This window comes from Oenanthe melanoleuca, chromosome 12 (genome assembly GCF_029582105.1).
Source record: "Oenanthe melanoleuca isolate GR-GAL-2019-014 chromosome 12, OMel1.0, whole genome shotgun sequence".
Lineage (NCBI taxonomy): Eukaryota > Metazoa > Chordata > Aves > Passeriformes > Muscicapidae > Oenanthe > Oenanthe melanoleuca.
This window is the reverse complement of record NC_079346.1, coordinates 1,009,934-1,079,582: the sequence shown is the minus strand read 5'-3', so window position 1 is coordinate 1,079,582 and position 69,649 is coordinate 1,009,934. Positions and strand designations below refer to the sequence as shown.

Here is a 69,649-nt window from a genome sequence, read left to right as displayed (position 1 = left end):
AGGGGTGGATGGATAGATGGATAGATGGACGGATGGATGGATGGATGGATGGATAGATGGACGGATGGATGGATGGATGGATGGAGGGATGGATGGATGGATGGATGGATGGATGGATGGATGGATGGATGAATGGATGGATGGATGGATGGACGGATGGATGGATGGATGGATGGAGGGATGGATGGATGGATGGATGGATGGATGGATGGAGGGATGGGCAGAGGGACAGATGGATGGAGGGATGGAGGGATGGATGGATGGATGGAGGGATGGAGGGATGGGCAGAGGGACAGATGGATGGAGGGATGGAGGGACGACCCCCGGCGCGGCGCCAGCCCGGGACAGCCCGCCCCGCCCGCCCCGCCGGGGTGTGCTGAGTTCCCGGGCTTGTTTTCATGGTCTCACCCAGCTCTGACCTGCCTCAAATGTTGACACAATGTCACGTTTCCGACTGCAGTCTTTCATGTGCAGCCGGAGGCTAAATACGGCTGCTGGTTCCTGGAAAAAGACGTGCCTGGCACCCTTTCAGCAGAAACCCGATCCCCATGCAGGCTTGGCACAACAGCTGAATAACACGGCAATAACTCTTTCAGCAGCATTTCAACCCATAAATAGGGCTTCCCGAGCGACTCCTTGAAGTCAGACAAGGAGGATACAATGATTTTAGGCAAAAAAATAAAAATAAGTAAAGTTGGTGTGCGTGAAGAGCGGCTGCGAGGGGCAGCGGGGTCAGGCAGACCAAAGGTGCCGTGGAGGTGCCGAGTGAGGTTTGCTGAGTGGGAGAGCAGGATTGCCTCAAAAGGAAAGAAATGCTCCTGAATTTTTTAATGTCTCGGTCCTGTTTCATACCAGCCCTGTGGAGGCACGGGGAGAGCCTTCCTGAGAGCCAGGGCCTTTCCTAACCCCGGTGAGGACACACAGACACATAATTTTAGCTTTTCACCACCTGTTTGGAAAGCTCCCGTAGCCGAGCGCTGTGGGACTGGATGGTTTTTACAGGCATGTACCCCGGGAGCTGCTTATTTGCATTATGCATGGACCAGGGCCTAAAATAATCTGCAGTGACGCACATTTTTTTTTTTTTTTTGCTGTGATTTTTTTTTCTTCCCCCCCATTCCCCTTTTGCAGGACTCCGTTTTTCTGAACGTGCCGTGACTTTTGTAGGACCACGCATGGCTAGGCAGCCCTGGGGCCCTGATTCAGCAGGTTGGGCTGAGCTGGGGGGAGCTGCCCCCTGCCCTGGCTGTGACACACAGAGGGAGAAGAGGGAGAAGAGGGAGAAGTGCCCTCGTGCTCGGCCTTGGCTTTCATCTGCAGAGCGTGTAGCTGCAAGTGCGGTGTGTTTACAAATGCAGGCATTGCAAGATCCCTTGAACTGTGTCCTAGTACAAAAGAGGCTTTGAAACGAGAAACACGTTGTCATGGCATGTTCCAGGCCAGCAGCACCAGACTGAACCAGATAATTGCTGTTTCTGCTTCGGCGTGGAAAAAGCAGCAGGTCTTGAGCAAGGCTTTTTTTTTTTTTTTTTTTTTTTTTTTTCCCCTTAGACATTCCATGTGATGCTCGGGATGGAAGGAGAGGGCTGGGAATGCCCGGGCAGCGGGGGAGAGGAGATGATCTGCACAGGGCTGCAGGCAGGATGACTGTGCTGGGCTCAGCCCGTGTAACCATAGCCTGCAGGGCTGGTGACACTGACCCTCGCTATGTGACACGGGCTGCCCGTGTTTTGTAACCCTGGCGTGCTGCCGGCGCCAGGAGATGTGGCTCTCGCTGCTCCCTCGTGTTCCAGACCTTTCCCACTGCCCTTCTGGGGCACTTGAGAACTCTCCCGATGCCTTTGGTGCCAGCAGAGCTGCTAATTGCAGTGAGCATTGCTGGCCCTGGGCAGGGCACCTCTGCCCTGGCAGCACTGGGCATGGTTTGGGGGTGTCTGTGCCCTCATTCCTGGGGCACCCCTCTGCTGGGGTGCAAGAAATGGAGGATCATATTTGTACCTGTTTTGGAATAATTTATTTCTTAGACGTGTCTTTCTCCCAGGTGTGTTTCTGCCCCAGGCACATCACCCCATGGAGGAAGTTATATCACACCCAGTGCCTTTGGAAATGGCCAAACAGGAAAGCTCTGCATGGGAAGGGTTTTTCACCACATGTGCCTTGTTAAAACTGCAAACTGAGCAGGCTGGGTAACACCACACAGCTGATGGAAACAGGAATGCCTGCAAATAAAAGGCAGCTCCTCTTGTGCTTGTTGCTGTCCTTGGGAGCTCCTGGCATCCATCTTTGTACCTGCCCACAGGCAGGCCTGGCTAAGGCAGGTGGCTGTTTGCTGTGGGGTGACCCTTGGTGATCCCTGCCCATGTCCAGGAGTGACCCTCTGCAGGGTGGCAGTGCTGCTGGGAAAGGGCTGGGCTGGCATTACTGCTCTATTTACCTCCCTGCTCTCTGTTCAGTGCCCAGGATGGGCTCCCACGTTGTTGTTTTCTGAAAAGCAGCTCAGCCCAAGGAGGATGGCCACAGGCTGTGGCTGCCAGAGCTGTCACCCAAGAGGAATAATTAGTTTCTCTCTGTACCACAGTTTTATCCTCCCCTCAGGGTGCTGCTGAGGTACAGCAGCATTGCCTCCTCTGTGCCATGGCAGGGAGGGAAAAGGCTGAGATCTGTCCTGCTTTGGAAGGACTGATGAATATGCAAACTCTCAGGGCTGAAATGTTGCTTATCCGTGTCACGGGGTGTGCACGGAGCTGTTTGTGCTGCTGCTGAGGATGTGTGCACCACCAGAGTGCAGCTGAGCAGCTTAGGGAAGATTTAACTCTTATTTCTATTCTTGACACCGAATCATTAATAAGGTTATGGCCATGCTGGGGGCCTTTCCCAGTGCCCTCCTCCTGCTGTGGCAGGGCCTGGGTCCTGCTGGTGGGGTTTGACTGCAGCCATTGATGGGGTAAAGCTCCATCCCAAATGGAAGCAGCCACTGGTGATTACCTCGTGGTCTTAGTGCCTGTGTTGTGAAATTGGTGTGATTTGAGATGAAATGTGACCTATGGGCCTAGGCAGCATGTTCTAATGTGTTCAGAAAGGCTGGGGCTGAGGAGCTATTGCTGCTGGTAGCACTGCTGAAAGCCCAGCTCGCTCTGCTCCCATTGAAATCAGTGGGAGGTCTGTCATTGCCTTCCTGAGTGCTGGACTGCATCCAGCTGCACTTCATGGGATGCATTATTCCACAGGATTAGGGAGGCACAGGCAGTGGGATTCCTCTCTCTCACTGATCTCTGCTGCATAGATGTTTGCCCTGGAGCTGGCTGGGACACGAATCACCGGCCTGGTTTTGGTGCAGCCCAAGGAGGAGATGAGTGGTGTTTGCTCCAAGGGTGCTGCTCTGGGGCTGGGCAGCCCCTGTGGTCCAGAATGGTGCTGTGGGGACACAGGAGGCAGGGCTCTCCTCAGGTGTTTGACCCAGCAGTGCTGGAGTCCTGGCTCAGCCATGAAAAGCCCAGGAAGCCCCAGAGGGGCCCTGGCTCTGCACACACGGGTCAGGAGCTGCCTGGGGAGGGGTTTTCTTGATTTCACACAAATGTTTGACCTCAAAGAGATGCCAGTCTCTCCGGGGCTGGGTTCCCCTGTGGCATGGGAGCTGCTGGGAGCACCAGCCCAGCCACACTGGCCCCTGGCTGAGCCCTTGGGTGGAGGATGACTCAGGGCCCCGTGGAAGGAGGGGGTGGCAGTGACCCCCCCCCCATTGCTGCTGGGGAACTGAAGCAATCTGTTTATCATGGAAAAACTGCTCTTTGCAGCAATTCAAACGGAAACTTCCCAGAATGAGTGTGGCAGAGCTTTCCCCTTGAATCACCGCGCCTCCCAAGAGCCGCTTTCTAAGAGCTGCCCCCGGGAGCTGTCACCGTGCGGAGCTCCCTCCGGCAGCACAGCCACCCCCGTCCCTCCTGGGACCCGCTCCACGGGAGCAGTGCCCGTCCCCGGGTGGAACAGCACGGGACCACACAGGTGGTGGATGGCACGGACCGGCCCGGGGCAGGCTCTCACCCGGCTCTGTGCCTGTTTTCCCGTCCCTCTGGCTGCCCATCACCCTTTCCACGGCTGGAATGAGTGTCCAGGAGTCACGGGGAATTCGGCCTGGAGCTCTGGGAGGAGGCAGTGAGTGATGCCTGACTCGCCCGCATCCTGCCCCGGGGCTGCCCTGGGATGCAGGGATGGCCAGAGGAACCACAGCGATGTGAACCCCGAGCAGACTGGGCTAAGACAGCCAAGGGCTGGGCAAGGGGCAGGGAGGGACAGCAGGTTGCAGCACCCCGGTGATCCCGCCACCCCGGAGCAGAGCTGCTGGGGATTTTTATCCATTTTCTCCACTTATTGCTGGCAGCCCCGCGGTGCTTGTCCCCATAGTAACAGAGCGGGCTGGCACTGCAGCTCCCGGTGACATCCCTGCTCCCCAGGGACCTGCTCCGGTCCCCAACTCCTCAGCCGTGCTCAGCATCCCCGGGACAGCTCTGCTGCTCCTCAGGGCGTGCCAGGCTGCCCCTGTGCCTCGGGGAGAGCAAGGAATTGTTGGCAGTGCTGTGGGAGCCTGAGGTGGTCAGGACAAATTCGGGTGCTCTCTATTCTGGCGTTGAAGTCAGCAGTTTATTGCATCGGGTGTGGGTGAAAAGGGCTCAGCAGGGAGCTGTCAGATGCTGCTCAGAGCAGGCCCAGAGGACTGAGATAACAAAGGGGTAAAGCAAGGGTGCAGGGACAAGAGCAAGGGAGAGACAGGGTGTCCAAGGGTGTAAGAGCAAGAGAGAGATTTTTTTCTGTTCTTCTATGTTGAATATTCTAATTTCCACCAACCAATCTAATACAAGATACAAATTCTCTAACATTTACATACAGCCTATAGGAATTGCTACATTACCTTGTCTTACTACTTTCGTATCTCTAAACCTTATCTTGGACCCTTCCTCTCATACCAGGAGAGGGTCTCTGCTGCTCTTTGGTATTTGCAGCAATTGGTGTTATCTTAACAAAGGGAGAAGATCTTCCAGCATCCACATTACTGCCCTCCAGCCACTCAAACACTGCTTTCATTTCAATCTCAAAATCTTTTGCTAGGCAATCATATTTATAAGGTTTTCCTGATTCATCCTTCCCAAGAGGTGCGGGGCTGGGCTGGTGGCAGGTCCTTGTCCCCAGGCCGGGCTGTGCCCCACTGTGGGTGAGGAGCAGGAGGATGCTGTGTGCTGCTGGGGCAGGAACCACAGAGGGGTTTTCCAGCCAGCACCTGGGCACTTGAGGTCAGGAGGCACCTGCAGCACGAGCCTGTTGAACCCAGCAGCCAGGCAAAGGTGTTTTGAAGGAGACTGGCAGGACAGAGATCTGTGCTCAGATCCCAGAGCCCTTGGGAGATGAGTCAAAGGATTCCTGAAACAATTAGAGCTGTGAGGAGCAGCAGCAGCACATCCACCGTCAGCAGCTCTGCCAGGCGCCCTCGGCCAGCTGCTCGTGCTTTCCCTTTAATAAGGCATATTAGGCAATTTCCCATTTAAAAATGTTTATGGGAATATATAAATATTCGCTTATACAGAACTTGCCTGGCCCTCTGTGTGCGGAGCAGTGGCAGGAGTGACTGGAATTGTTATAAATCCATCCAGAAAGCTGGAGATGGAGCACAGTGAGGGGGATCTCAGAGCCCCCAGGGGCTGAGCCCTCCAGGATGGGACACCTCCCTCCGTGGGACAAAGTGCCCCAGTGAGCAGGACAGGGCCACCACAGGGCTGTGTCACCCCTGGCAGCGTGGGCAGGGTTTTCCCTCGTGTGATTTCCCGATGGCCACAGGAAGAGCTTGCACAGACCCGATCTGGATTTAATCAAAGGAATTTTTTTTCTCTTTTTCATTTGCTGTCTTATGTGCTGACCACCAAACCACATCCTTCGAGCCTGAGCCCAGCACAGTGAAACAAAAACTAGCAAAAACTAGGCCAGGGATTTTTGCTATGTATTTTTTTTTTCCTTTTTTTTTTTTTTTTTTTTTTTTTTTTTTTTTTTTTTTTTTTTTTTTTTTCTCTTTAGTGCATCAGTTGGGTGCAGAGCTGGCACACACCTCTGCTCCCACACACCTTCCCAGGGCAGTGTGGCACTTCCAGCACTTGCAGCTCCACGTGAAACCTGGGAACTATCCAGATTATGTGCACTGAGCACAGCATCAGTGGGAAGCAAATAGAGAGGAATAATGAGTAATGACGTGCTGGCAGACCATGTTGGGACCTAATAAGGCACAAGGTGGGGACTGTCCTTGGCTCTCACCCCACGCTGGATGGTGCAGCCTGACTCTGGGGTCAGAGCAAAGCAGAGGGGCCCCAGTGACCCCAGTGCTGTGGGAGCAGTGGCTGTGCTGTGACAGCATCCCACAGCATCCAGGGGCGAGGTGCAGGGAAGTTCTCACGTTCACAGAACAGAGAGCAGCTTTATTGTTGTATTTTGCAAACCAAAACCAGCCGGCAGTTTCTGAAGCGTCTGCTGTCCCTGCAGAGAGCTGTTTAGTCATGCCTGGTGTGTGTGCATGTGAGACAGTGAGGGGAGGGAGGCTCGAGGACTTTGCAAAGATTAAAGATTTATGCTGACCCTTGAATCTGATCCAAGGCTACTAATCTGCCCTGATCCTATCATCTGCTCAGGGTGGATCTATTTCACTTTCCTTTATGGTGCTCCTGACTCATTCCACCCCCACTCCAGGCCAGTCCAGTGGGAATGGGAAGAGCTACCACATATTTGTTTGGGTTTGCATTTAAAGCTCTGGACCTGTAGTGGGTGCAGCTCATAAAGGAAACCAGTGTGGATAAGATATGGGTGAGCTGAATGCTTGGAAACCACTCCCAAACACAAGCTGAAGTGGTTTGAAATCAAGGTGGAGTGATGTACCGAAGGCACAATACTTGGCAGCTACGCCCAGTGTGTGAGAAAGGCATTTAAATGCGAGGAGGTGAGGCAGGCAGGGCACCCCGTGTGCTCCCGAGGGACAGCCCGTGCCCTGCAGGGTGTGCAGGGCCACCCACCCTCCTGCCTCGGTGCTCTGCACCCCGGGGAGCCCCTCCACAGACCTGCAGGGAGCTGTGCCAGGGGCTCTGGCACTGCTCTGCCTGGGAAAGGCCTTGTTGGTGCTCCATCACCCTGTGCTGAAAGGCTCCTGAGGGCTGCTGGGCTTTAGTGGGAAAAACAATGCGTGGAGGAGAACACACACCTGATTTTTTCAGAGGGCAGAATAAATCTCCTCTGCCTTCACACCACGAAATAGTGTGGCAGGAAGAGAAACAGGAGCTTTCCACCGCCCAGCTGTTGTGTGCTGCAGCCACACGTGTCTGGAGGGAGCTGGGGATGCCGGAGCAGGCTGGCCCGGGTGGAGAACAGCCCGGCAGAGCCCGAGCGGGCAGACGGGCAAACAGCATCAGTCACACGGGGCCAGGAGCTGCAGCGGGGATATCCTATTTCAGATCCCCTGGGACATCCTGTTCTCCTGATAACCGATGATATGTAAATATAGCAAATGCAAAGCCAGGCACTTTCCTAGGTGCCCGGCCCAGGCTGCTTATAGAGCAGGGCTGAGCCCCAGCGGCGCTCTTGGAAACACCCATCTGCGACTGTGACACAGGCAGCAGCCTTTATTTTTAGTTTAAAACGAAGTTCCTGTTTGTAAGGCCAGAGGGGTTACAGGAAGAAAAATTACGAAGTGGGATCATTTACTGCTATTTTCTTTTCACGTGTCCTTCCTTCCTTCCTCCCTCCCGAGAAATGGGATGTAGCACATCGCTATTCCAGGCTGCGATGTTCGCTGTTCCTGCTGCCTCCGAGGAGGCCCATTAAAGCTTGTGTAACAAAAGGCTCCCAGCCCCGCCGATCACCCCAGCACGGAGGCGCTGATCTCATGGAAACCAGAGACTCGCAGTTCCCTCAGCAGTTTTGGGGTGACGGGCAGGGCACGGGCATCCCTGCCTGGCTCATCCATCCCTCTCTGGGCAGACCCAGCAGCCACGGGATGGAAGGAGACAATGGGAACTGTTGGGTCAGGTCAGCCAAAGGAGCCTCTTTAATGAGCTCTGGTTAATTAGTGGGTGTGCAGCCCCTCGCCCCGTCCCCACCCCGGCGGGGTCACCGCGCAACGGGAGCGCAGGGATGGTTTGGGCAGGTGCCCGCGAGCTTTTCTCCTTCCCCTGCCCTGTTAGGGAAAGGTAATCCCGAGCTGACAGCAGGGAGACCGCGGGCTGCTGACGGGAATTCCCAGCTGGGAGCGGTGGGAACTCCGGCGTGTGGATTAGGTTGCTTCTGTACGCTGTAGTGTGAAGGAAACGGGCGGTTTTGCTAATTCCCTTGCACTTGGGTTTAATAAAGCAGGATTTGTCTGGTGGGAAAGTGTAGCAGTGGGATTTGAGCTGTGTGAGTCTCATGACTGGTGCTCGCCTGGCTGGGTGGGAAGCACCCATTGCTTTCTGTCTCTCCTGTGTTCTCGTTTTTAAACATGATTGGAGTGCCCACAGCTTCGGATGAGCTTTATTTGGGATTAGTTTATTTTAAAAATCCATGTGCACTTACTTGCACTAAACTCTGTTTTCCAGAACTGCAGTGCCCTATGTCTTGGGAGAACCAGGACTGCTCAGTTTGTCAGTGACAAAGATTTGTGTAAACTGAGACAGGATAAAGAGGGGGTGGCCAGGACATGGGGCAGAAGGGGCAAGTAAATATCTGGTACAGCCTCTGTAGGCAAACGAGATCCTTCTGCTTCTCGTTTTAATGAGAAAGGCCCCAGTGGAAATTTAAAATCTGGATCTGCATCAAATCCTCAAAGTTCAGGGAGTTTAGAGCGAGGAGCTCGGTCCATTCCATCACTCATCAGAGCTGTCTGCAAAATTCACATCCCAATACTTTTTTCCACTCATAAATTCTGCCAAAGATGCGTGCTTGGATGTGAGATATTTTTCTTCTTTTTCATCCCTTTTGCTAATTTAATTCCCAGATCTAAATCAAGTTTTCCATCTCAGACTTCCAGGAGCTGGGATGCCTTGTTTGCAGTGGGGAAGCTTTGCTGTGGCCTGGGTGCTGTGCTGGGGGCTGAAAGCTTCACCTGCCTGCAGGTGCCCAAGACAAGGTGAGGCCTCGGGGTCAGGCTGCTTTATTGCCAGAGCCCAAGTTTTGGGATGTGCTAGGGAGCAAATCATTGCAGTGTTCCTGCCCTTCTTTCCTTTATTATTAAGAGGTTAAAACCCAAGCCATTTTTGGGATATGCACAAATATGCTCCTGATGAGGCCCTGAGCAACCAGGCAGATTTTCTGAGCAGCCTTGAAGCAGCAAGGCAGAGCAGCCACATGCTGGGCTCTCCCTTATTCTTATTCTTTTCTGTTTTCTTGGGTGTACAATAAGAGCTAATCAAAGTGATGCTCTCCAGCAGGCTTTTGTGTATGGCATTACAGCAAAATCCTAAATTCCCCTTCCTGCTCATGCATACAAAGCAGGAAGAACCAGGATGGCTGCAGACTATTTTCAGATGATTTAGCCAGAGAGGAGATAACTGGATGGCTGGAAGGAGGAGCATTTGATAGGAAATAACCTTGAAGCACAGCTCTGACATGATGGTGTGAGGTGCCCAGCTCCCTACTCCATGAAATGCCAGCAGGGATCGTGACTTCCAGAGGAGATGACCAAGGACAGCACGGGCAGAGCACCCAGGATCCAAGGCAAGAGAGGCTGCAGGGTGGGCTGGGTGCTCCCTTCTGCTCCTGATTTCAGCACTGACACACGTGAAGTTCCCCTGCTCAGCCCAGGACTCTCACCAGGTGCTCAGGTTGGGTGTTAGGCTGCTGTAAATCCGTGCAGCTCAGCTGACTGGGAGGCTCTCTGTACCCGCACATGTGCTGCTTCTCCCCCCCAAAGGCAAAGGCATCACCTGGGGCTGGTCAGGAGCAGAGCTGGATGTTCCTTCTCCACCAGGTGAGAGCAGCAGCGATGGGGACACCTCCCCAGACACGTTCCTGCTGCTCTCACATCTGGATGGGCTTGGCTTTGCTGCTTCCATCTCTTGTGAACAGCTCGCTGCTGATAACATGCCAGCTCTGGATTTACTCCCGAAACCAGGGAGGAAGGTTCGTGGTGCCCATGAGCAGGGGAGGGCTGGTGGGTGCTGGCCCTGCCCCGGGCAGGGTGAGGATGAGGATGAGGATGCAGGCGAGGGCACAGCTGAGCGCTTTGGGAAGGAGGGTGGCTTTGGTGAGCCTGCATCCCCCTCTGCTGGGAAATCCAAGCAAAGGCAGCAGAGCCGCTGGCCAAGGAGAAAACTTGGGGGGAAAAGGGGAAATCACCGCGAAAGGAACACAGGTGAGGCTCGGGCTGCCTGGGACATCGCAGCGTCCAGTCTGGGATCTACCGGGGTTCATCCCACGCCTGTCACAATGAGGGGGGACGTGCTGGGGACAGCCAGACCCTCTGTGTGCAGAGCTGTGTGCCTGTGCCTGCCCTCCAGAGCCTCACTTGGAGGCTGCTTGTGCTTACACTGGAAGAATGGGTTTGTTTTTCCTTGTAGATTTAAAATCTAATTTACAGCAAGGGTGAAATGCGGTGACTGGGCTGGCCAAGGCCCTGACTGTGCTCTAAATCTGCAAGCTGGGCCTGGCTTTGTGCAGGGGGCTCTGCAAGTGCCAAGGTCACTGCTAATAAATCTGACTGGAGGACCAGGAGAATTTTATTGAACTTACTGCTAACACTAGGCTCCTTTTTAACTCTCTTTTTTTTCCCCTCCTGCTGATTCATGCTCTGCTCCTTCAGCACTGGGAGATGCCAGCATTCCTAAAGGTCATCACTTGCATGCAGCAGCTCCTGCTGGGGACTGTTTGCCAGCCCCTACGAAATCCAAATGCTGAAGCCACTGCCATCATTTACATTTCCCCTGGCAGTGACAGACACTCACAGCTTGCCAGCTGCCACCTTCCCAGGCTCCAAGGTGAAGGAGGTGGGTGAAAAGTGATGAATGGAGCTGATAGCAGTCACCCTGGGGTTGGGGTTCTCACCTGGGCTCACCTGCAGGCAGCCTCTCAGGGAGCCCTGAGCTTGCCCCCCTCTGACTGGAACCCAAAGCATTCTGTCACCCGGGATCCTGTGACTGGGAAATGAGATCCTGCTGGCGTCAGGAGTCACGCTGCTGCTGCCCCAGCTGTGCTGCCCTCCCTGCCACCTCCCTGCCCTTCTGCTCCCCACTGGGGAGAGGGCTCAGTGCTTTCCTGGGCTGCAGAAACAGGCAGGGTTTTATGGCATGCTGGCAGCGTGTAACATCTCTGAGGAAATAAGTTATGGTTTCATTTTCGTGGTGCTTCTCCCTCTTCGTGGCAAGGGAATATTTCTGGTTTAGCTCAAGCAGTAACAGCACAACTGACATGTTTCTTTTTTCAGGAGAGAAGTGAGGAAGACACAGAGAAATCATTCCTTTGCCTCCCTGGATTATTTAATGACTATTTATACTGGCCCTACCAAAATGCTGTATAAAATGACAGAAACACTATTAGAGAATGTGGCAGGTTTAGGAACCAGTTATTGAATGTCCATCTCTTCAGAGGTGACCACTAATCTTCAGAGGTGACCCTTTAGGAGTCTTTAACATAAGAAGACACATTTCTTATCTCTGCTATCATCTGCCTCTTTCTCTTGATATCATTTTATGTGGGCCTTGAAAGAGCAGAGCTGGAAAGAGCCCCCAGCTGCCTGCTCTGTCTGTCCTCACCTTCCCAGACCCAAAAGCTTCTCCTGCCTGGGCAGGGAGGATCCTGGCCTGGGAGCACCCACGGTCTGAGACATTTCCCTGGAGGAAAAGCAGCATCCAAAGGAGCTGGGGGCACTGTCAGGGCACGTGTGTGTGCCTGCCTGGAGCAGGGACTGTAGCAAGCAGGAGGGCAGAGTCCCAGGGCGATTCTGTCGCGTTTTTTGGCTCCTTGCTGGCAGCAGGCAGGCTGTAACTCATCACAGCAATTAGCTGCTTTGTCTGCAGGAGGAGTGTTAGCCAAAGACAAATTAAAGCAACGCCCAGTAAGATATTCCGTTCTGAGAGGAGCTGTCCCATTTTCCCATACTAATGACAGGCTCTGAGATCTGTGCACAACTTAGCTCGTTATTAGAACTAATTGGTGCCGGGCATTCCGTCCTCCCTGATAGGGCTAACCATGGGGATGAAATTTTCCGAGTTAATGAACCAGAGAATGGATTAAGAACTTTCAAAGTGCAGTTCATATTTCGGCTTAATTGGAAGGAGTGTATTAGTTGGCTTTTTTTATGGATACAAAGGGAAGCCGTGTTTTGGGGTGGAAAAGCACATGCACAAATGCCTTCCCTGCTGCTGGGGACTGGGAATTTCCAATTTCAGCATTTGAAGGCAGCGCCTTCCCCAGCACTGTGAGCCTGGGGAGGGATGGAAATGGGATTTATTCTCAGTATTCCTCCAGGGCAGGGCAGAGACCGATTAGTGCAGATCTCCCCAGGCCAGGGAGCTGCCCAAGGGCTGCTCTGGATGGAGATCCACATCCCCAGACCGTCGTGTCCCAGTGCCCAGTTTGGTGTTTTATACCCATCCATTCTAATTGTTCTTTACACCTGTTTTACACTGCTCTGAAGAGTAGTGACACTCATTTTTTCTGGCTCAGAAACTGTTTTATTTTTTTTCCTGTGTGATTTAGAACTTTTCCTTCTGCCAGCACTGGAGGAGAATCTTTTGCACTAGTCCCAGACACAGCATGTAACCTCTGCTCCATATCCAGGCAGCCCAGTGCATTATTCCTGCATTTTCTTAGCTCTTTAATATTTGTAAAGATAAATAAATAATAATATTAACAATAACAATAATAATTTAATATATCCTATTATTATAGTATATAATAGGAAAATATAATAAAACAATATAATTATACAAATATTAATAGTAATAATAGTAATGATTATAATAATAATAATAATGTAAAAATAATTTGAGAGCCATTGCAGGCAGGTGCAAAACAGCAGCACTTTTCCAGCCTATTGACAACCAACAAATCCTGTTCAACATCCATTAACAGCCCTTAATTTGAGTCATGAAAATTTTGCTGCAGCATCATAAGAAATCCTGAGGAAAAAGATTGTGCTCCAGGGGAACAGAAAATATTCCTCAGGCATCCTGTGGGTTCCTTGTGATTTTATTTTTCTCCATTTGCTCCTGCACGAGGGATTACACACCCCTTCTCGCCACACCCAACATGGCGGCTCAGGTGTGTCACGCCCCTCCTTGCCACACCCAACATGGCGGCTCAGGTGTGTCACGCCCCTCCTCACCACACCCAACATGGCGGCTCAGGTGTGTCACGCCCCTTCTCGCCACACCCAACATGGCGGCTCAGGTGTGTCACGCCCCTTCTCGCCACACCCAACATGGAGGCCCCGCCCTCTCCCGCCGCGGGTCCTCCCGCCGCCAGGGGGCGCTGCGGCGCGGGGCGGGGCCGGCCGGGCCGGGTGACCTCGGCGTCACGTGACGGCGGCGGGGGGAGCCGGGCCCGGACGAGCGCGGGTGTCCCGGAGCGGCCGAGAGCGGCGGCCGGCACAGCGCAGCGCATCGCAGCGCATCGCGGCTCGGCCCGGCACGGCACGGCCCGGCACAGCCCGGCCCGCATCGCCCGCCCCGCCGGAGCCATCGCCCGGCCCACCCCGCAGCGCCCCCGGCCCGGCCCGCAGCGCCCCCGGCCCCTCCGCCCGCCGCCACCATGCTGGCGCTGCTGTCCCGGCTGCTCGACTGGTTCCGCTCGCTCTTCTGGAAGGAGGAGATGGAGCTGACCCTGGTGGGGCTGCAGTACTCGGGCAAGACCACCTTCGTCAACGTCATCGCGGTGAGCGGGGCGGCGGCGGGGCGGGCACGGCCTGAGCCTGAGCCGGAGCCGGGCCGGGCCGGGGGATGGAGCCGGGATTGAACCGGCGGGGAAGGAGCCGGGCCGGGCCGGGCCGGGGGATGGAGCCGGGATGGAGCCGGGCCGGGGGATGGAGCCGGGATGGAGCCGGGCCGGGCCGGGGGATGGAGCCGGGATGGAGATGGAGCCGGGATGGAGCCGGGCCGGGGGATGGAGCCGGGCCGGGGGATGGAGCCGGGCCGGGGGATGGAGCCGGGCCGGGCCGGCAGGAGCAGAGTGGGAGCCCCAGGCTGGGATGGCTTTGCCCGGGGCTGCCGGGCCGGCAGGAGCAGAGTGGGAGCCCCAGGCTGGGATGGCTTTGCCCGGGGCTGCCGTGCCGTGTAGAGCTCCGTGTGCTGATGGAGCCGCTGATCCCGCTGCAGGCTCTGAAGCCGCCGTTCCGTCCGGGTGTCGGTGCGGCGGGGCTCGTGTGAGCAAATGTGCAGATAACATCGTGTCTCTTCATTGCCGCCTCACTTTGGCTGGTTTTCCGTAGTCCTCAATCATTTAAGTGTCAGCATCCACTCACGGTTCTCCTCTCAAATATTTGCTTATCGATTGCTGAAACCGATATCGAATCATCTCCTTTCTCTTAAGGTACAGCTTACCTAAGAAGTAGAGCTCACAAGCACGAGCCCACCAGCAGCAAATGCTGCACTGGGGCCTGCTGCTCTGCTGGTGTGCCTGGAGCAGGTAAAGGAAGGCTGTGGGAATACTCCTACACGAAGTTTTCCATTGTTGAACGAGATAAAGAGTGGCTTTGCCTAAATGAGTTCAGCTTCATCAGTGTCCTGCTCTGCTGATGGATGTGATGCAAGACATTCCAGGAGACAATTTGGGAGCTCCTGGAATGGGCAGCCAGGGCAGCTTTTGGTTTTTCAGGGAGCGTGAGTGGCCTGAGGGCAGTGCACCTAGGATGAGAAAGCTGATGTCTCCAGCTTTAGAGTGAGCACACTCTCTTCAGCTTGGATTTTGAGCCTGTGTTCTTAATACATGGAATACTTGTAAGAATGTATTTATTTAAGTGCCAGTTGAATGAGTTACTGGCTGGGAAAAGGACTTTCATTCTCTTGCAGTTATGTATCATCCTTGCACACTGACAAACACCTTGGCAAAACATTCCCAAGCCATGTGGAGCTCAGGTGTGAGCACTCAGTGGGCTTCCTGATAATCATGGAAAATGAGTTACTTCATGAAAGGTGACTTTTCTCTGTTAGCTGAAAGTTGCTGGAGTAACCCAGGAGTGCCAGGAGCCTTTTCTTTCACACTCTGCCAATACATCTGGGCTTGGATTTGTAGAAATGGAGCTCTGAAATTGTTGAACAGCCTCGGTCTGTGGCTGCTGAGCTGACAGTGCTTGGAGTGTTTCTGCAGCTGGGGGCTCTCTGCAGTCTCTGGAGTCCTCCTGGTGATGGCACTTGACAAAAAAACCACTTTGCTTCTGTATAGTAGCAGCAGCAAAGTTTGGGGAGTTACCTGTGAAGCTCACTGCAGGTCTGTGCAGCAGTCAGCTGTGCTAGTTCACTTTTACATCATCTGTAGCTGAGTCCATCTGAGTTGTCTGCAGTGGGAGAAGTTTCCCTAAGTAAAGCTGGAGTCTGTTTGCAGCCTCCTCTGCGGGGGTTGAATCTTGCAAGGTTTCAGCCACATGTTAGGATCACACCCAGGCGTTTATCTAAGTGAGTGCCATTCAAAGAGCCTTGCAAAACCCCGGGGAAGGAGGAAGCTGCTGAGCGTGCTGACACAGCCTCCTTAGCTGGTTTACTTTGGAAGCATCAGGTCACATTTCTGAAGTTTTTATTTAGGAAATCTGGTGAGTCTTTACACAAAAAAATAGAGAGGGGGGGTTTTGCTCAGGTTTGTATTATTGGTTTAAACAAAATAATAGCATAAGCTTCAGTTACCAGTTCAAAATCACTTTTAGAGAAGTGCAGAGCTGACTTCTTACTTGCTTCCTTGACTGACTTTAGTTCAGTCTGCATTTGGGAATGAGTGCAGGAAAAGTACAACTGCTCTCTGCAGGCCAGTTAATGGTTTGGGTGGATGAGGCTGTTGGGATTCCTCAAAACTGAAATGCAAGGGATGACACAGCAAGATGTCCTGTAGGATAGCTCTGGAAGCTGGAGCTGCTGTGGCTTGGAAGGTTGTGTGCTCCCTAACCAAGGGCTGTTGCCAGTCTCAGCAACAGTGAGTTTAATCCAATATAAATCTCTAATGTAATCTCTGCCCATCAAATCAGGCACATGGAACTAGAGGGAGAACTCAACCCAGTGCACAGGGAACCTTGGTACAAGGCCTGGCTGCTGCTGAAGGGAGCAGGCCATGAGAGGCAGACAGTCCAGTTCTAGAACAATCCTTTTCTGCATTGGTAAGGGGTTTCAACCTTACCTTCCAACCAGTGTAAACAAACACTTGATTTGTAATCAGACTAAACAAAGGCCGGGAGAGACAGGACAAGAGGGAATGGCTTTGAACTGAGAGATGGAGAGGTTAGATTTGATCCTAGGGATAAATCCTTCCCTGTGGGGCTGGTGAGGCCCTGGCCCAGGGTCCCAGAGAAGCTGTGGCTCCTGCTGGATCTCTGGAAGTGTCCAAGGGCAGCTTGGACAGGGCTTGGAGCACCCTGGGATAGTGGCCATGACAGGGGGTGGCACTGGATGGTTTTGGATGTCCCTTGCACCCAAAGCTTCCTGTGATCAGTTTGATTAGAGCACAGAGTTAGCAGTGAGATCTCGTTAGAGCTGGATTCAGCTAATGCAGCTTCTGCTTCTCTGAGGCTCAGCATTAGTCACTGTCTCTAATTAGATATTAAGCATAAGTTTTCCATGTGCATGAGTAAACTTGCTCACAAGGGAGGATATCATTTCTTCCTGCTCCTAATTTCCCTAATGTGGATGGCCTGTGGCTCTTATTCAGAGAAACTGCATGTCATCCCAGGATAGCATCTGGAGCTGTGGGCTGCTGCTCTGAGCCCTGGGAAGGGCCATCACTCACAGCCTCTGCAGGGCCTTGTGTGCTTGTGGCCATTCCTGGCCTCCCTCAGCCCTGTGTGCTGTGGGGAGCAGGAGAGGTGAGGGGGCTGCTCTGGCTGACACAGCTGAAACACTCAGTGAACAGCCTGAGGATGGGGCAGCCCTGCAGCCTCAGCCTGGCTCCTGCACATCCTGGGCTTCCTGCAGACGTTTTGCCTGGTGCCTGCTAGGTTGGTCCTTGATCCAGGTGTTTGGCACTGGAACAGCTCCTTAGCCTGATAGTCAGCAAGCAGAGACCTGAGGAGGTTGGACTTTTCTGATACAGTTATCAGGTTCAAGAGCTAAACCCAACCTCTTAGTGGTGACAGGGTAAATAAAGTCCCTTTTTAGGATTTGTGTCAGAGCCTGAATTAGTGTGGTTGGTTTTTAACTGGAATATCTGACAAGTGTTGGAATCAGGCTGTGGTTTCTAGAGAGAGGCAATTCCTGAAGTGCCTCTCAACAAAACATTCGTTTGGCCAGCTGGGAGCTGCAACTTCCTTCTGTTCTCTGGACTGTTAGAAGTAAGTTTGACTTGAAGAAGCCACACCAGAGAAGTGCAGAAAAATAATGCTCTGAAGAGCCCCACTGCTGTTTCAATGCCTCCTGAACCACCCAGGTAGGCCATAAATCCCATGTGTTGTCACTTCATACACACCGTGGCTAAGGGAGAAGGGTGATAAAATTTGAAGTGTTTCTTAATGGCAGAAGTCTCTTGAAATGCATTGCATCACTTCATTAGCTAATAAAGCTCCTAGGAGGTGACTCAGACCCTTTTATTGAGGTCCTGCTTGCTGCACTCTAGGTGAGCTAAAACAGGTGACTGAAATCAGAATCTCCTTTTTCCATTTTAGTCCTGACTTCTCATAGAGTACTTTGTAAGCAATGGCATCTGGATAAAGACACTTTCTTGCCTCTCAGAAACATGCAATGTCCTGAGCTCTTACATGACTGACTTCTAGACAGGCCTTCTTTATGGTAGGTATTTGCTAAACAGTCCTTTTAAATATTCAATTGAAGTCAGGGCTGGGGAAATAAAAATGCCTCTTTTTGTCATATACCATTGTTCTGGTTTCTGCAGGAATCATTCCTGGAAGTGCTGTTGGGAAGCCTTTCAGGGATTGAAGCTTCCAGTCTGGAGTTCAGGCTTCTGATCATGATCACAGGTAGCTGGAACACTGAAGTATTTGCTAGAGAAGGAAGCTGGACTGTGGAAAGTTGATTTGTCCATTTATGCTGCACTGCTTGGTTGAGACTATGAGTGTTGCAGAGGAGGCTTAGTGTAGGGGTAGCTTGATATAATGCTAAAATTGCACTGCTTTTTAAATAATTTCTTTCAGAAGACATTTTGGAGACTTGCAGCATTTTTTCTTAGTGCAAAAAGAATGAAATGTTTAGGGATGAGCAGCAGGGTTTAATCCAATACTCTGGTTCAGGTGGATTGGGAGTGTCCTGGCTGGATTCCATACTCCAATGGTGTTGGCTCCTAGTTGGTTAAGCTTGTTTGTGAACTCATCTAGCTGCATGAAAAGTGTTATGATTAAAGATAAAGCAATCTTTGCTGTGTAATAACAAAGTCTGTGTGAAGAAATTGGTCCTGTAACAGTAGTGAATCATGTCAGCTTTACGAGATTCAAACTAAAGGCTGCCCTGACCTTCTCTGATGGTACAAAGAATGGCCTTGTGCAGGCTGTGGAATCAAAATCAATCTGTTTAGGGGGCTCACAGTCTGCTGAGGCCAGGCTGGACAGGCTTGGAGCAATCTGGTGTAGTGGAAGGTGCCCCTGCCGTGGGGGAATGGAACTGGGTGGTCTTTGAGGTTCCTCCCAGTTAAAACCACTCTACCATTCCACATCTCCCTGGAATTGGAGTTTCTGGCTGGAGCTTATGGTTATGGAGAGGCAGATGGAGAAACCTGAATGTGGTTTTGTTTGGTTTATGTTTTTTTGACTCAGGACAGCTGGAAATGGTAGGTTTAATAAGGTTGTTGTAATATTAAATTATAAAAGAGGCTAAACTCACATCCTTTGTACACTTCTGGAATGCCAGGGGGTGGCAAGTTAAACACTTGTCCTAAGTTTTCCTCTGGGAAATGAGCTGTACCTGTAGCTGTAGCTGGCCTGTTCAGAAATGCTGCAGTCTGTGATTTAGTGCTGCTTCTGATGCAAGGTGAGCTAAACCCAAACTGACCCATGGAATGAAGTCCCTTAGTTCAGCCTGGAGGCAGTTTTGCTGCTTTGAATAATCCTTATCCAACATAAGTACTGATCTGGGTGAGTTCATGCTGCACTAAAATCTCATGTTTGGGGTCTCCAGGAGCTTTGAAGGGAGCATCTCTCAAAGCAGGAGGCTGAATGATTAGTCCTGTGGGTTCTTTGTGCATGAGGCTCTGAAATTGGCTCTGTTTAGTCTCCCTGTCCCTTATCTCCCCCACTGCTTGGAGTTCACTTTGTTTGGTGACCTTCGGCTCTGCTGCTGTGTGGTCTGTGTGACCTCGGGGCTGAGGCTTCCATCAGAATTGCTGCTGGGACAGCTCCTGCCCTTCCAGGAGCCCTGTGGGGAGTTCAGGCTCTGCCTCTGGGTGAGCATGGGCTGAAAACAAGGCACTGCTGGGTTTGTCAGCAGCTGCTCCTGCTGTCCTTGATGAGCGCTTCAGCAGTCTGCTGTGTGTGACAGCAGCCAAAGGCTTTCCCATCGGGAACTGAAAATATTGCTGTGCATATCAAACCTGCTCTAAAGCTGGTGTTTTGGGAGGAGAAAGCATCTCATTGTGAGCTCCCAGTGATAGCACCGAGTACTCTGCTCTGGGAGGGAAGGCTGGTTCAAATGAAGTGACTGCTACTAAAAGTATGTTCCTTTTGTTCTGCTCTTCGAGCAGCTTTTGCATATGAATACTCTAAGTTGAAGCTGAATTCCTGGCTTTTTTCCTCTGAGGAGGTAGTAAATAAAAGCCCTCTAAATTCTGAGTTTAGAAAACTGTTTCTGGGCCAAGACAGTTGAATGTGGTAGCAGAATCCATCAAAGGAGATCACTGACTGCTGCTAAAATCCTTTACAATCGTTTTAACCAGTTTTTGACCTGTCTTAGAAGGTGACTGCCAGTAGCTTTCTTTGGGTCCACTGCCTGTGAGCAGAGAACACCCACACTCACATCAGGGGAAGCTCTTTCAAATGGAGACCCGAGCTGACCCCTGTGTTCCTGTCAGCTCTGGATTGTCCCTCTGCAAAGCAGAGAACAGGCAGCTGAAACTCAACTGAGTGACTGCACTTTTAAGGTTTTGAGGTTTTCAGCAAGTCAAAACAAGTTTGGGGATGTGCAGCGTGGGTAGAGAGCACTTGGGAAGGAATAAGATGCAGCAGCTTTCCTGAATTTTCTGTAAAAGTTTCCCTGTGGTGGGTCACAGGAATTTCAACATTACATTAAAGATGTGGCAAATGAAGTGCTGCTCCAATCTGCAGGAATCTGTGTCCTAAAAGAGCAGTGGGAGAACATGAAATTGGTGCTGAACAGGCTGCAATTAGTGGGATGACTGGCACAGTGAGTGCTGCAAGGGAGGGCTGTAAACTCCTCACTGGGATGGGCAGGGAGTGTTTGGACAGCCTGGAGCTTGATGAGGATCACGATAAGGTTGTTTATGGGTAAGAATCAGGGGCAGATATCCTGCTGGGAGTCTCTTCTAGACCCCCAGCCTGGGATGAAGAGGCACCAAAACCCTCCTTAAGCTGCTGGGAGAAGTCTCACCGTGGCTAGGCCTTGTTCTCAAAGGAGACCTCAGCTTCCCACATGTCTGCTGGAAATAAACCCAGCAGGGAGGTGATGAGACCAGGAGGTTCCTGGAATGTGTGTTCCTATTGATGGGAACAGCTCTCGAGAGAAGGATCTGGAAGGATCTGAGTGGGAATAGTTGGCAGCAGCTGGGGTAAGGCTCAGCAGCACAGAGATGGAGGCTCAGGGAGTGCTTGGGAGTGCTGGGATAGGAGCTGTGGGTGTGGGGTGTGACTGTGGAGGCAGGAATGTGGAGGCAGGAATGCCGTGGTGCTTGAGCAAACCATGACAAGTGGCCCTTCAGAGGCAGGAGTGGTTTGAGGAGCTGACCTGAGCTGCCCCAGCCATGGCAGCACAGCTGAGATCAGCTCTGAGCTGCAGTGGGCAGCCCTGGGCTGGCATTTGGGGCAGGAATGGGCTGCTCCCTGGGCTGGCATTTGGGGCAGGAATGGGCTGCCCCTGGGCTGGCATTTGGGGCAGGAATGGGCTGCCCCTGCACTGGCATTTCCCACTGGGCACCCACCCTCCACGTTAGAAAGCCCAGATGGCTTCTGAAGCAGTGCTGCAGGCTCTGACCCAAGCTGCTCGTGCAGCCCTGGTCCTGCTGGCCACACTGCTCCTGATACAAGCCAGGGGCTGCTGTCCTTCATGGCCACCTGGTCAGGCTTGGTTGCCCCTTGCGGCTGTGGGCAGTCAGGCCCTAACTCTGGGGTGGTGTGTCTGCTTCAGAGATCCCAAAAGGCTTTGAACCCCAGGGAACTTCTCTGGGCAGTGTCAGGAGAGAGATGCAGACTTTGCTGCTGTGATACCAAACCCTAATTAAACAACTGAATGCTTTGGGATCAACCTTAATTTTTCCAAATGTGCTTGACTGTCTGGTTCTATTACACATAATGGATGTAGTGAGCTTCATAATGGCCACTGTGGCTGATTCACCTTCTGCCAAACAGCCAAGGGAGAAATCTGTAGTAGTGTGGAAAACTCTTGTTATGGCTGCAGGAGCTGGTTGGGAACTTGGCTCTCGGGCTGCTGCAGATGGAAGTGTTACAGCCAGTAAAACATCTGCCACTGGAGCAGCTCTGCAGTGCAGTGCTGTCAGCTCTGCCTGGATGTGTGCTGGGAGCAGGAGCACGCTCTGGAGCTGCCTTTGCCATGCTGAGCACGTTGGGCACTGCAGGAAGCTGACCCGGCAGGTCCTTCCACTTTGCAGCCTTTCACACTCCTCAGGGAGCCACCCCGTGCCTGTGGGCTGGGGCTTCCTGCACAGGAGTGATTTATTGCTGCAAATGCTGCCCAGAGAGCAGCTTGCATCACAGGGAGCCCTTCTGGATATTTCTAGCTCCCAGGTAACTGGGAGATCCCAGTGTGCAGACCTTGGCTCTGGAGAGGCAGTGAATGGCTCTTTGCCTCCCCTTGCCCTGGCTGTCCATCTGTCAAGCTGTGCAAAGCACTTTCCTGGGTGACTTTGTTCCCCTGGCTGCCTCAAGGCTTGAAAAATGATTAGAGTGCTTGCAAGAAATGAGTTGTCTGACTTCACACAAGCTCCAGTACACATGGATTTAACTTCTCTGACTTCTTGGCCATAAAACCTTCAGCTGAAAGGCAAACGGTTAGAAAAAGCTTGGGATATTTTACTATGTAAACCAGTTGTGTCAGATAAGCACTAAATTTAACTTTCTCCTTTTTTATTTTTTCCAGTCAGGTCAATTCAGTGAAGATATGATTCCTACTGTGGGCTTCAACATGAGGAAAGTTACAAAGGGTAATGTTACAATAAAGGTATGTTGCTGTTGTTGACTGTTTTCTTTAGTTTCTAGTTTAAATTTTACATGTTTGCTCTGTTTTGCTTCCAGCCTTGAGGCAAATATAGAAAACTGAAGAGGCTCAGCTAAATCTGTCGAGTAGCTTAAGAAGACATTTATGTTTATTTATGGAGTTTCTGAGATGAGAATCTGTGTGTGATTCCCAGGTTCATGGACTAGCTGAAGCACTGTTGTGATAATGCTGTCTGGCTTAGATCTGAGTGTTTGAGGCCCAGAGATGCTGCTTTCCTGCTCGTCAGTTTGCTTAAGGGGAGGTTTACATCAAAAGCAAAGCTTTAAGTGAATACATTGTATTTTCTCGTGTAGCTCAGTGTGTAACCTTGGTACACAGGATGTTCCTGCCTCTGGTGCTGGGGCTCCAGTTTGCACCTGCTGCTGTTGGGCCCTGAGCTCTGAGCAGCTGTGCAAGGGATTATTCCTGGGTTAACTCGGGAGAAGTCGAGCAGCTGCTTAAGGAGAAAGGAAAAACTTGTGATTTCTTGTCTTATCTTTGCCTGACATGTTTAAACACAGTGCATGGCTAAATTGTCTTTCTCCCTTTGCCTTAAGATTTGGGATATAGGAGGGCAGCCCCGATTCCGGAGCATGTGGGAGCGATATTGCAGAGGAGTTAATGCTATTGTGTAAGTGTCCTTCCTTCACATCTGCTTCCCTTCTCTGGCAGCCTTCCTAACACTGCATGCCTCACATGTAGTTCTCTTGTGATTCTGAACCTGCACTGCAACCACACTGACCTTTTTCACCCCTAAGTTCAGGGCTCAGGATGTGTTATTTTATCAGTGTCTGATCTGGAGTACTAACTCCTCCCTGTCTGAACTGAGTGGCAGTGCTGTTTAACTCAAAGCATCTTCCTTCTACTCTGCTCTTAGAGAATTTTTTAAAAAAGATCTTAATTCTTTGCTCAGAAGTCCTAGCTTTGTTTAAAGCCTTGTTGGATGTGCTCAAAGCTGGCAGTGTAAAGGAAAGAGTGATGTTTCTGCAGGAGCTCAGTGTCACTGACCTAACCTGAAATTCTCTTTAAAGCTACATGGTAGATGCTGCAGATCGTGACAAAATAGAAGCTTCTCGAAATGAGCTGCACAATCTTCTAGATAAGCCCCAGTTACAAGGAATCCCTGTAAGTAACATCACCTTAAACACCATTCAATGTCTCTGAGCAATGTGCATCACTTGTGCAACTCTGAAGCCTGCCTTGAACTCTGAATTGTAAGGCCCAACCTTACTGGTCAGTATAAGCATGAACAATACCTGCCCCCAGTGCTTTAAACCAATTTTTGACCTTCAGTGGTCTCATTTCATTCAGTGCTCACAAACATAAATACAATTGAAACAGTAGTTTAGAGGATTCCACAGTGTGAGTTTGTGCTATTGACTGCAGGTTAACTACAGTGTACAGAAGTGTAGAGTAAGTTTGGGGAATCTCAGATGAGTGTGCTGCATATGTTCCCAGATTTATCAGCTGATGCATTCTCTTGCTTGCTCTTTGCACAGAACAGTTTATTGGTAGCCCCTCTTTCCTTGTGACTAGGTCAGTCTTTTTTCTTGATCTGGTTTAACAGTGAATATCTTATTCCATTGGATTTAATAGGCAGATGCAGACTGCTCATGAGATCCTTTGAAGTTTGTTGGTTTTCTGGTTTTGGTTGGGGTGTTTTTTTAAGCAAAGCCACAACCATTTCCTTCTCTGGATTTCAGGTTCTAGTACTTGGAAATAAGAGAGACCTTCCTAATGCTTTGGATGAGAAACAGCTAATTGAAAAGATGTAAGTCTAACCCTTGCTAAAAAACATTTCTCTTACTCAATAAATTCATGTACATAGGGTTGTTATTAGATCAGGAAGTTTGCATTTATGAGTGGAAAACCCAGCCACAGCAGGTAACTGAATATTGCACAGAACAAATTGTGTAGGGAAGGGGAAGAGGAGCAGTTCAGATTGTCAGTAAGAGTCCTTGTGTCAGTGAAATGTGTGCTGAAATGTTCTTTCTTTCCTAGGAACCTTGCTGCTATTCAGGACAGAGAAATTTGCTGCTACTCAATTTCTTGCAAAGAGAAAGATAATATAGGTAACTATTAACCCAGAACACTGAGAATTATGAAGTGCTGTCAGAGGGTGAATTGGGGGGATTGTAATTTCTTAAACACAAACCTCCTGTCTTCAGGAAACCAGGAACAAATCAGACCAATGTGTGAGTGCAGTGGTTAAATTCAGCATAACTCCTGATGGCAGTGAGGAAACCTGACTGGTGTTAAAGTTTTAGGGGTTGTATTTACAAAAAAATGTCAGTCCCTGTGAAATCTGCTCCTTTTTCTTCAGTCAGTTTGCAGGAAAGAGCTGACTAGTCCATTAGCTTGGCCTACATGATTTTATATTTGTCAGGTGCTCTCACCTCTGCCTCACTTGGATGCCAAGTGCTTGCAGCAAGTTTTCCCTCAAGTTATTCCCTTGAAATAGTCACCTTCCCTTGAGTGTTATCAGAGCAGTTGGTGTTGTGGCATCTGCCAGTCCCTGTTCCCTGCAGCCAAACAGTGCCTCTTTCTGACACAGACATCAAATGCTTCAGAACTTGTGGAGTTCAAAGCAGAAACCACGTCCTGTGTCATCTCTGGTGTTTGCCATAAGCTTTGTGAGTAAACTGAGTCATCTCAGCTGAGTGAAAACAGAATTTAACACCACTTCCCATCCTTTTCCTGATGCCTTCCATGGCTGCCATGGGTTAACAGTGGTGCATTTCCAGGGTAACAGGAGTTTGCTGATGAGGAAACTTCAGGGTGATGCTCTCAGGGGAAGCTCTAAAGGATACCAGGATGGCTTTATAGGAAAAAAAGCTTCTTTCTAGGAAAACTGAATAGTGTGTGGAAGAGTTGTCACCTTAGCACCAGCTAAAGGTTCAGACATGATGGATGGAAGCACAGACTCCCTTCTGTGGAGATGCACACGAGGCTCCCAGCACAGCTGAGCATCACTGAGGCTGTGGGGAAGGAGCAGCTGGAGGGGAGCCAGGGCTTTTCCCTGCTTAGGAGAGGAGATGCTGCCCTGTACCACAGGCTAAACTGCTTTATTCTCATCAGGGGAGGAGCTGCAGCCTGGCTGAACAGACCAGTGCTGATCTAAAATGAATTACTGGAGCCATTGTGAAGTGTCTGATGAAGGAATATCTTTTTCCTAGAGATGGACAGAACTTAGGAACCAGGATGTGTGGGGCAGTGCCACTGTCATTGCTCCCTGAAGGATGCTGGCCAGTTACAGATCAAAGCATGGACAGCAAGCATCCTGAAAATCATTCTGTTCATCTGCCCTCCTCTAGAGAAGGGCTTGGGTATTCCTGCCCTGTGTTTGGGACACTGGAATACCAAAGCCTTGCCACTTACACCAGTACAGACCCTTGAATGTGGAACTTCTCTTCTCTCTCCCTGTAGATATCACGCTTCAGTGGCTTATTCAGCATTCAAAATCTAGAAGAAGCTGAAGTCTTCCTGGAATCTCCAGTACCAGTTGGCCATAATCTCAATTGTCCACTTCCCTCCATAATGAGATACTACCCAAAAATCCTGTATCAAGAATCTGCCTTTTCACGGTTCATCTCTCATGTGCACTGCTGAAGACTTGTATTCCTATTCTGTCACAAAACAACTAGAGTTGTCATGATAAAGTCAGCACAAATATTTATTTTACAACCATCTGTGGTGGGAGGGTTGTGGGGGGGGCTTTTTAAAGAAATATCTCTACCATGTTAACTACGATGGTACACTCTGTTCTGGTTTTTCAGGGCCAGGTTTTTATATGATTTTCAGCAAGTGTTTTATTTCTAGTGTTTAGTGGCTTGAAGATGCTGATGCTTGACAGCATTAAGATTCTGTAAGATGCCACATCCAGTAGTTAGAAACCATTTAAGCGTGAGTTGTGGGATACTGATTGATCTCACAAATGCATGTGATGTGTGTATGTAAGCAGAGAAATGGAACCTGTTTGCAGAGGGGAGCACAAGGCATAGATCAGCATCACTGTTCTACAGCTGAGATCCTGTCACTTGAAAAAGAAAACTCTTGATGAATTAGGAAAGTCATCTGTTTAAAATCATTCTGTTGCTTCTGTTTAACATTTATGTGGGGGATGGGAATGGACTGTTCTGTCAAAACTTTCAAAAATTGGAGTATTCCAGCATGAAAACATGAAAACAAATCACTAGGAACATCAGGCTTTGTTCAAATACATTTTTCTATCTCCAGATACTCGTGGTCTCTCTCTGAAACCAGAACATGTATTCTGAGCAGCTGCATGACACCCAAATTACTGATGCTCTTGTATTGAGGCAGTTGTTGACCTTTAGCACAATGTGTGTGTGTAATTGTCAGTGTCTCTCCTGCTCCTGGAATGGCTGGGCACAGTTTCACCTGGTGCTATGGAATACCTGGGCTATTGTGACAACTCTAGACCCGCCTGCTTTCTCCATGTAACCGTGTGCAGAGCCTGTCAGATGCAATGAAATGTTTTGCTGTGTCAAAGCACAAGAGAGCCAATGAATCGATCCTGTCTCTTGACTAGCTCCTGCAGCTTAGGGAAGTGTGTATAAACCCAAGATTGTAATGTTTCTGTAGCTTTACTTTCTCAGTGACTTCAGCATATTTAAAGGGATGGCCTTGCTCAGACTGGTTTGTTCATCCAGCAGTGTCAGTGTAGCTCCTGGTGTGTGCAGATCCATGGTGCAGCTGCTTGTGTAGCCTCACACTGTGTGTGATTCCTCACCTCCATGTGGTTTGCATCCCGTGGGAGCCCCTGGCTGGGAGCAGCTCAGTCCCCTCACCTGTGACAAGCCCGTGTTCATGCAGACTGCCATGGCCTTGCTGTCGTGCCCCAGCTCTGGCACTGCTGCACAGACACTACACTCTGCCTGCCTTCAGTCTGAAGTTGCATTTGAACTTTTTGTCCCCTTTCAGTTCTCTGAAGCATGATTTCAATTAATCCATACTCTGGTGCTGTAGAGGAGAGGGTGTATTAACTTGCTGTAGTCCCGAGTTCACCAGAACTGCTACAGTTACTTTTATTTAGCAAATTTGCTTGTGCCTATAATAAGGAAACTAAACTAGAATGTGTGAATCTTTGTGGGGGACCAGGTCACTGTTTAGTTAACTGGCCTATAGCTAAACTTGATGTGTTTGGTGTTTATCTACTTCACTGCTTTCAGCGTTTCTGGCATCCAAACACTACCAATTGTTAACCTGTGCATTACTCTCTGCATGTGAACAACTTATACAATTACTGAACTTTGTAAATACGTGAATTTTTTATTTAGGTGGATGCATATGTTGGTTTACTGCTCTTCAGCTTTATTCAATAAACTTATGTTTTGAGGGTTGTATTGACACTTAACTGCCTGACTTGAGTTGGTGTGGCTGAACTCATGGAAAAACACAATGGGATGTCTGTCTGCTCTGCCAAAGATTACAGTGGGGGAAGAAGGATTGATAAATACCTGAGCTGATTTATATTCTGTGGTTCACTATTCCAGTGAAATGCTGACAAAACTACCTTTGAGGCCTGGGGTTTGCTTACCTTACCTGAGCAAGCTCAGATAGTCTGAGCAGATTTCAGGGCCTTTTTCAGTGTGTGAAAAGCACTGGTCAGCTGCAGGGTCTGAAGTAGGGGCTGCCTTCTGGAGCTCTGTTTTCAGGAGAGAAATGCATGTGTCTGCAAGCTTGGTTCTTGTGTCAAGCCTAGAGTAAAACCTTTGTTTTTCTAGCACAAGTGTCAGATCTTGCAGTGCCTGATCATTCACTGCCAATTAAAGCAGGAAGATTCTAATCTCAGTAGAAAAGTGAGGCTTTTGTTGACTGAGGTCTTGGATGAAATCTTTGCCGTGATTTTAATCTGAAGTTTCACTGACTGTTCTTCCCAAAGGTTTTTGTTATATTAATTTCTCTTAGGACACTGATTAATTTGTAGGATTGTCTATCAGCATCTTCCAGTTAATGGTAAGACATTGGATGTCTTGTTTCAGGCTTGTCTCCATGTAAGCTTTCAGACTTGCTGAGCTGTATCAGGTTAGTGTTTAGTCCTGAGTGCAGGTCTTTGAGCATCCTTCATGTGTAACTCAGCTGGGAAGGACTAGTGAGCTGTTCAAGATCCTTGAACATATTTCTTTGGGAGTTTCCTGCATGCAGAACAAACTCCCTGCAGTTCATGGTCAAAGTAAAATGTTTCTAGACACAAATGTGAAAACAGTGTTAGTGCACTCAGCCTTGCCAGCCTGTAAATCAGCTGTGGTATGAACTGGCCCACAGCTCTTTGCCTGATGTGGTATTTCAGTGCCAGTTTTGTTTCTAGGTGTAAATAGCAGGGAGAGACACAGGGTCCCCTATGATGTGTGTGCTCTGAAATGTGCATTTGCAATACTGCCCAAAATGCAGTTTCCCAGCTGTTCTGGTACTGTTGTTGGTTTCTCCTGTGGCAGGAAGGAGAGCTCAGAGTGGCTGTTTGATTCCAGTGTTTCTGTTTCTGGTACCTTTCCTTTGAAACAAGGGAAGTGGAGGAAGTGTTTCCTTCTCCACACCTTTCAGCCTTGGACTGAAAACAATTCTCATCTGACACTTCATGTCCAAGGTTAAATGTTTTCTGGCCTAATAAAGTGTGGAGTTCAGGCAGTAGCAGTGGTGTTTGCTGAACTTGGTTGCTGTAGCTGTGTTCTAGAAATGGAATCTCACCATGATTGCTTGTCTCAGGCTCTGTAGTGAGCATGGACAGTAAAAAGAGGCTGATTAAATTTCCCATTCTCTTCACAAAAGTTGCTTTTGGGGATGCATTTTAGTTTCCTAAATTACTGCATTTGACATCAATAGCCATAGCCCTGGAACTCCTCTGATGCAGGACTTGACTGTTGGCATGTTGAGAAAAGCAGCTCTTGTGAAAAGGCAGACCCTGAGCCAGAGAGAACTCGTGGTGGGGAATACCTGGAGGTTGGGATGGTGATTCCTGAAAGTTCCTTACAGAGCAGGGGAGTTCCCATCACCCAGGGCCAGCTGCACAGAGCAGCTCTGTCCCACTTGGCAACAGGGAAGATGCACAAATGTGGGGCTGTTCCATGATCCCTGGAACCCATAATCCAATTTCTCAGTGATTTATTTTTTCTCTTTGCATTGTGATAGAAACAGGTTGGGAAGATTTTTGGGTGCTGACATATCAAATTGCATAATCTTCACTTTTTGGTAGAAGAAAAGGCCAAAGAAAATGCCTTAAACAGTCTCTGTGTTGAATCTAGGAATGCTGTGCAGGGATCTGTAATAACCTGAGGTATGGCTTAGCAGGATTATCAAGCTTTTAACTCTCCTGAGGTTTCCTTTGTCGTTGCTGTGGCTGTGCAATGGCCTGTCCTGGTTTGCTTTGTGCTCCCCCAGCATGCAGCACTGCTCCCCTGCCTTGCTCCTGCACTGACCCTGAGGAGTGTGCATCCCAAAAAGGGCTGGGCAGCAGGAGACTGAGTTAGCTGTTTCTGAGCTGGCACAGACACTGAATCGTGTTAAAGGAGAAGTCATGGGGTGCCTGAGCTTCAGGGCTTCAGTTCCCAAAATGTGAGTGCAGAACAGCTTGTGTCACCAGACCAGGACCCTTCAGAGTGCTCTGCTGCTCTAGGGCTGCAGCTGCTGGGTTCCCCTGTGTCCTGGTGAAACAGAGGGGTTTTCTCTCACCTGTCACTCCAGTGGCAAAGCAATGGCACTCAGAGGGGCTTTGCACATTTTAAAAGGAGAAGTGAAATACTTGATGTTTTTATTTCCCTCCCAGTGGAAGGTGGGTAAGTAGACCTTTGTGCCAGGATTAGTGCCTTTTAATTATGACATGACAGGTTTTATTCTGTTAAAGGCAACATCTATCATTGTGATAATTTTGAAGTGCTTCAATAAAGTGTTGTTGAAAACCACTTTTTTTGCATATTCATCTGTAGTAGGACAGCTGCTTTTATTATTGTTAGAAATGTCTAAGAACCCCCATTACCTAATTGAGGAAAACATTTGGGTGTCTTTAAATACATAACTTCATCTGGAGAGTGACTGTAAACCTTATGCTCAGTGCAGGCAACTTTGAGAGGCCAGGCTGTGAACTTCCCATTTCTGATTATTTTTGTTCTGGTACTGGAAGCATTGGTTGGTCCCATTTGTGTTTCTCTCTGAAAAATCCTTTGGGATAAAGTTCCTGAAGTTCCATATTATTCAACAAACAGAAAAAAATATGTGAATAGAGGAAGAAAAAGTTGTGGTGTGTGAAATTTAAAGCTAAACTTGATTCTCACAACAGTCAAAAGAGTAAGTAAACTGTTAAGGTGCTTTTGTGTAATTGTGTTAACTTGGGGTGTGGATTTGCAGTGTTTGCAAAAAGAAGGAATTTTCCTCTTTTTAGGATCAATAATTAATTCCTTTCTTGGTTTGAGTAACATTTAAAAGATCCATGAATTGTGCAGACTGAGGAAGGGAACTGATTGTTCAGGCTAGAGAACTTTGTCCAAAGTCAGCATCCAAAAGTCAGACTGGACCCCTGAGTTGTGATACTTTGTTTGGATTTATTCATTCTACTGTTTCTGTTGCAGTAATTGGAAAACAAAGATCTGACTTCTAAACTACAGGCTGAAGACAGATCATTGTCTGGTTCTGCCTGTGCATAATAAGTCCTTTATTTTTTTTTTCCCATGTAGGCATTTTTCATATTGTGTCCCATTTCCTGGTAACAATCAGGCACTTTGGTGAAAGGGCAGCTCAGTTCAGTGACAAGTTCCTGTTCTCAGCCAGACACTGGGATGCTGTTGAGCTTGCTGGAGTAGCTCAGAGCTGGGTTTCCTCTTTAACTCCCCCAGCTGTGGTTTCTTTCTGTTCTTTTGCTTATCTTCAAGAGGTTTGGTTTCACCAGTACTGCTGGAGTGTGCTCACTCTCACATCCACACCTGGCACTTGGCAGCTCTTCTATTTCTGAGCCGCAGCTGTCCCCGAGCCCCCAGGGCTGCGGTCACACCTGATGCCTGTCCCTTGTTGTCTCCTTGTGTCACTGTGGGTGCAAATCCCTGTGTCCGTGTCCCCCACGATGCTGGAGCATGGCCTGGCTCCTCCCGGCAATTCCCGGGAACGCGGCTCCTGCCCCGCCCGGGGCTCCTGCCCCGCCGTGTTCCGGGGCTCCTGCCCCGCCCGGGTCTCCTGCCCTGCCCGGGGGCTCCTGCCCCGCCCGGGGCTCCTGCCCCGCCCGGGGCTCCTGCCCTGCCCGGGTCTCCTGCCCCGCCCGGGTCTCCTGCCCCGCCCGGGGCTCCTGCCTTGCCCGGGTCTCCTGCCTTGCCCGGGGCTCCTGCCCCGCCGTGTTCCGGGGCTGCAGCGGCTCCGGCTCACGCGTGTCACAGAACCCTTGGAAAAACGCCAGGATCAGAGTCCAGGCTGTGCCCGATCCTCCCCTGTCCCCACCTAGAGCTCTGAGCGCCACATCCCGGAATTCCTCGGACACCTCCAGGGATGGGGATCCGAACCTCCCTGGGCACTTCAAATCCCTGACCACCCTTTACGTGGGGAAATTCCTGCTGTGTCCCTTTCCATGGAGGAATCACTCCAGCTCTCCAGCCGCTGTCACCGGCAGCCCTGGGGCCTTTCCCAGCCCTGCAGCCGCTGTGCCGCAGCCCGGAGCGCAGTGGGGCTGGGCCCGGTACCGGCTCGGGGCAGGGCCCGATGGCGGGGCAGGGCCCGGTACCGGCTCGGGGCAGGGGCTGGGCCCGGTACCGGCTCGGGGCAGGGCCCGATGGTGGGGCAGGGCCCGGTACCGGCTCGGGGCAGGGGCTGGGCCCGGTACCGGATCCGCCCTGCCCGGGGAGGCCGCGCCGCTGTCCGGCCCCGCCCCGCCGCTGCGCCCGAGCCGTGCCACGACAGCCCCGCGCCGCCCCGCCCCTTTAACGCCGCCGGGCGCTGCCCGTGAGTGACACACCGCCCGCCCTATGGCCGGCGGCAGCTGCCGCCTCCCCGCCGGCCCCGCCAATAGCAGCGCGGCGCGGGCGGGCTCTGCGCCGCACCCGGCCCGTGTTTCCCTTCCGCTCTTAAAGGGGCCGCGGCGGGCGCGGGCGGCGCCGCTGCGCTATGCGCGGGCGGCCATGCGATGGCGGTCGGTGGTGCTGGGGCTGCTGCTGCTGCGGCTCGGGCTGCAGGCGCTGCTGGCGCTGCTGCCCGCGCTGGCCCGCGGGCTCTGCCTGCACCCGCGCCTGCCCTGCCCCGGCCCGCGGCCCCCCGCGCTGCCCGGGCCGCCCGCGGGCGCGGCGGGGCGCGGGCCCCGCCTGTGGGGAGCGGCGGCGGGCGGCGATGAGTACGAGCGGCGCTACAGCGGCGCCTTCCCGCCGCAGCTGCGGGCGCGGCTGCGGGACGCGGCCCGGGGCATGTTCGTGTTCGGCTACGACAGCTACATGGAGCACGCCTTCCCCCGCGACGAGCTGGACCCGCTGCACTGCCGGGGCCGCGGGCCCGACCGCCGCGACCCGTGAGTGAGGCGGGGAGGGAGGGAGGGATGGATGGGTGGATGGGTGGGTGGGTGGATGGATGGATGGATGGGTGGGTGGGTGGGTGTGTGCTGGGGGCCCCCGGCTCGCATCGGTCCCTGTTTGTGTCTCGTTCGGCTCAGGCTGGGCCCGGCCTCCTCCCGGTGCTGCCCAGCCACAGGACAGTTGGTGCAGGCCATGAGCTAAAGTTCAAGTTCCACCTCGGTATGAATCGTGCAATGGTTTGGGTTGGGAGGGACCTTAAATCCCACCCAGTGCCACCTCTGCCATGGCAGGGACACCTCCCACTGTCCCAGCTGCTCCAGCCCGGCCTTGGGCACTGCCAGGATCCAAGGCTCTGGGCAGCCTGTGCCAGGGCTGCCCACCCTGCCAGGGAACAATTCCTGTTAATATCCAATATAAACCTATTCTCCTTAAGTCTGAAGGCATTTCCCTTTTTCCTGTCACTCCAGTCCCTCTCCATATTTCCTGTAGTCTCCCTTTGGGTACTGGAATGAATTTCTTTCCATAGTGGGGCAGAACTGTGGAACAGTTGCTAAAGGAATCACGGAGCCTCCCCCTTTGGAGTCATTCCAAACCTGCCTGGACACATTCCTGTGTCACCTGCTCCAGGTGACCCTGCCTGGACAGGAGGTTGGACTGGATGATCTGCACAGATCTCTTCCATCCTTAACAATTGTGTGATTCTGCTCTTCCAGCTCCAACCTGAACATAAATGATGTGCTGGGGAACTACTCCCTGACGCTGATCGACGCGCTGGACACGCTGGCGGTGAGTCCTTGGCATGGGGACACTGCCCTGGCCACCCTGGGACACTGCCCTGGTCACCTTGGGACTGCCCTGGTCACCCTGGGACACTGCCCTGGTCACCCTGGGACTGCCCTGGTCACCCTGGGACTGCCCTGGCCACCCTGGGTCACTGCCCTGGTCACCCTGGGACTGCCCTGGCCACCCAGGGACTGCCCTGGCCACCCTGGGTCACTGCCCTGGCCACCCTGGGTCACTGCCCTGGCCACCCTGGGACTGCCCTGGTCACCCTGGGTCACTGCCCTGGCCACCCAGGGACTGCCCTGGTCACCCTGGGTCACTGCCCTGGTCACCCTGGGTCACTGCCCTGGCCACCCAGGGACTGCCCTGGTCACCCTGGGTCACTGCCCTGGTCACCCTGGGTCACTGCCCTGGCCACCCAGGGACTGCCCTGGTCACCCTGGGACTGCCCTGGTCACCCTGGGTCACTGCCCTGGCCACCCTGGGACACTGCCCTGGCCACCCTGGGACACTGCCCTGGTCACCTTGGGACTGCCCTGGTCACCTTGGGACTGCCCTGGTCACCCTGGGACACTGCCCTGGTCACCCTGGGTCACTGCCCTGGTCACCCTGGGACACTGCCCTGGCCACCCTGGGTCACTGCCCTGGCCACCCTGGGACACTGCCCTGGTCACCCTGGGTCACTGCCCTGGCTGGGGGTGCTCCCCAGGGCTTGCCCAGGTGCTGCAAACAGCTGGATCACGAGCTAACAGCTGGATCACAACCCAGCAGCGGCCCATGGGGGTAACAGCATGAGAGTAGTTGGAGATGTCAGCAGAGATTTCCAGAAGAGACAGAGGAAGTTTTGGGGCTCCTCCCCAAGGTTCAGATGAGATCTCTTTGGGATGTGCCATCCCTGGTGCTCAGGGTGGGTGGATTTGAACTGGAACTGCTGGGATTTGCAGGGAGGTCTGTCAGGAGGAGGGTTCATTGTGTGCACAGCAGCTGCAAGAGCTTGTTTCACTTGGTAGAGGGGCCTGACTGACACAGGGATCTGTGTGAAGAGTGCTGAAAGGAAGGAGGGGGAAACCTGTAAAGCTGCTTCTCACCTGCATCTGATAAAACTGGAAGATAATGTGAGGAGCAGCTCAGTTTTGTGCAGCACAGGGTGTGGGGTCATGAGGAAGAGCTCCCTGCTTGGGCATTTTCAGAGACCCCAGTAGATTTCATTACTCTCATCTCTGCAGGTTTTGTGCCTTCTGGAGTGTCAGGGCTCAGTGATATGCTGGAGCCATGGGGGATGTGGATCTCCTCTGGTGCAGAAGGTGGTTTGGGCTCTTTGGGGTGTAAAACCCTTCCCATTCTACCCTGGGACTGTAGCACTGGTGAGGAGCTGCTTGAGCAGGGCAGCTCTGAGCAGAACTGAAAGCAGAAGTGAGGGAAATGCTTTCTGAGAGAGAAGTTTGGGATCTGTGCTACGTGGCTGATAACAGTGCCTTCCTGTCCTCCTTCAGTGCTTAACTTTTCTCAAATGTAAATGTTCTGGTTGCTAAAGTCTCTTGAGTTTCAGAACTGCTGCATGGGGGAAGCCTGTTCTGCTCCTCATTGCTCAGATCAAACCCATGATGCTTCCCCACTGGGTCTGGGCAGTGGGGACAGCTGGCACCTGCTGCTTGGGTTAAAAGTTCAGGTATGTCCCAGCCTTTTCATGAGCTCAGGCAAGCAGGAACCTGTGTTTTCCTTCCATATTCCTAGGTTAGACCTGTAGGAAGCAGGCACAGGGGAACTCCTGGGTGTGCAGTGTTGGGTCAGGAGCCTGAAAGGTTGGACTGGTCTTTGGTCAAATAAACATTAAATCAAACTTTATTGTTCTGCAAGTTGTGTTATGCTTTAAGCTAAACTTAACTCTTGGACTGATAGTTCAGGCAGTTTGAACACTCAGTGTGCTAAATCTGACTGCTGGCCTAGGATGTGACCTTGCCATTCTCTTCCCCAACCCTCTTCTGAAGCAGCAGTTGTACAAACTAGCTTTGTTTTTCTGTAAAAGGTAATGGGAAACTCCTCAGAATTCCAGAAGGCAGTGAAGTTGGTGATTGACACAGTTTCATTTGACAAGGACTCAACAGTCCAAGTTTTTGAGGCAACAATCAGGTATGTGGTGCTGAGTTCCTGTCTTTAAAGCAGTAACAGGGTTAAAGACTTGGTGGGTGTAATTCAAAGTGAAATCATTGATTAGGAGGATTTTAGCAGGCTTTATTCCCTAAATTGCTCCTCAACTAATCTGTTTCTTAATCTTCTATGAAAATATTCCATCCTTTCATATTGGAAACAATTTTAATCAGTCCTGTGTGAGCTGGAGCAGGGAGACAGCAGTGAGGTTGGCTCTGTGCTTGCAGTCTCTGCTTTTTTGGTGTCACTCTTGCAGCAGAGACTCAGATCTGGGCCCAGGAAACAACCCTGGGACAGCTTTTCCCTAGTTTGTTTTTGTTTCATGGACTTCTGCTCACTTTCACTTTCATTTCAGATGAAAAAGACTCTTCTGTCTTGGAAGTGGGTTTAGATACTTCTGATTTTAAAGGGTTTCATTTTCTGAGTGTCTCAAGCAGTGTTTATTCCTGCTTCTCTTGGCTAGGCTTTCTTTTTTCTGAGAACTAAGTTTATGTCACACCCTTCCTGCCACCTGCAGGGACAAGGAGATCTTCACTCCTAAACAGACTTGTTACAAGAATTCCTGGGTTAAGTAAATTTTGCAGGACCAGCTTTTGGGATACTGTGGCTGACAACAGCATGACTTCTCCATGTATTCACTGCTGATGGAGGAAAACCAGATCACTTTGTGTAGTGCCTGTGAGGAGCACAAAGTAATAATTGTGTCAGACATGACACCAGGTTTAGGTGAATAACAAGGTTCAGAACAGACTGAAAATCTGAATTTTCCTTTTCCCACAGGGTTTTGGGGAGCCTGCTGTCTGCCCACATCATCATTACAGACTCCAAGCAGCCCTTTGGTGACATGACCATTAAGGATTATGACAATGAGCTGCTGCACTTGGCTCATGACCTGGCAGTGAGGCTGCTGCCAGCCTTTGAGAACACCAAAACTGGCATTCCCTATCCTCGGGTGAGTGACACAAACAGCCTCAGAGCAGTGTTTCACCTGCCCTGCAACTTGAATTTTGTGCCCTTTTATGTGCACTTGTGGTACTGAGCCTGCTCTAAGTTATTCTAAAGTGACACAGGGTGAACTGCCCTAAGTTTTGGTGACGTGGGTAGTACAAGTTGCTCCTTCTGTCCAGTAAATGTTTTCCCTGGGCTGATTTTTCACTGTGTTTATTTTTCCCTGTGGGTCAGGAGTCATTTGTTTCTGTGCTCTTTGGCTGGAGCATTCCCTGCCCTGTGTCACACAATACTGTCATTAGCAAGGAATACTGTAAAGCTGAGAAAAGTGACTCTCTTGCTACTAAAACAATTCTGTTAGAATAAAACTCTTCTGAAATATTTATCATACTGATATCATACTGAGCTTGGAATGTATCATTTTCCTGAAGACTGCTCAGTGGGTACTCAATACTCTGGGATTCTTGGGTGCTCTTGTTTTAAGCAGATGCAGTTGGCAAGCAGAAGGCTGTCACTACTACTGGAACAATCCTAAACTGCAAAACTGCAATTAGCACCTGCCTGGCTGCTCTTAATTTCTGGAGACAGCAGCACTGCTTTTCCTCCAGACCTGCCAGGCTGTAGAAATGTGAATTTTCACTTCTGTTCAGGGTTTGGTAAAGCAGCTGAGGGTGGTGTAACTTCCCTTCAGGCTGCCTGCCATGGGGAAGGGGAGGAGCATCCACTGAGGAAGCTCTTGGTTTCAGCAGCACAAGCTGAGGGGCAGCAAAGAAGGAAAAGCTTGAATGTTTAGTGGAAAGCAAGAAGAAGTGAAGTTTGCAAGGGTCAGCAAGTATAAGACAAAAATGGGGCTTGCCCACTTTGAGCATGATGCTACAAAGATGGAAGAATGTCAGGAATTCTACAGGGAAGCTTCCCAAGCAGCAGTGTGCTGGTTTTGTGTCTCTGAGCACTTTCCATGCTCCACATTGTGCAGAAACTAGCAGGAAGGCTTGTTCCTGTAGGTGAGGTGCAGCTGTGAGCACAGCTGGCTGAGTGCAGCCTGCCTGTCCCTGTTCCAGGTGAACCTGAAGAAGGGGGTTCCTCCAGACAGCCACAACGAGACCTGCACAGCAGGAGCTGGGTCCTTGCTGGTGGAGTTTGGGATCCTCAGCAGGCTGCTTGGAGATTCCACCTTTGAGTGGGTGGCCAGGAGAGCTGTGAAGGCCCTGTGGAGCCTCAGGAGCAATAACACTGGACTGCTGGGTAAGGTCTGGCTGTTGCACTCAGGCTGTGCCTTCAGGCCACACTTCCTGCACCTGTCCTCACCTTTGTCCTTCTGCTCCCTCTGTAGCTCTTCAGTCACTTTCTCCTTGTGTTCCCTGGGGTTGTGTTGAGCTAATGGCACTTTGAGGTTTTCTAAGAAAAGTGGAGTCTCTGAAAGACTCCTTAGGGCACAGGTTTTCAAATGGAATTTTTCACAAGACTGGGGGATGGAATTGAAGGCCCTGATTTGTGTCCCCATTAATATAATTCAGATTGGCAGATGACTAAAAGTACTTAAAATAACTGCATGTGTGTGGGTGTTCCTCAGATGAATCCACCACTAACACTTCATCTGATGTTCATCTTTGATCCCTCCTCCTTGGGAATTTCTGAATGTGTAATGTTCCCAAATCTTGACTGGAGTGTTTTTCTCTGATATACTCAGCAACCTCAGACTAAACTTTTACTTTGTTCTAAAGGAAATGTTGTGAATATCCAGACTGGTCACTGGGTTGGAAAGCAGAGTGGACTGGGAGCAGGGTCAGATTCATTCTATGAGTACCTGCTGAAGTCCTACATCCTCTTTGGGGAAAAGGAAGACCTGGAGATGTTCAATGCTGCCTACCAGAACATTCAGAACCACTTGAGGAGAGGGTATGTGATTCGTGTCAGCATCAATTCCTTGGGCAGTGACTCCTCTGGAAGATCTGAAACATATCTGTTTACAGTGCTTTGTGTCATGCTCTAGAAAATCTGTTCTGCTTTTTTCTGTAAGAATCAAAATCTCATTTCCATGGTAGTCTCCTCTTTCCTCAGCAACTGATTGGGTGCAGAGAAGCCAAACTGGTTCCTGCCCCATTTATAAATGTGAAGGCTGAGAAAATCTGGCACTGCAAAAGAAATGTACTAATTTGGCTGCTTTGTTCTTCTGAGGCACATCTTGCCTAGCATGACTTTTTGGTAGAGCTTGTGCTGGCAGAGCTGTAGGACAGGATACATCCCTGTGTGGGAGCAGGGCTGCTGTGTGGGTTCCTGTCACAGCACACCAGTGTGTTGTGTGTGCTGTGCTGTGCTGTGCAGCAGAGGTTTCCAAGCTGCTCTTGTTCCCTGCAGAAGGGAGGCCTGCAATGAGGGGGAGGGGGACCCTCCCCTGTACGTCAACGTCAACATGTACACGGGCCAGCTGATGAACACCTGGATTGACTCTCTGCAGGCCTTCTTCCCTGGGCTGCAGGTAAGCTTGCCTCCTGGGAAGGGCCTTCCTAGTGCTGGGCTGGGAGTGAGTGTGGGCTCTGAGCTGAGCTCCCACCTCAGGGCTTGCATCTGGCTGCTGTGATAAGAGCTCAGTTCAGTCTGCAGTACCACAGCAGGGTGGGGAGGCCTGGCCTGCTCTCTGCCAGATTTGAGAGACTCAGCTTCTCTCTTTTAACCTCAGCATTTGTATTCTGTGCTGTGAGGCTCTGCTGAAGCTTTTACTGCAGAGAATGAATACATTAGTACTTTCTGGGTGTTATTTCCTGTGTGTTTTATGGGAGAAGAGTTGTATTGGATGCCACACTCTCATCTTTGCTGGCTTGCAGCACTAAGTGTGTGTGTCTGGCTGCTCTGGTGCCCAGGTGCTGATAGGAGATGTGGAAGATGCCATTTGTCTCCATGCCTTCTATTATGCCATTTGGAAACGCTATGGGGCCCTCCCAGAGAGGTACAACTGGCAGCTGCAGGCCCCAGATGTTCCCTTCTACCCGCTGAGGCCGGAGCTGGTGGAGTCCACTTATCTCCTTTACCAGGTATTGGACTTCTCTGAGCTGCACATCATGGCTTGGCCAAAATGCTTCTGTTCAGAAAGTCCCTTTTCCCCAGAAATTCCCTTTTTTCCCCTGACATGTGGCCAGCTGAATTTTGGCAGCCCTGGAGCTGCCTCTTGTCATGTGGAGTCTGGGCAGGCACTGCAGTGTTGAGCAATGTTGTGGCTCTGCTGTTTGCTTCCAAAGTTGCCTTTTTTATAAGGCAGGCAAAAACAACACTGAACAACCTTTCCTAAAAGCTGCTGGCAGGTTTTTACAAGGCAGTGACTTGTGACTGCTCAACCAAAATCGTTCAAGTAAATGTAACAGCTTTTCCTGCAATAGTGTCCAGGCACAGATACAATAAACTAAACTAACTCTGCCTACAAGGAAGGGATCAGAGAGTTTGGATTTACTACAGGTTTTCTAGGATTTGCACTGAAGCAAATGTGAGAAGCTTGCATTGGCTAATCCAAGTCATGCTCCCATAGAGATAAGTCTGCTGTGATACACAAGACTCTGGTACCAATAGGCCTTTGTTGTGTTATTTTTACAGGATTTCAGAATTGCTGACTCTAACTCTTGTCTGTCTTCCTTATTTAGGCCACAAAGAACCCATTTTACCTTCATGTGGGAATGGATATTCTGCAGAGTTTGGAAAAATATACAAAAGCAAAGTCAGTCTTCAATGTTCTTTTCTTCTCTCAGTGCTATATACCTATATTTTATTATACAAATATTATATAGAATCCAGTCTGCCACATGTAGGTAAACCAGAAAGTCCAGCCCTCCTTGAAAGCCACAAGTGATGATTGTTTATTGAGCACTTCTTTCTTTCCCACCTGAAAATGAAATTATAGTCCAGTCGCAACTTTATACCTTTGCAATTTTATCACTGCCTTTCAAAATGTATTGTTGATGATCAGCTGCTAAAAACTGCTGAAGATAGTAGGGATTTTTCCTAGGGATCCTGCAAGGTTATTTCTCTGCTCATTCAGCTGAGCTGAGGGGTGGCCCTGAGCCAGGTGCTGTGGGATATCAGCTTCCAGTTCAAGGCAGCAGCAGTGAGCCCTGACTTTAATAGGAGCAGCTGAACTTCTTGCAAGGCTCAGGGGGAAGACAGTGAATTTTTATTCCTTATTATTAATTGGTTGATTTTCTAGATGTGTAACAACTGGCCAGGTCAGACATTGCTGCTGAGTGGGGTTCAGGTGATCACAGACCCCCAGCACCCCAGAACCAATAAGCAGTGAGTGCTTGCACAGCACAATTGCTCCCTTTGAACTTCACCCCTGGCAGTGGGAATGCTTTGAAATGAAGGAATGTCTGAGAAGGAATATCTGGGCAGCACTTAGAGGGCAGGACAGCTGGAACTGACCCCAAAGCAATGTCCAATGTTGCAGGTGTGGCTATGCCACGTTGCACCACGTGGTGGAGAAGACCAAGGAGGATCGAATGGAGAGCTTCTTTCTCAGTGAAACCTGTAAATATTTGTACCTGGTACGTGTGTGTGCACAAAAATGGCACAGGAGGGGCAGGAGGTTATTAATTATTCATTAATTGGGGGCAGGCCATCATTAATGGCAACCTGCTGGGCTCTGGGGTTTGTGTTTGGGGTGATTCAGGCTGAGCTCCTCTCTGAGCTCACCCAGTCTCTGAGGTGGGGCAGCTGCCCAGCAGTGGTTCCTGAGCCTGGAGAGCTGCAGATCTTTGGAAGGGGCTGGGCAGGAGAGGGAGCAGGAGCTGCTGTCAGCTCTGGGCTGATTGCTGCCTGGAGCAGCCTCTGCTTCCTCCGTGCTGGGCTTTGGCACTCAAAGGAGAAAGCATTTGGGCTTTGCCTAAGCCCCTGCTCTCAATCTCCTTTAGTGCAGAAAACCAAATAAATCTGTGGCTGAGTGGGTGCCAGCCTAGAAATGCCTCACAGAGCAGCTTAGAAAAATAAGGGCACTTTAAGTTGTGTGAGAAGTTTTTCTTCTGCTCTCCTCTCCTAACTGCTCAGATCAATCCCTTGCATTAAGAATATTTATTGCCATTTGCTCCAGCATTATTTAGCACTCAGAGGCATTTCTGTGTGATCCCTCAGTGTGAGACCCTGTTTGCAGCTCCTTGTTAGTGAGAGATGAAGGATGTGGCACACCCACAGTGACTGTCTCTCCCATGTCTCCCTCAGTTGTTTGATGAGGAGAATCCAGTGCACAGATCTGGGAATAAGTTCATGTTCACTACTGAGGGCCACGTGGTGTCTGTGGATGAGCGATTCAGGAGCTCCCTGTGGGAGGACATCCTGCCTGCAGAGGGGGACAGCAGCCACAAAAGCAAAGCCACCGAGCTCAAGGCAGCCAACTTCAGCTCCAATGTAAGGAATGCTCCGCCTGGGGTGGGGAGGGGCAGGCAGGGCACAGAGCCCTGGGAAGTGGCACTGCTGCAGGGTGTTTCCTTAGGAATGCTCAGTGCATGAGGAGCTGCCCTGTGAGGGATTCTGGTGAAGGTGAAACTTGTCCCCTTTCAAGTATTTAGTAGCAATTTTTTTTGTTCTTTGTTAATTTACTTCCAATTATTTTTCCCTTGCCCTTTTCTTTGCCCCTAAAACTCTCCAGTGTTGCTGTCAGGGGCAGAGGGAGCAGCAGAGGGTCATCTAAACCACCTAAACCAAACATCTAAAACAGGCTTTGTCTTCCTCACTGAGTTTTGGGAGTGTAAGGGGACTTAGCAAGGCCTCAGCTGAGAGCTGTGCCTCCAGTGCCCATCAGCAACCAGAACAGATCTGGTTTTAATCACAGAATCACAGAAAGGTTTGAGTTGAAAGGACTTTAAAGAGCATCTCATTCCACCCCCATGGGCAGGGAACCTTCCACTGGAGCAGTTAAGGACAATGTTTAAAATCTCTGCTGGTAGGTTCTGGTGTGGTTCCTTCCCTCCTCCCCACAAAGCTCCAGAAAAGAGCATTATTTTCAACATTCACAGTTGTCATAGTGAAGGAAATCTCAGTTGCACAACAAGCTGTGCTGTGTGTTTGGAAGCTGCAGCCTGCACTGAGGAAACACTTGCTGCTCATTTATGGGATTTGTGCTGGAAGTCTGCAAAGAACAAGGGCAAGTTGGAGTAAAAAGTGTCATTTGGTACAAATTTCTGTATTGGGAGGATCTGAAAGGATTGCAGAGGGGATGGGCTTGCCTGGTTTGAATTGGAGTTTTGAAACATTTCAATTTTCTCCACAGTGTAACAGAGTCCCTGATGAGAGGAGGTACCTGCTGCCCCTGAAGAGCAACTACATGAGGCAGATTGACAGAATGGTGGGGCTGATCTGAGGGACCCTGCAGGGGAACTTGAGAGGAGTTTGGGATTGCCCTGCAGCCCTTCCTCCCCCTGCAGCTGCTCCCTGACAGCCTGAGCCCCCCCGTGTCCCTGGGCTCAGCCTTGCACACAGAGATGCAGCTCAGTGCTCCCAGCTGGGGCAACCTGTGCCACCCCCAGCTCTTCTTTCAAGACTTCCTATGACAAATGTTGCAAATGAAGGCTGAATTTATTTTAGAAGAAAAAGAAGGCAAATTGGCCTGTGCCACTTAGCTACCTCTTTGTAGCTGTGTTACAAAAGTCCCTCTAGAGCAGGGTCTGGTATTTAATCTGAAATGATCTGGGGTGTGGGGAAGGAGTGGGGAAGTGCAATTTTTTACACCAAGTTGAATTATTGAATTTTTCTGACTAGCAATACACAACCTTAAGGTCTACTCAGGTAGGAACCCACTGGGTTTGCTGGAACAAAACTGCTCTGTGTGCTCCTGGAGGGAAAACTGCTGCTGGTGTCAGAGCTTTGGTGGAGTCTGACAGAAGCTGCAGGGTTGAGAGAGCCTGGAGCTGCAGAAACCAGTGATCAAACCAACCCAGGTGCCTTCTTGGGAGGGAAGGGGGAATTGCAAAGCCACTCAGGCAGAAGTTCCCAAAGTTTCCTTGGTTGCCATGTTTTAGTGCCTTTTCAGGAGAGATGCTGCTAAGAACTGGTGTCACAGTACACAAAGAACAAACTGTTCACATTCCTGACAGGATTCATGTGTTAGTGCCTTAAGTTCTCTTCTCTAGCAGAGAAAACTGAACTTCCTTGGGAAGATGGAAAGTATTTCTGATGAGCTGGTTAAAAAATACAGTGGAACCCAAAGTCACTTAAAAAAAGATGTTTGGGGGTTTTTTTTTTAAGATACTGGAAGAATATCTATGAACTTCCAGGAAGAAAGCAGTTAAGGGCTTGAGGGATGACAACAAACTGAGGCCAAAACAATTAATTTAAATATAACAAGTTGGTTTTGTTTTTTTTCCCAGTGGTTCCCCATTTCTTATATACTTCTAATTTTTGACTACAGTTGAAGTAGTAGAATGTTATTTTTGGGTTAATGATTTTAAATTGAGGTATAAATACAAGGGCAACTTGATCTGCTGTATTTTCACCTTCTTACAACAACATTGGTTTTCATAAACCACGTGTTGCAACTCAAAACATTTCTAATAAATATGAAGTTTGTGCTGGAGAGGTTATTGTTGGAATCTTTTAATGCACCTCAGGGACTTTGTTGTAAAATCTTCTATTCCACAACAGTTGAATCTTGTATTCAGGCAAAAAAAAAAAAAATCAAGTCTTCTTAGTCTTATTATATGTGTTTGGAGGGGTGAAGTGTTGGAGGGGGGAGAGGAAAATAGGTTAAAATTTCCCAAAATATTGCAATAGAATGAATTGCCTTGGTGTTTGAGGCAGCTGGGATTCCAGCTCCTGTAGAATTGGCTTTGCCAAAGGTGTTATTGGAGTGTCTGAGCTGTCTGTTTCAGTGGAAAACAGGAATTGCAGGTGTTGTGGTGCAGAGAGGTGCTGGGAGAGGTTTGTGAGAGGGGCAGGAGGATGGACAGATGCCCACAGGGACTGGGGGCACTTCTGCCCACCCAGGCACAGGGCTCTGGGCTCTCAAATGCTGCTCCTGGGCCAGCTGGGCTCATCCAGCCCTGGGATGAGGAGTGGGGTGGGAGCCCAGCACAGCATCCCACAGTGGCTGTGCAAAGTCAGCAAGTGGCAGTGCCAGGTGGGCAGGGTTTAGTTGGGGATGGGCAGGATTTGGGATGGGCAGGATTTGGGATGGGCAGGATTTGGGATGAGCAGGGTTGATTTGGGGATGGGCAGGGTTTGGGGATGGGCAGCACTCCAGGAAGGACAGGACACCAGGACAGACACACCTCAGTGCTCTGGTGGCCTCTCCTGCCCCAGGTTTGCCCCTGACTCAGCCCAGCTCCCTGAATGTGACACTGGCCACTCTGTTTGTGCCTTCTGAACCCCTGGGCCCAGGGAGGCTCCCAGCCAGGACTGTGCACAGAATCCATTCCTGAGCTTTCCAGAGAGAATTCCACCCCTGTGAGGAGGTTGCACAACTGTTCTGCCTTTGTGTTTTCCTTGTGATTGCCAGAAATAGTGAAAAGTGGCTGGGAGTGGGAGCAGCCAGGCAGGAACTGCAGCCTTGCAGCCAAACATGGTCAGCTTCCCTGGGGAGCTGCTTTGGAATTTCTCTTGCCTGGTGATGTGACAATCATCTTTCCATAGAAATCTCTTTATCCTCACGCAGGCTGGTGGTAAAAGACTCTGTGTTCCTTCAGGAGCCAACTTTTCTTCTCTTTGTTCTAAAATTGCTTGGATACATTTGTACTCTGTAAGGACAGGGCACCTGTTATGCAGTAAATGAGAGCTTTTGTACAAAAGTCAATGGCATCAAAATGGAACTGATAACAGTGCTGGAATCACTTGCTGAAATAGACTCTTGTATTTCTTGGTATCATGTGCAATATCAGGTTTTCCTAACTAAAAGTGCCATGTATGCTTAATTGTTATTTATCCATGAAGTATTTAACTGAGGAAACTTGGAAGAGGACCAAATGTGCTTTCATGAAATGTCCTGAATTTTCAATGCTTGGCTTGCATTTTGCAAATCTGCATTAAAAAATAGTGTTTGACTACTTGGATGTGTGTTTGTCTTGTAGGGGTGTCCCTGCACCAGTGGGATTTCACCTGGTTAGAGCTGGGAGAATCCCAGTTACACTTCCTGCAGGAGATAAACCCACCCCAAAACATCAGGGCTCTGTCTTCTCCCCCTGTTCCCCTTTCTCTCCGTGAGGATTTGGGGGCAGCTGATGTGGGATTGATGTGGGGTAAGTGAAGTGTGGAGTTCCTGGTCTCATGAGCAGGTCCTGACCTCCCTGCTGGGATTCCCAATCCTTTGTCCAATCAGTCCATGAAAAACCTGCTCAGGTGGGAATTCTGCCCCAAGAGCCTTGCAGGGTCTCTCCAGCCCAGGGACAGATCTCGTGGGTTGGGAACAGGAACTGGAGATGAGCTGTCTGACCACCACTGGGATTTATGGGTTCTCTTTCGCTGCTTTTCCCTCCTGGATTTGTTTTCTCTCTTGGCACTATCTCCAGTTAGTATTATCTCCTGGTTTGTAGTCCTGGTGCAAAGGCTGCTGGAGCTGCCAGGGTGTTTGCTGGGCCTGGATCAAACTCCACGTTCCAGGGAAATGTCTCTTGGACGTGATGGGACTTTTGCAGTGGTTTCAAAGTTCCTCTGGATTTTGGATAATGAGATCTTTGCCTTGCTTTACTTTTGCTGCACTCAGACTTGTAAGTGTCAATTCTGAAGTGAGTGTAGAGGGGCTGGAATGGTGATTTTGGGGCAAGCACCCCAGCCCTGGTGTTTTCCCTGTGGTTGCACATTTACCACAGGAGTCACTGCCCTGCTGTTTGTGCCATTCCTTATCTTGTCTTGCTGCCTTATCTGCTCCCAGAGGGTTGAGCAGCTCTGGACAGGGACTGAGAGCTTTGATTGCAGCTTTTCCAGCCCACATTTAAGAAATTATCTCAAAAAAACCTCACTCTGCCATCGTTGCTTTCCTGGGATATTGGAGTGCAGAAAGATCTCTTGTGATACAAGATTTCAAATCCAAAATTGCGATTAAAAACTCGCTTTTTTAGAGTGAACTGGGCGGGCTGAGCCCGGTTTTAGGGCAGCCCAGAGGTGTGGGATGCTGTAGCTCCGGTTTGCTTCCAGCAGAGCCCTCCCTTGTGCCGCGGTTCGAGCTCTGGCTGCGCCTCTGGAACCTCCCTGGCTGCGGGGCGAGCACAGACTCACAGATTCACGGATTTACAGATTCACAGATGATTTACAGATGATTTACAGATTTACAGATTTACAGCTTCCCGGATTATCACTGCAAAGCATCGCCGAGTGGGAAGGGGACACTTGGAATTCCTAGAGATGTTTGGAGCTGCTTTTAGGGAGGGATTTTGTGCCACTGATCACTTCTTGTGTGGTTTATCCACCTCAAAGACTCCAATAAATGTCCCTGGGAGCTGCTTTGTGCCCCTCCAGCCTCGTTTGTCCCCACACTGATGACAGGCCATTGGTTTGGAACCATTTTACTGAAAAACTCTTTTTTTCCCCCCAAAGATCTGTGATTTTTGTTTCCCACAGCTGGAATTTCCATTTTCCAGGGGGAAACCCTGGGAAAGTTCATTTTTTATTTCGGTAATGCTGATAAGGGGGGGAAAGGCACCAGTATGGCCCAGTCCTCAACTGGAGAGGATGCTCTGACCTCCTGCACAAGGCACAGGTGGGAACTGGGAGAACTGGGAGAACTGGGAGCAGCCCCAGTCCAGCCTTGGTGATCAGGGCTGGATTTACTGGGTTCCAGTAGGAGCTCCAGTCCCCATGGGGAGCAACTGGTGTGACTGGGAGTGCCCCAGTGCCACTGTCCTGGGGAGACTGGGGGGGAAATTCCCTGGAATTGGGATATTGTGTGGGGAATTCTCTGGAATTGGGAGATCATGGGGAGAACTGTCTTGGCTTTTGGAGACTGTGAGGAGCACTCCCAGGAATCTGGAGATCATGGGAAACACTCCCTGGAATTTGGGGAGGAATTAGCATTGGCATATCAGAAGAACTCCCTTGGCTTTTCCACACTTGAGGCAAGTGCTCTAAAATAAAAAAAAAAACCCCAGACAAATGAAGTGGGGAGTAAAAAAAAAAAAAAAGAAAAAGAATATTTCAGTTTATTAATACTTTTGAATAATTGAAATTACTGGCTGGGTAAGGCCCAGGGGCTTTCCAATAATGACAATCTGCATACTGTTAATTATTAATAATGTTCATTTGGGCTGAGCCATTGCTAACATGAACAGCTCCATCCTGAATCACCATCCTGGTGCTGTCACAGCACAGGCAGCAGCGTGCCCCTGTCACACAACTTGGTGTGGAACACAAAACTCTGCCCTGAGAAAACACTGCTCTTCCCCCTCTCTTCCAGAGGAGATGGGTTTTTACAGCAGCCTTCAGGAGGAAAAATTAACTTGGAAGGAGTATTTAAATAAGCATTTTTAATAGATCAAATATCCCCGTGCTGCAGATGCTGCTTAATGAGAAAACAAATTATGTGGCAGCTACAGATTCTCTTTTTTTAATATTTATGTGGAAATTATTCCTTTCCTTTTGCCTCCCTGCCTGCAGCTGAGTGCAAGGATGCACCATGGCAGAGCCAGGAGCTGGGGGAGCTGCTGGGGAGTAGGGTGGGTGATTATCCATGACTTGGTGGCAGAAAAATCAGATTTAACAGAGTTTGGGTTGTTTGGGGTTATTTCTTCCTTTTTTTTCTTTTTTCATTTGCTTAATTTCTCTTCTTTTTCCTCCTTCCTTTTCTTCCCTTTTTTCCTCTCTTCCTTTTCCCTTTCCTTTCTCTTCTTCTTTCTTCTTCTTTCTTCTTCTTCTTCTTCTTCTTCTTCTTCTTCTTCTTCGTTATTGTTGTTGTTATTGTTGTTGTTATTGTTGTTGTTATTGTTGTTGTTATTGTTGTTATTATTTATTTTCCCCCTTTTTTCCTGGCTGGGAATGTTTAGGAGAAGGGAAGGAGGTCAGATGTGACACCTGAGATTCCCTGGAATTCAGGCTGGTTGTGAATGGAGGTCACACAGATTTTGGGCTCATCCCCCTTGTCTCAGTCCTGGTTCATCCATTCCTCACCCTGGGAATGTGCAGGTGGAACATGGGGCACAGCAAGGAAGGGCTTTAGAAACTACATCTAAAACCTCAGAAATGCCATTTAAAATGTTGAACTCTTTATTTTACATTTATTCATCAAAATCACATTTCTGGGGAGAAACCCAAGCTCAGCCCATCCTTCCCTTTCCTTTCCCATCTTTCTCTCCACATTTACCATGGAATGATTTCTCCTCAGTGCAGAGGAATCCTTCAGCTCAGTGATTAATTAGTATTGCTATTAATACAAGATGCAATTCCATTGGACTAATCTATCTTATTGGTCAGGCTTTAATTAATTAGGTAATAAAAGCAACCCTAAAAAAACCCCTTTGAACGCTGGTTAATGAAACCCATGGATCTACTTATTAAGAATTAAAACCTTTCTCTCTTTGATTCTTCTCTGCTTTATTAAACTCTGCTCCACTGCTTTGTGTGGTTTGTCCCATCAATAACGAGGCTCTTTCTTCTGAATTGCTTGGTGTGAGCCAAGAAATCTCATATTATCTAATTAGGGACAGCTCTGCCTGCATAATGAACACAGCAGCAGCAGAGGCCGTTTGTTCCAGGCATTTGGTGCTGTTATTATTATTATTAAAAAGCACCTGTTTCAATATTAAAAACCAGCTCTGGAGGTGAAGAACTGGCTGCAGCCCTGGGCTGAATGGGACACAACCTGCCTCAGTCCCTTTTGGGGAATCACTCTGGGTGCATCCATCCCCTCCCTGCCTCTGGAATTTTGTGCTCCTTCATTAGTTTGGTCCTGAAACCAAAAATCATTTTTTGTGTTCCAGAGGGGTGGGATGAAGCAAGGCTCCCAGGTTTCCAGGATGAAGCAAGGATCTCAGGTTTCCAGGATGAAGCAAGGATCTCAGGTTTCCAGGATAAATCAGGTTTCCAGGATAAACCAGGCTCCTGCTTTGCTTTCTGCTCCTGCCTTTCCTTCCTCCTGCCCAGAGCTTTCCCTGGGATTCACTGGGATAAAAGTTCAGGGAATTCTCTGCAGGAGCAGCTCAGAGGTTTTAATGCTGGCAGAATCCAGAGGTTCTGGTTTTGTGTTTTATCCTCTGTGTTACAACATTTCTGGCCATAGCAGGAAGGAGCTGTAATTCCACAATTTCTGGCTGTGTCCTGAGGGATTCACTCCAGCTTTTCCAGCTGATTTAAATCTGTAAATCCATGGTTTTCCAAGGCAAACCTATGCTTTCCCAGTAGGGCAGAAGGAGGGGCAGGAAAGGTTTTTTTTTAAAAAAAACCAACAAATTTAGAGAAAGCCAAGGAGGCACAAAATGATTCTCAAGATCTAATTATCCCAGGGAATGAAAGCAAGGCAGGCTGCTTGAACTTGCCTGCTCAGGGTTATATTAATATGAAGCATTTAATCATTAGGGAGATGGAATTAGTTCACCCAGACTGATCTCTAAGCTGAACTGCAAAGTTGGACACAATAATAATTTCATAAACTTCCTCAGAATAATAATTTTTCCTGGACAATTATGCTGAAGGACATCACCTTGTGGGGATCTGATATCCACGTGTGCTTCACCTGGGAAGAAAGATGGGAAATGGAGCTGCTGGTTTTGAGAGAAGAGAATGGGGATGTTTTGTCTCCCATGCTGAGGCTCAGACCTGGTGGGAAGGTTTTCAATGTTTCTGCTTTATTTTTCTTTTTTTTAATTGAAGGTTTGGTTGGGGAATATTTAAGGGAAGTGTCTTTCTTCTCTCAGTTTTTAATTTCCAGGCAGGAACTGTGATTTTAGCAGCTCCTCTTCAGTTTCTAATCCCAAGTGTAGTCGGGTTCAACTGCCAGAATTTGTCTGAAGGATGGAAAAAATGGGGATAATAATTGAAGAAAATTGCTGGGAATTGTTACAATGAAATAATGAGAAGCAGGGGACTGTGATAACCAGTGATTATCCAAAGGTCCTTGCAGGTGCTCAGGACCTGCCCTTCCAGCTGCTCCTGGCTTTGAGGGACATTTTATAAAGGGATAAATTTTGTAAAACTGCCCCTCATCACTGCTGCTTGTTCCCATCCATCTGATACAGGCAGACTTGGCTTTTCCCCACCTAAAATTTGGGAATATTGCTCTGAGCATGGCAGATTTCAGAGCCTTTTACTGGACTGAGTGTTGGAAATGGAGAGGAGGAGGAGATGATGGTTTGGGAAGGTGGGGGGTAGCCAAAGCTGCACTGATGGTTTTGGAAAACTGAGTTTCCCAACTCAGTGGATGGGAAGTTGTGTCAGCCATCAGCCAGATCCAGGGAGCAGATCCTCACTGGAATTCAGGGCTGGCCTCACCTGTGCATCAGGAGAGGATTCCCAGTCTGGACTGGGAGCTGCCCAGTTTGCCAGAGATCCATTAAGGGCACAACCTGCTGCTCACCTGAATGACCAAAGTGGTTTTCAGACTCCTCAAGTGTGAAGATGTTCTGTTTGTCCTTGAATTTTAGTATAAGGGAAAAAAAAAAAAAAAAAAAAAAAAAAAAAGTCATTTATACCCTAAAAATGACTCAGAGTTTTAAAAAATGAATGCAGGAGGATGCAAAGCAGAGCTGGGAAAGAAGAGATGCTGCAGCTTCCTGGGAGAGAACAGCTGTGCCACCTGCAGCAGCAGCTGGAAAATGAACCCCCAGTGATGCTCTGGAGGAGCTTCCCTGGCACAGGGAGTGAGTGCAGGGAAAAGGGATGTTTGGCAGGCTGGAGAAGCAGCCAGGCACCTGTGCAGGGAGCAGCCCAGGGATGCTCTGGTGCAGCAAACAGAGAGTTTGGAGCTGCCTGTTGCCAGATGACTCAGAATAATGACAGTGTGAGCAGTAAACAGTTCTAATTTATACAGGTGACATTTAAAATGCAAATCAGACCTTAAGATAATTGCTGGAAATAAGGGAGCCTCTGTTGGTTTAGGGAATATTTCCAGTTTCTATGGAAATTATTTATAATGCAGCCAGATGAAGGAGGGAGCTGGTGCCTCTCCTGGAGCTGCTCCTCTGTGGAGCCACAGGATCTGTCCAAAGGGGAAGCTGGGGACACCAGCTGGGGGACAAGGGGGTTTCTGGGGGAAAAAGTTCTCAAATCTCTTGAAAAAAGATAAATTTTTCCCCCCTCTTGACATTGCAAATGCAGATGGACCAGAATGAGGTGATGTCACCAAAAATGTGTGTGGTCACTGTAAATGTGTGTGGTCACAAAAAATGTGAGAGGCTCAAGCTGCTCCTGGAGCCTCACATCTGTCCCAGGGCTGGAGGCAGAGCTTAGGTGGGATTTGGGAAGGAATCTGCCCTGTAAGGGAACCCTGAGCAGTTCCTGTAGTTCAGGGGATTTTGGATTTTTGGGAGCTCTGCCCTGTGAGGGAACCCTGAGCAATGCCTGTAGTTCTGGTTTGTTTATTTTTTTTATTTTTGGGAGCTGTGCCCTGACCCCTCCAATCACTCATTTCCTCCTTGTGGTCAGTGAAACCAGCAGACATCTCCTGGGCACCTCAGCACCTTTATCTGACCCACAGAGATCTCTGCTCTCTTTACAAGCCCCAATCTTGTTTTCTGCTCTGATTCCACCCTCCTCTCCTGGAGCTGGACTTGGGGATTTTTGGGTGGGAATTATCCAAGTGCTCTCTTTCCCCAGTTAACCCTTTCATGTACCTGCTGCTCACCCTCCTTTGCTCTGTTATCCTGGTCCTGCACACTTCTCCCAGCTGAGTGGGTGGGAGTGTGTAAAAACAGCTCCCACCTCGCACTGGAGAATCCTTAAAATATTATTCACTTTAATGTTATCTTTTAATTGCTGGGATCACTTATCCTGGAACTGGAGCAACAGGCTGTTCTGCCTTCTCTCTCTCAATAGGTTTTCATTTTCAGGTTAATGACCTGCAGTTGCACTTCACTCCAGTGTTTTTATTTGGTGATCAATTGTTGGTGCAGCTCTGAGGACTCAGCAAATCCCTGAGTTATTTATAATAAATCCTGTAACCACCTGATAGCTGTTACAGACTCTTTGAAATTAATGCCACCCTCATTTGCTGCTGTTTGTAACGGCCCCAGTTCCTTAACCAGCCATAAATAATGCACAAAAAGTGGAAGGAGCATCTTGGTGTCTTTATCCACCTTTTCTGGGGGCTGGGGCTGCCTGGGAGAAAAGATCTGGGTGTCCCTGTCACCCACCTGGGACAGTGCAGAGCCTCCCTGGCAGCCTCAGGACTGGCACAGCTCACAGGATTTAAAATAATTATTTAAAAAACAAAATAAAATTTTATATATATATATATATATATAAATACATATAAAATAAATATAAATATATATACATATAATTTTAAAATTATTTAATTATTTAAATTAAAATAAAGTATTTTTATTTCATATGATGATAATATACAAATATATCAACATTTTAATATATTTATTATTTAAAGATAATATTTCTGTAATAAATATGATAACATTTATAATATAAATGATATCTTTATAATGATAACTATGTGGGTGCCCAGAGCAGCAGGTCCCTGGCAGTGCCCAAGGCCAGGCTGGATGGATTTGGGCAGTGGTGGGAGGCTGGGGCACCTCTGGCCCTTCTCTCAGCCCCTCTCAGGGGCTGTGTGACCCAGGGCTGGACAAATCTCAGTTCCCAGGCTGGGCTGGTGGCCCTGGCACAGCTGAGCCCAGGGCTCTGACACCTCCTCAGCTCACACACACTCTGCACAAGTCATTTAATTAAGGAAACAATTATCTCCCGTGTCTTGGGCTGGTCTCTGGGTCATGGGAGCATTATCCCTTTTGATCTCATGATGAATTTCAAACAGGGGATAAATTGGCTCTTCATTCAGTGGGAGAGCTCAGGCTTGCTTCCTGCAGGAGACAAGGGTGGCTTTGGTGGGAAGAGCTCAGGGACAAGGAGACATTTGCTCGGGATGAGCAGCAGCTGTGCAGGACCCAGCTGTGCAGGACCCAGCTGTGCAGGATCCAGCTGTGCATGATCCAGCTGTGCAGGACCCAGCTGTGCAGGACCCAGCTGTGCAGGATCCAGCTGTTCAGAATCCAGCTGTGCAGGACCCAGCTGTGCAGGACCCAGCTGTGCAGGATCCAGCTGTTCAGAATCCAGCTGTGCAGGATCCAGCTGTGCAGGATCCAGCTGTGCAGGATCCAGCTGTGCAGGACCCAGCTGTGCAGGACCCAGCTGTGCAGAATCCAGCTGTTCAGAATCCAGCTGTGCAAATCCTGCCCCAAGGCACTGCCAGAGGTAAAACCTGGCCCAGGGGCAGCTGAAGGTTGGTGCCTCACCAGAAGCTCCTCTGGTTTTGGGTGCAGGGCTGGGGAAGCCTGGCTGGGTCCAAGAGGGGACCTGAGGCTCAGGGAAGCTCAGCCTTCACCTCAGAGGTTTTGGCAGCCTGCTGGAGAAGTGGGTGAAGCTCCTTTTGTGGTCAGTGCAAACTGAGGAAGAGCCACTGCAGCCAGCTGAGCTGTGCTGCCTGCCCCATGCTAAACTCTGATTTGTGTCATTTTTGTTTAGATCTCTTTTATAGATTGACACCAGTATGTCAGAATCAAAGCACCCACTCAGAAAAGGCTCAGCATGAGCAATAATGAACTGTAGAACTTTGCTTTCCTCTCTCAGAGGTGTGAGTGGGGCTGGGCAAGGCTCTGATGGCATCACCCCTGGCAGTGTCACCCCTGGCAGTGTCACCCCTGGCAGTGTCACCCCTGGCAGTGTCACCCCTGGGAGCCACCAGGTGAGACAGACCTGCTTCTGACCTGGGGCATGCAGGGCACAGCCCCTGGACCCTGGCAGTGCCAAGGCCAGGCTGGGTGGGGCTGGAACAACCTGGGATGGTGGAAGGTGTGGAATTGGGATTATCCTTTGAGGTTCCCTCCAGCCCAAACCATTGCAGAGCTGGTAGAATGTTCAATCTTTTCAGCAATTGTGTTTCTCAGGATGGGATGCAGGGAAGGAAATGCTCTGGGCAAAGCTCTGAGGTTGATAAAATCATCTTGGTGGCTGCTGGTTTCCCTGCTCTGCCTCCCAAACAGAAAATATTATTAAAAAAAAAAAACACACCAAGAAAGATTCTCTGGTTTATTCCTGCAAATGGAATTATTTGGATAATAAACCCACTGATCAAGGCTTTAGGAAAGCACAAAACCCCTCTGAAGTGTAAAAGGTGCTGCATTTGTGTAACTGAGGTAAACTTCAATTGGAAAGAAAGAAGATGAGAATTTTTATCTTTCATTGGTTATTCTATTCACTTCCAGTTTTTATGCTTTCCAGGAGGTAAAAAATAATTCAAAACTGGACTTACTGCAGAATTCTCTATTCAAACATTTGAATATACATTGCCTGGCAGTGCAGAGGACAGGTAATTATGCAGGCCTATCTCTTCTGCAGAAATGGGTTCTTTGGGTTCATGGTTTAAAAAGCACAGAGCCCACAAAATCCTGGGGGTGTGAGGGGCTGGCAGCTCCTTCCCTTCCCAGGCCTGGCTGAGCTCAATACTGATGGTGCCAAAGGTGTTTAGACAATTCTTTTAGAGTTAAAATTAAATTAAACTTTTAAACATTTTTAAAGGTTCAGTTTTTACCACCTTGTACAATCAAACCTTGATGCATTTCCCCAGAGAAGGGGATGAGCCATTGTTGTCCTTCATGGGGTAGAAGCTGCCACTGCCCCAGACAGAGATCTCTGCTCTGTGCCAGGCCCTTTCCATAAATTATTTCAAATCCAAATAATAATAATGGACAAACTCACTCAGGAGATGTTTCACCAAGCTGAAAGCAAAGGGAAGCAGAGCTGTGCTCCTACAGCGAGCCAGCCTTGGAACAAACCCCTGCAGACACCTGGGAGTTTCATTTTTGTTTTATTTTGGAAATCTAGATTCCTAACAATGAAAAGCCCTCAACCTCCTCTTGTTTATCTGGAGAAATCTCTGTGAGAGAAACGAACTGAGCAGGATCCTGGGCTCATTCAGCATTCTGCAGCTCCAGAGGACAGTGCTGAGGTTTTTAACAACCTGGAATGTTTGAAACTTCCTCTCCCAACTTCTCCATGGCTGGGCCTTGCACCAGGTGTGGCAAATATTAACCCCTGAATCACTGGAGCTTCTTGTCCAGGGCTACTGAGAGCTGAGCTCTCCCATCCTTTCCTTCCAGCTGAGAAATCCAAATCTCTGGGGTTTGCATCCTTCTCTTCCAGCTGAGAAATCCAAATCTCTGGGGTTTGCATCCTTCTCTTCCAGCTGAGAAATCCACATCTCTGGGGTTTGCATCCTTCTCTTCCAGCTGAGACATCTCTGGGGTTTTAGAGAGCCTGAGCTGAGTGTGCTGGGTCCATCTGTGTCCAGCTGTCCTGGCTGCTGTCCCTGCTCTCCTGGGTGCTCAGGACAGCAAAGCCCCAAGGCAATGTCTGGGCTAATGGGGTTTCCTGTTCAAGGAACCCCAAATGACCTCAAGATGCCCTGACCAGGGACTCAATGACCCCAAGTGACACCAAATGACCTCAAGTAACCCCCATGTCCTCATTTGACCCCTGGATCAATTAAAAGAGCCTCAAATGACCTCAAGTAATCCCCTATGGCATAAAGTACCCCAATCACGACCTTAATGACCCCTGTGACCCCTTTTCCTTTTCCTTTTCCTTTTTCCTTTCCTTTTTCCTCTCCTTTTTCCTCTCCTTTTCCCTCTCCTTTTCCCTTTCCTTCCCTGGATTTGGCTGTCACCCAGGATGCAAACCATCTGATCTCTGATGCCAATCCAATTTTTGATGCCTAACCCCAACCTCTCCCCCGTGTAGCACGACCTGCCCTACATTGAGGCACTAATTAAAACGACTCGTGTCGCAATTTGGCAGAGCAGCGTTGATGGGCATTTATTTAGTGAAGAGCTCCAGTGTTTTATCAACACTAATGAGTGATGGGAGACTCTTTGTGCCCTTTTCACGAAGGTCCTGCTCAAACCACGGTGCTCAGCGTTAATTACAGCCAGTTAATTTGCTGTTCCCTGCCTGGCAGATGTTTGGGCAAACATTCCATCGATCACGGCTGGGGAGGGAGCGCTGCAGCTGCCCGGGGGCAGGCAGGGCTGAGGAATGGTTCTGCAGGTTTTTCCAGCCAAATCCATCCGTGATTAGTGAATCTTCGTCCCCAGCTCTGTCGTGTTGGTGTGTCATTCTAGAAAAATACAAATAATAATAACAGTTACAGCAATGATAATGATAATGATGCACAGGATGTGTTCTTCACCAGTCCTGTGGCACTGCTGACACTCTGGGGGTTCCTGCCCATGCACAAAGATCTTCCAGCTATTTCTTGGTCCTGTCCAGCTCAAGCATTCCCATTCCAGCTCTGCAGAGTGATGTGGCTGTGCAGCATCCACACATTTCCCACTCTTCCATGTCCCTTTTGGGCACTGTGGGAAACCACAGAATCCCAGAATGGTTTGGGTTGCAAGGACCCTAAATCCCACCCAGTGCCCCCCCTGCCATGGCAGGGACACCTCCCACTGTCCCAGGGTGTTCCAGCCCCAATGTCCAGCCTGGCCTGGGCACTGCCAGGGATCCAGGGGTTGCCCCCATCCCAGGGAACAATTCCTTCCCCAAATCCCATCCAAACCAACTCTCTGTCACTTTGAAACCATTTCCCCTTGTCCTGGCACTCCAGGCCCTTCTCCAAATCCCTCTCCATCAGGAAAATCCCGGTCCAGTTCACCCTGGGAGGAGGAGACCCTGCTGAGACATTTCTGAGCTGTTTGATGAATTCCCTCTGGAGTGGGAGCACAGCTCTGCTGGAATCACAGCCCTGTGTGGGATGGTGACCCTGCCTGGTGCCTCCAGAGCCCTGTTCCCACAGCACAAACACCCAGGAGGAGTTTCAGGTTTGTTTTTTGGGGTGGGAGGCAGAGCTCAGCTCTCCAGGCAGAGCATCCCTGCCGAGGGGAGGGAGCAATCCCAGCCCCACATGGAGCAAAGCCCAGGGAAACCCAGCCCTGCCTGAGCAGCCAAAAGCACCAAATGCTGCCCTGCCCCGAGCAGCACCTTGTACAGGGAGCTCAGGCTCTCCAAAACCAACAATTCACTTTTACAGTCACACCCAGTGGGTATCTGCAAGCCCCAGAGATCTTTACACTGAATTAATCAGCAATAAATGGCAGATGTGGCTTGGAGGGGCTTTTCCCCAGGCTCTGGGTGCCAGCACACAAAGTGGGGCAAGGTGACAACGAGAAATGACAACCAACAATGACAACCAGCAATGACAACCGGCAATGACAACCGGCAATGACAACCAACAGTGACAACCAATGACAACCAGCAATGACAACCAGCAATGACAACCAACAATGACAACCAATGACAACCGGCAATGACAACCAATGACAACCGGCAATGACAACCAGCAATGACAACCGGCAATGACAACCAGAAATGACAACCAGCAATGACAACCAACAGTGACAACCAGCAGTGACAACCAGCAATGACAACCTGCAATGACAACCAGAAATAACAACCAACAGTGACAACCAGAAATGACAACCAATGACAACCGGCAATGACAACCAATGACAACCAACAGTGACAACCAACAGTGACAACCAGAAATAACAACCAACAATGACAACCTGCAATGACAACCAGAAATAACAACCAACAGTGACAACCAGCAGTGACAACCAGCAGTGACAACCAGCAATGACAACCAGAAATAACAACCAACAATGACAACCAGCAGTGACAACCAATGACAACCAGCAATGACAACCAGAAATGACAACCAACAATGACAACCAGAAATGACAACCAACAGTGACAACCAACAATGACAACCAACAATGACAACCAATGACAACCAGCAATGACAACCAGAAATGACAACCAACAATGACAACCAACAATGACAACCACCAATGACAACCAGAAATGACAACCAGCAATGACAACCAATGACACCCAGAAATAACAACCAGCAATGACACCCAGAAATAACAACCAGCAATGACAACCAGAAATGACAATCGGCTGCTTTTTCCTTTTCCCCCTGTTCTGGCAAGAAATCCTCCACATCTTGTGAGTATTCCCAGGGGAGAGGATGAGTGGCTGTAGCTAGATTAAGTCAGCATGAGCAGAATCACATTTTCTGGGGTTTTTTGGGAGGCTGTAACTCATTATAATTATCCAGAGGACACAGCCAAATTGTTTAAACACCCTGTGAGTGTCGGAAAATGAGCTGTGAACTCAAAACATGAAGACATAAATAGTGATAACAGGCTATTCCAGACTTGCTTTCAGAAATGGATTTTGGAAAGATTTTGGAACAGGAGTTTTAGAAGGGCTTTATAAGCCTTATTTAAAAGCGATTTTTGAAGATGATTTCAAATCGTTGCTGAGACTCATCCACTGATAATTATTTTTGTGAAAAAATGAGAATCAGGAGAAATGTACTGGAGTTTTCCTGTGCTCTGGGAAGGGTGTGGAAGGGATGCTCCCTCTGGAGCCTGACTGGGAACCTCAACAAGGTGAGAACAAAAAGAAAGGGAAAGGGCTGAAGCTGTGCCTGCTCTCATCTTCTCCCTTTCATAAAGAGCAGAGCAGAAAGGCTGCAGGCTTCACTAAATCCTAATTATCCCTTGATTAAGCCCACAGCAGGGATGAAGCTTTAAAAGCGCAGCTTCTGCAGGAATTCCCGAAATTTGGCTCGGCGGTCCCGGTGCCATCCCCAGCCCCGGGGCAGGCTCAGGGCTCCGGGGATGTGAAAAACCAGATTGCACCGAAAATCTGCTCCGATTTCTGCCACTCCCCGGGCTGGAGGAAAGCTTTTCCACCTCCCTTTCCTTCCCTGCCCCAGGCAGGAAACCTGTTCAGTTCAGGGGGTGTCAGTAATCCTGTTTATTTAGTCTGGGCTTTAAAACTCCTCATGACTGCTGCCTTTTTTTTTTTCTTTCTTTTTTTTCTTTAATCCTCCTTTCTTTAGCATTCAGGAATCTCAAGAGCCATTCAGAATAAACTTTCTGCCAGAGGACTGAAGCTCTGAACTTCTCATCTCTCTCCAGGTACTTGGATTCAGTGGGAATAAGCTCCCAGCACCTGTAAAACGGATATTTTTATTACTTGATGCACCTCTCTCTGTTCAGGGTGGTTCAGCTGCACCAGGGGCTCCGTGTTCCAGCAATGTGGATTTTAGGAGGAGTGGGGAGATGAGATTTGCTGTGCTGGGGCAGGGATGGAATTCCCTGAGTTCTCCCTGCTGAGCCCTTGGGTTTCTGCCTTCATGGTGCTTATTCCCAGTTATTCCCACTTTTCAGGCTAAAGGCACAGACCCAGCCATGCTCTGCCAGGCCCTTCAAAGAGCAGCTGCTCAGGCACACGAAACATCCTCTCCTTGCTTTAAAAAGAAGAGAAAAAACAAGTGGTTGATCCGAATTTGATTCCCAAGTTGCCCTCAGAGTGCAGCTGAGTGAGATAAAAGTGCCCACGTCCCTCTGCCTGGCCCAGGTAAGGAACACCCCATAAAAATAATGGCTGCTTTTTTTTTTTTTTATTTTTTTTTTTTTTCCCTAGTAGGAATTGCACAGAGTGGTGTTTTGGGCTGGCTCCAGGAGTGCTGGATGCTGTTGCCCGTCTCCACTGATTTCTTGCTTTGTTAAGCACCATAACTCCACGTGATTCTTGTGGCAGGAATAAATTGTGCCCAGCCTGGCAGCACCAGCTCCAGCAGGGGTGGGAGCAGGGCTCTGAACGAGCTGGGGCTTATTTACAGCTGGTGGAGATGGAAACAAACTGAGAAACCTCCTGGCACTTCTTCACAGAGTTAAATAAATAAATTCACTGCACACTTCAATGCAATAAACACGTACAAACACAGCTAACACACGGAATAAATACAAATTATCTCTGGCCACTGACTCCTCTGATGCCCGGGGAGTGCAGTCAGCTACTCAAGGAGCATCAATGCAAATAACACAAGTACTAAAGTTATTAGAGCAAATAATGACAAGGGCAGTGCGAGGACAAGGGGGAATGTCTCACACGGAGAAAGGGCAGGGCTGGGTGGGACAGAGGGAAGAAATGGGGCTGGATGGAAGAGCAGCAGCAGTGCCTGGCTGCCTGGAGAGGGAGGCACAGCCTCGGGAACAGCAGGGCCAGCCCAGGCAGAGCCCAGCCCTTCCCGCAGCCCTGGGTGAGATGTGTGAGCAATCCCCATCACCAGGATCCCCATCACCCAGCCTGCCGCTGCCCAGCTCCCACATCCACGCCGGAACTGCAGGAATTTCTCCCTTTTCTCCACCAGCTCTGGCCACTTTAGGGTCGTCCTGAGGAACGTGCTCAGCCCAGCTCTGCCTCTCAGCACAGCTGCAGCCAGGGGCACCAGATGGGGCTGGTGGGGACTGGAGGGCAGCTTGATGAGGAACACCAGAGCTCCATGTGTGTCCTGCTGGCCCTTTGATAGCAAAGGATAAAGCAGAGCTTTTACATGGAGAAGGAAAAGGAATGAAATGCAGTCTGAACAGTAAAGATGGCTTTTTAAAATATAAAAAAATGTGATCAAAATATTTTTGCTCAGTAATTAGGAATTTCATTTTTCCTGTAGCTAATGGTGTTTGTGAGGCAGTGCCTTGCTGGGTAATTTTTAATTAGAGCCTAGGACATGGATTCAAGCTCCAAAACTATCTTCTGTTTATGCTCATCCATTTTCTCAACTCTTTCTGGAGATAATGAATCCTGCCTCCCTTCCTCACTGTCAAATTTGAGTTCGACCTTTTTGCTTGTAAATAGATTAGAAAAAATTAATCCCAGGCTGTAATAAGGTCTTTCATTATGTTGTGGGGAAAGTTATTTATGCTTTTAAGGCTTGTTCCAACCTAATAGGTGTGAAAGGAAGAGCACTTAAGCTCTCCAGTGCTGACAAGGATGTCGTATCTGAGAAATGAAAGTCACAGAGGGTTCATCTCACTGCTGGTGTTTAAGATGAATATCAGCCCACGTGCATGAACTGAGGATATATCTTGGAAGAGAAAGGAAGTGGCTTTTCCACTGTTCAGATGGAATTACAGCTGCACACAGCTGAGGGTGAGGAGAAGTGGGTGTCAGGAAATGAACCCACAAACACCAGAGGTTTGTGTCCAAAAGGAGACAGAGGAGTCCTTTTGCTTTATTCCAATAAAGGGAGAGGCCATGGGGCATCCCCTGGGATCTCCCAGATTTTTGGAGCACACATCCTCCTTTTATCCCAATTTCCCTCTCTCTGTCCCCATTGCTGAGGTACTTGAGAGGCACAGACTGCCCAAACACCTGATACCTGAGATTCCCCTCTCATGCACAACCCTCCCTTTTCATTTTTAATTCTTATAGAATTCATGGTTTCTCCCCATTGCTTAAGGTCTTAACTGACTTGTTTAGGTGTTGCTTAAACGATAATGAGTAAATTGAGGGTGCTGTGTTGATATAATTGATGTCACCAACTGGAATTTATGGTTACTGAAGCAGCAATAAAAGGTAACTCATAATAACCAGATAATAGTACATAATCGTTGAGATTACATTGGATAGGCTTTAATGGCCCTCCCAGGCCATTCCATGATTCTGAAGCCTTTAAATAATTTGCTGATAACCTGTAGGCATCCCACCCTGCAGATAACCGGGATGGGCATTCCTGGTTGAGGAACAAACCCTGTGGAGGTCGGAGCTCCTGGCACAGCCCCGTGTTTGTCACAGCTCACACCAACATTCTGCTGCTCTGCCACCCTCTGAGTGGGGAAACCAGCAGGGTTCTACCCCAGGGCAAAGCCTGAGGGGTGCCTGAGCCCGGGCTGGAGCCCAGCTGGGCTGGCCCCAAAGCCCAGCCTGTCCTCTGCTGCTGCTCTCCTCCCTCCACGCTGCGGTTCTATTTACACCCACACGACTCGATTCATTACGGAATTTCTTCCCTGGCAGGGCAGGCATCTATCATTAAATCAAAATCTGTCTGGCAGCAGAACAGAGACTCCAACTTCAAAGCCTGCCACTGCTTTCCGTGGAGCTCTCCTTGCTGGTTGCCTGGGAGGCTTGTTGGAAATTAGGCACGGAGAGGAACGAGCTGCAAAGCCGTGAGAACGCTGCCCTGGAGTGGGCGAGACCTGGAAACGCTCGGGGTGCAGGAGGCAGCGGGGAGGGAGGGGCTGCGAACCCCCAGGGATGCTCCAAATCCCCAGGGATGCTCCAAACCTCCAGGGATGCTCCAAATTCCCCAGGGATGCTCCAAACCTCCAGGGATCCTGGAAATCCTCTGGGATGCTCCAAATCCCCCAGGGATGCTCCAAACCTCCCAGGGATGCTCTAAATCCCTCAGGGATGCTCCAAACCCTCTGGGATGCTCCAAATCCTCCGGGATGCTCCAAACCCCCAGGGATGCTCCAAACCTCCAGGGATGATCCAAATTCCCCAGGGATGCTCCAAACCTCCAGGGATTCTCCAAATCCCAGGGATGCTCCAAATTCCCCAGGGATGCTCCAAATCCCCCCAGGGATGCTCCAAATCCCAGGGATGCTCCAAATCCCAGGGATGCTCCAAATCCCTCAGGGATGCTCCAAATTCTGGGATGCTCCAAATCCCAGGGATGCTCCAAATCCCCCAGGGATGCTCCAAATTCCCCAGGGATGCTCCAAACCCCCAGGTGTGCTCCAAATCCCCAGGGATGCTCCAAACCTCCAGGGATGCTTCAAATTCCCCAGGGATGCTCCAAATTCCCCAGGGATGCTCCAAATTCCCCAGGGATGCTCCAAACCCTCTGGACCCTCCCCACCCTCTCTGTCTGCAGACCACCCAACGAGTTTTGTATCAGTTTTATATCACCTTTCCACATCATCTCATCCTCTTCACATCATCCTTCTGGAGAAGCTGGGGGTGCAAAGATAACAAAACTCACTCTGACAGAGTGCCCTTTACAGCCCTTTGCCAAAAAATAATCCTTGCTTTGTTACCACAGCCTGGAATCTCAGCCCTGCTGTGCTTAAAAAGTATTATTGAAAGGCCATTTTGCCTTGAGACATTTTCACTTTTCTAGCCCTGAACACCCGGGTCTGTGTGTTTCAGCTGGTATAATCACAATGCAAGGGAGTGGAAGGTGATTAATGTCAGACAGAGTTTTCCAGTGTCTGGGAGATTTCAGTGCCTGGGCAAACACAGCTCAAGCCCCATCACGTGGGGTTGGGTCAGGAGGGTTAATTCTGAACAGGTTTAAAGGGCTCATTAATTCAAGCAGTGATCCAAAATGTATTTTTTAATGTACACAAGTCCTTGTGTGTGTTGTTAACTGCCTGGGATAACTGTGTGTGCACAGGTTTCATTTGGTTTCCATGGAATCACAGAATACCCTGAGTCCAGCATCGGGACCACAAGGTCCAAGGATGCAGATCCATGGTTTTCTGGGATGCAGATCCATGGTTTTCTGGGATGCAGTTCCATGGTTTTCTGGGATGCACTTCCATGGTTTTGCTGGGATGCAGATCCATAGTTTTCTGGGATGTAGTTCCATGGTTTTCTGGGATGCAGATCCATGGTTTTGCTAGGATGCAGTTCCATGGTTTTCTGGGATGCAGTTCCATGGTTTTCTGGGATGCAGATCCATGGTTTTCTGGGATGCAGATCCATGGTTTTCTGGGATGCACTTCCATGGTTTTCTGGGATGCAGATCCATGGTTTTGCTGGGATGCAGATCCATGGTTTTCTGGGATGCAGTTCCATGGTTTTCTGGGATGCACTTCCATGGTTTTCTGGGATGCAATTCCATGATTTTTCTGGGATGCAGATCCATAGTTTTCTGGGATGTAGTTCCATAGTTTTCTGGGATGTAGTTCCATGGTTTTCTGGGATACAGTTCCATGGTTTTCTGGGATGCACTTCCATGGTTTTTCTGGGATGCAGATCCATGGTTTTTCTGGGATGCAGATCCATAGTTTTCTGGGATGCAGTTCCATGGTTTTGCTGGGATGTAGATCCATGGTTTTGCTGGGATGCACTTCCATGGTTTTTCTGGGATACAGATCCATGGTTTTCTGGGATGCAGATCCATGGTTTTGCTGGGATACAGATCCATGGTTTTCTGGGATGCAGTTCCATGGTTTTCTGGGATGCAGATCCATGATTTTTCTGGGATGCAGTTCCATGGTTTTGCTGGGATGCACTTCCATGGTTTTTCTGGGATACAGTTCCATGGTTTTGCTGGGACTTATAAACATTGGGCAGACAGGTTTCCTGCAGCAGTGTGGCAAAATGGCTCTGTCATATTTTGGGAGGCTAATACACAGTCAGACACTCTGATCTCATTAATGTCCACTTAATTAGGCTCAAGTGGATGATTCAGGAAGCCCAGTGGAGGTAGAGTTGATAACAGTTATGTGGAAAAAGCAGAATGTCTGAGTCTGCCTGACTCCATCTGCTCTCAGCTCCATGGAACCTCTGCAGGGCAGGGAGGAGTGCCCAGCTCCTTCAAATGATCCCTGCTGATTCATGAGCCAATTCTCAGCTAATACTGGTTATAAGATATTTATTCACTCCTGGCCACTGGGGCTGTCCCCAGAGTTCACCTTGGGGGATTGTGCTCTCACTGAAGGTTTTGATAAAAAATTGAAATGCCCTTTTTGTTGTCCTGCAAGTCATTATGTTCACCTGATAAAAATGATTTCACACCTAACTCCACCCATTAATCAAAAAGGTCAGTACAATAAATAGTTTTTATCTTCCCTGCCAGAAACCTTTCTTCCCCGTGGCCTTAGGAGCTGAGTGCAAGAGAAGACGTAGAGAAAAGAATGGGCTCTGAAAGACTGGCTGATCAATGCCATGCAGAGACATGAGTTATTGCTGAGAACTCTGGGGAGAAATGGAGAGCTCTGGTGCCAGGGAGAGGCAATATTGCCTGAGCTTTCAACCTCCAGGCACTAAAGGGGAATGAAGTAGCTTCATTCATCTTAATAAATTTATGTCCAGCATCTGGTTCTGAATGAGATGGATTTTCCTTTTCTGGCGAGCTATAGGTGTGAGAATATATGGATATAAAATATGTATATATCCCCCACACCACTGCTTTCATAAACCAGGCACTCCTGACTTCTTCCAGTGTCTGGTTGCAAAGCTGGGCTCGAGATGGAGTTTTTGCTCCTGGGCTTTGCTCTGATTCTCTGCTTTCCAGCAGGGGTTGGCAGGGATGTGCTCTCTGGCACCTGTGGAAACGAGGAACTGGCTTCCCTGGGAACCTGCAGCTCTCCTCCCTCCCTGTGCTCTGTCAATGTTTGCCCATCTGCATCCCCGGAGCTCCTGGAAGGCTGCAGCACTTTGATGTGCAGAACACCCAGCCAGGGCTGCCCTGGGACAGGCAGAGCAGCTACTGCAAATGTCAGGAGAAGAGAAAAGAAAATCCCCCCAGTGGCATTTACCTTTGTGATTATTCCCTCTCATCCCCGGCACGGGGGGCACGTTTCCATCCCGGGATTCTGTGTGAGGAGGAGTTGGATTTGCACTGCAAATGAAATTTGAAATGTCCTTCTGGAGACACAAACAGCACCTGCAGCCTCTCCCTGTGCCCAAACATCCCTGCTCTGCTCCCCAAACCTGCAGGAATAGAAAAAACAGAGGGCACCCACATTTTCTGGGGCAGCTCTCCCTGCTCATCACCCCCTGTGCTCCCCTCATCCCCCACCAGTAACAAAGGCAGGGTGGGGCTCAGGGTGGGCTCCACCTCGGAGGAACTTAGAGTAGAGAAATCAGGATGTGGGCAGGGTCCTGTGATCATTGATAAAAGATTCATGTTAATCATAGGAGTATTGGGGTTTGTATAAACCAGAATGCTCAGGTCTGAAATGAAGCATGACACTAAAGAAAGGAAAATATAAGATTAAATCATTCTGTTTTACCAACAGTTTGCAAAACAAGGCTTGCACACAGCCCAGTAGATTCTGCAAAAATCAGATTTCCTGCCTCTGTGCAATCAATTGCAGCCTGAGACCAGACTTCCTGAATTCTGCCATTCCTTATCTACCAAGACCAGAGGTTATCTATGGGACTTGACAAATTGTCTAGAGACTTTACATCATCCAGAGATCCCATGGACCACCTGGCAGAATTATGACAGAAAAAAAAAATAAATAAAATATTGATGACTACAAGGAAACCTTTCTATAAAAGGGAGCTGCAAACCAAAATTTGGTGGAGCATGGAGTGGGCAGTGACCCCCCATGTATCCCCAGCGCTGCATTGCTCTGGCTATGTAAAATAAAACAATCTGAATTTTGTTTCTGATTTGTTTCTGCTGTGGCTGCAGCCAGCCTGTCTGAGAGCCCCAGCTTGCACCTGAGGAACAGATGGGTGTTTGCCATGAGCTGCCTCCCAGAGCACAGATCTGATTCCCTGCCCCACGCTTGCCTGACTTTTAAACTTGTACTACCAGGATTTTGGGAAGGCAGACTCCACATAAAGCCCTGAGCGAGCCCAGCACCGGCAGGAGGTTACAGAGCTCTGAAAATTATCAATTAGCTCTCCCTTCATCCAGAGGGGCAGACGGGGATGAATATTTATTTACTCTGACAGCTTTTATTAGAGGGGAAAAAGGTCTTCATTATGTGTTTTGATTTCACAGCACAATCAAGGAAATTAGCCCAATGTATAAAACAGCAATTAAGGCTGTTAGATTTCTGAACTCACACTGACACTGCAGATCTTCCCCCTGTGCTTCTCCTCGCAGTGCTCCTGCTGCCCAGGCACTGAGATTGTTATGGAATGCCAGTTCCTCTCTCTTCAAAGTGGATTTTGGAGGTTGAACCACTTCTGAGCTGTCTCCAGGTGCCCTGGCCTCGCCAGCCTGGGGGAGGCTCCGTGCTGTGCACTAATGACCCGAGTTTGGGGAGCTCTGGCTGCACATGCCAAAATAATGGTGAATTTACAGCTGTTCGATGTGGGCAGGCTTGACCTGGGTTCTTGCATCGAGGGCTGACCCAGCTGGGCTGAGATAAACGGAGGGATTGCCCCTGCCCTTGCCCAAAATGCTCATTTATTGGGGTTTTTGGGGCTCCCTGTGGTTCCTGGGCTCGTTCTGCAGACATGATGTGAGAAATTCCTGAGTGGTTACACAGGTACTGCTCAAAGGGCTTCAGACCCTGCTGAATATGTGGTAAATGTATTAAGATAGAACATATTTATTATATGTTAATAATATAATATAATATAATATAATATAATATAATATAATATAATATAATATAATATAATATAATATAATATAATATAATATAATATAATATAATATAATATAATATAATATAATACAATATAATATAATATAATATAACATAACATAACATAACAATGTTATTATATGTTATTATATATTATATATAGCTTATATATCAATATATTTATTAATTAGAAAGCTTCCTAACAGGAAAAAATGGTGTTTGAGCATCTGCAATCAGACAAAATAGGGAATTATCCCTGTGGAAAAAAGAGAGAGTTGAGATCAGATCCTTTATTCTCGAGGACAATGTCACTTTGGAGTGCACCATCTGTGGTTTTTAGTGTTGCAGTGAAGTGGGACAGAGCAGGAAGGGGGGCTTGCCCCCAGTTTGGCAAATCCCAGGCAGCACATGCCCCGTTCTCACAGCTGAGAACCTTTGGCCTGCAAAGTTCTTGTTTAAAGACTTTATCTCGCTGACCAGATGGTGCAATTTGTCTGCCACGGACATTTGGGAATATCTGCTGAATTCTGCATAAGGACAAGTGTTTTAATCTTCCAGTGGCTCGCTGTGCAGTGCCCAACCCTTCTCTGGCATTCTGTGGGGTTTTGTACAACCACCTTCCCATCCCTGCTTTCCCACTGCCTGGCCCTCGGGAGTTTCTGTGGCTTTAACTCCTCCTGTTTTCCTGTGGAAAATAAAGCAGATGTGTAGGAGCTGGGGTGCTTCAAACCAGATCCAGGGTGGGGTTTGAGCCTGGTTTGATTGCTGGGATTGCCTGCAGCAATTGCTCTGCATTGATACAGCACAGGAAAGTGGCACCCCTCAGAGCAAACCTGCTTGTCCCTGATTGCAGTGGGAAGGGTTATTTTTGTATTTTGTATTATTTATTATTTAATATCTAGGCTGTATTTGCATGCCATGGGCAGTGGGGTTGTGGAGCTCCTGTAGGGACACAGAGCCCAGGCTGTGCTGGTGCTGGGGTGCTGCAGCAGCTCTCTGTGCCAAAGCCATGGAATTTCATGGCTGAGGATGTGTTCAATGTGCTGCTGCCACTGGGAACTGTGATGGATTGTGTGCAACAACTCTGGTGCACCTCTGAACAAGCAGGCAGTTAATTACTGCAATGATAACATGTTATGAAAAGGAATTGCACTCGTGGCCATTCATTATGATGATGAATTGCCCACAGTTCTTCACTGGTCATCTGCACCACTTGCATGACAAATGGCCAGGGTCCCATGCAGGAGGAAATCCTTCCCTTCCCTTCCCTTCCCTTCCCTTCCCTTCCCTTCCCTTCCCTTCCCTTCCCTTCCCTTCCCTTCCCTTCCCTTCCCTTCCCTTCCCTTCCCTTCCCTTCCCTTCCCTTCCCTTCCCTTCCCTTCCCTTCCCTTCCCTTCCCTTCCCTTCCCTTCCCTTCCCTTCCCTTCCCTTCCCTTCCCTTCCCTTCCCTTCCCTTCCCTTCCCTTCCCTTCCCTTCCCTTCCCTTCCCTTCCCT

General features: G+C 49.3%; 2 protein-coding genes across 4 annotated transcripts; both read left to right on the top strand.

The window, feature by feature from the left end:
- Window positions 1-13,521: 13,521 nt before the first annotated feature.
- ARL8B (ADP ribosylation factor like GTPase 8B) lies at window positions 13,522-30,436 on the top strand. The gene is made up of 7 exons (XM_056501595.1): window positions 13,522-13,869; window positions 22,401-22,481; window positions 23,075-23,148; window positions 23,549-23,642; window positions 24,221-24,288; window positions 24,519-24,589; window positions 25,944-30,436. Exons 1-7 carry the CDS (start codon window positions 13,747-13,749, stop codon window positions 25,991-25,993), a joined length of 561 nt encoding a protein of 186 aa, XP_056357570.1. The 5' UTR covers window positions 13,522-13,746; the 3' UTR covers window positions 25,994-30,436.
- Window positions 30,437-32,589: 2,153 nt separating this feature from the next.
- On the top strand, window positions 32,590-44,441 carry EDEM1 (ER degradation enhancing alpha-mannosidase like protein 1). Of its 3 annotated transcripts, none has more exons than XM_056501607.1 (12): window positions 32,595-33,009; window positions 33,727-33,799; window positions 35,823-35,926; window positions 36,725-36,896; window positions 37,897-38,137; window positions 38,617-38,791; window positions 39,251-39,371; window positions 39,754-39,924; window positions 40,525-40,598; window positions 41,325-41,421; window positions 42,092-42,277; window positions 43,140-44,441. In XM_056501607.1, the coding sequence occupies exons 1-12, from the start codon at window positions 32,630-32,632 to the stop codon at window positions 43,227-43,229; spliced, it is 1,884 nt and encodes a 627-aa protein (XP_056357582.1). In that variant the 5' UTR covers window positions 32,595-32,629; the 3' UTR covers window positions 43,230-44,441. The 3 variants fall into 3 exon arrangements, with proteins under 3 accessions (XP_056357584.1, XP_056357582.1, XP_056357583.1); XM_056501608.1 differs by having other exon boundaries at window positions 32,596-33,009; window positions 37,954-38,137; XM_056501609.1 differs by lacking the exons at window positions 40,525-40,598; window positions 42,092-42,277; window positions 43,140-44,441 and having other exon boundaries at window positions 32,590-33,009; window positions 41,325-41,420.
- The last annotated feature ends 25,208 nt before the right edge of the window (window positions 44,442-69,649 follow it).

Bases quoted from the DNA above. Each gene is read 5' to 3' on its own strand.
- ARL8B (XM_056501595.1), top strand. From the start codon at position 13,747: ATGCTGGCGCTGCTGTCCCGGCTGCTCGACTGGTTCCGCTCGCTCTTC. The intron at 22,482-23,074 runs GTATGTTGCTGT...CTTTGCCTTAAG, and splicing joins AGGGTAATGTTACAATAAAG to ATTTGGGATATAGGAGGGCA. The intron at 23,643-24,220 runs GTAAGTAACATC...TCTGGATTTCAG, and splicing joins CCCAGTTACAAGGAATCCCT to GTTCTAGTACTTGGAAATAA.
- EDEM1 (XM_056501607.1), top strand. From the start codon at position 32,630: ATGCGATGGCGGTCGGTGGTGCTGGGGCTGCTGCTGCTGCGGCTCGGG. The intron at 33,010-33,726 runs GTGAGTGAGGCG...CTGCTCTTCCAG, and splicing joins GGGCCCGACCGCCGCGACCC to CTCCAACCTGAACATAAATG. The intron at 38,138-38,616 runs GTAAGGTCTGGC...TTTGTTCTAAAG, and splicing joins CAATAACACTGGACTGCTGG to GAAATGTTGTGAATATCCAG.